Source organism: Spermophilus citellus (assembly GCF_964194105.1).
Source record: "Spermophilus citellus genome assembly, chromosome: 16".
Classification (NCBI taxonomy): domain Eukaryota; kingdom Metazoa; phylum Chordata; class Mammalia; order Rodentia; family Sciuridae; genus Spermophilus; species Spermophilus citellus.
In genome coordinates this window covers 691,321-763,409 of record NC_138196.1, presented here as the reverse complement: position 1 = coordinate 763,409, position 72,089 = coordinate 691,321, and the positions used below count along the sequence as shown (strand labels likewise).

Here is a 72,089-nt window from a genome sequence, read left to right as displayed (position 1 = left end):
ATTAAATACAGACACAGTATGAAGAAACAATAATACAGAGCCATATGTAAAGATTATAATTTAGCTGTTTCCAATCTGTTTCTGCATCTAGTAAGATACCAGGTAAGCATTTGGCAGTTTTATACATAAAAGGACTTAAATGACATTTACTAACCATTACACAAAAAGTGATACAAAAAAGCAATTTTTCTGCAGTACAAAATAAATGGGTTTGCGCTTCCCTTAACACTAGTTTCTTTTTGTCTGATCAATGAGACAAAGCCAATTTGTTTTTAAATTAAAATCATTTGGGAATACTTTTTTTCAAATATTTTGAAAATATAGAACTATTAGTTCTTTTAAAAATGATGTAAAAAATATGAATGTTTGCCAATTTAACCCCTATCGTGAAATCAATAAACTGGGATGAGCCAGTTTCAAATTACAATTTAGCTCCAAAAACATTCACATTTTATACTCTAGGAGAGTGTAACATAGATGCTATATACAAACTTGCTATGACTGCTACATCAAGCCATTTAAAAAGTCTTTAGTAGTTTCATATAAACACCCATTATGAAAACCAATGGAAAATCCAGGACTGTTATCCGAGACATCTACAGTTGCTAAGGCAGTTACTAGGGCGCAGCACTTCACTGCAAAAAAGCCAACATAAAATCTGAATGGTCCATATTTCCTTCGGGGAAGGAGGAAAAACAATGTCCATAAAGGATTAAAAAAATAATAAAGAAGCATGACTATTTCTTCCAGAGTGGGTGACCCACAAGCTCAAATGGTCCTAAGTGCTTAGCAATTTGTATTTTCTAATAAAATGGAGAACTGCCTTGGCTGTACAAAGCAATCCATGGTGAAAAGTTTTCCCTGAATTCCTCAGTGGAAAGAAGAGGTGTTCAGATTTTCAGGTAAGGTACAGTGCTTTGTCCCTCTGCATGCCCCTGTGTGGAGAGAAAACAGACAATTTCTTGTTACAAGACAATCTGCTCCAGGGGACAGCCGGGGTCAATGGCTTTGAGTTATTTGCTCTAGCTCGAGGGATGGAGTTATGTACTGGGAAAGGGCATGGGTAGTTAACCTACATTTAAAGCGAAGAGTGATCTAAAGGTATTCATTCTTGGAAGATCTAGAAGATGGCTTAAATTGTTTCTGGAGAGATGTCTTTGTCTTTCCTGAATGAACAACCATCCCAGATAGCAGTTTTGAAAGCTGCAGTAAAACAAGGATCCACTAGGACGCATGCTATGAATGCTGTTTACCACCAGGTGGCGACTGCTGGCTGCTTACCCACTACTGCAGTAGTCGTTATTCCAGTCCACAGGCTGTGGGGGAGGATTTCTGCACCCCGAACGCACATACTCCATTGCTTGGGTGACAACTTGTGCAGCTGTGGATGTAGGATTGATAATAGTCTGATAGTCAGGTTGAAGAGTAAATCCCTGAAGGGGAAAAAATGCAAGTCCACAGATAAGGATCAAAGTGCCTTTTAAAGAAGAAATGCAACTAAATATTTATTAATTCTTTGCAAACACCCTAGACCTTGCTCCTGTCACTGTCAGGGCAAGCCTTTGGGAAGGGCCCAGAGAACTTAAAACAAATGCAGAAAAGAAATGCCCCAAACTTGGGTCTACTTACCTTTCCTTCATCTAGCCATGTGTCAGAAAACCTTTAATTATACTCTTGAGCAGATAAATTGACTTGAGAAACAATTTAAAACATAGAGAAGCTAACTCAATCAAAACAAAGGGAGAAAAAAGCTTAAACCCCTCAAAGTTTGTTTTCTATCAAACCTAAGGATACATTAATAGTTAATCCCCAGAATATGAAACAGAATCTTTTTTGAAGGATTCAGGCAGCAGGTGGCTGAGTGTCTTATTAGACTACACCTATTCACATATTTTTCTCAAACCCCTTTTTCTTCATTCAATCACAAAGAGACCATCTGCTTCTTCTTTTATTTGTATTTCTTTCTCAGCTAAAAAAATTCAACCAAAGCTTTTTAACAGTTGTTGGACTAATATAGGGAAAGAGATGCAAAACAACTTGCCATTCGAAAACAGAGAGGGAAAAGTGTAAGACAGAGAAAATATTTTTTAATTGAAAAGTCTATTAACCAGCAAACAATCATCGGACTTCAGGAAGATTCCTTGAATTTACTAGTATGGTGAAGTGTTGACTTTTCATCCTAGCAAAGCTATTAAAAATTCAAGGACAGAATCTCTGAAGTATATAGCTATGTCTGGCACACAAAAAGCATTAGATGCAAAGATTTATTTTTAGCTTATGTGGTGAATTCAAGAGCAGCATAAGCAAGCTTTGCTGCAAGTGACTGAAAAAAGCAACTTAATTAATCTTGTGGTTGTCTTGCAGCAGATTCCATCCATGAGTTTTAACCACTGAGAAATCAAGAGATTTCAGAATCATTCCCTATTTACTTGGAGGAAGTTTTTGATAATCTAATATTGTTGAATTTTTACTTTTCTTAAACTCAGCAGGATACTCAGAGGATTGATTTTTTTTAACTAAGGATATTTCCTTAGACTTTAGTTTATGTTTGGATGTTCCCAGTGTAATGACTCCAAGACAATACCTACTAGCAACTGTCTTCAACTCTCAATAGAGGATTTAAAATATTGATTTAGTTTCCATTCAAATGATAGACTTGGAACCAATGTCTACCCTCACTCCCACCTAAGCTATAGAGAAAGACAAAATTCTAGATATTGGGAAACAGTCATTGAAGAGTGGAGAATTCATCCAGACTGGGTGTTTGACCTTATATAGACTAAAAATTTCCTAAGTTAACAACTGATTTGTGGGAAATAAGTTTGTCTGTGTACACACCACCTCTAGCTCAAACTGTAAATGTCTTCTAAATGAGAAAGTGAAAAGAGGTCTAACTGGTAATTTGGGAGTCCTGTCCTTTCCAGGCAGAAATCCTCTTTCTCTAGACTTGCCCAGATTTCCAACATGGCGGGAGTCTTACTTAATGAAATATCTTCATTTCCTTAGAGTCCTGTTATCCTGTCCAGCATTCTTGACTTCCTTCCCTAGTGTCTAGTGTGCTCCTGGGCAAAGGGCAGGAGAGAGCTTTGAGGGAGCATTGTGTTGACTTCCTTTATTAAGTCCCCCTTGTAAGGCTGCCTTAGGGGACCCTGAGATCTGACGGTATTTACAATGCTTACTCGATATTCTCAGGGCCTAGCCCATAGTAGTGGCTCAATAAATTATATCTTTCAATAAATAAAGTTTAGTACAGCTTACTTGATGCTACTGTTAGAAAGCATCAGGGAGGATAAACGTGTAAATGCCAGGGTTTTCCTATCTTTTTAATGTAAAGTTCTCCATATTGGATTGTTACACAATGGACAAAATAGAACCTACAAGCAAACAAGTATCAAAACAAAGAGTAATTGAAAATATCTTGAGTTGAAGGTATGGAAACATGAAAAAGCAACACACACACACACGCACGCATGCACACCCTAAACCATCTTTTTTCCCCCATTCTGTGAAAAGAGATCCTTAAGTTTGGTGAGAGAATATCAGGCAAATATTAATTTTTAGATTATTAGTTAAAATTAAATGGATGACTTCAGTTTATAAACCTAAATTGTATTCTAGCTAGAAAGTTCAAAGATTAAAAATTTAGCTAAAATTTAGTATAAATTTAAGAAAATCACTAATATCAAAACATGCAAGAACCAAGAAATATACAGGCAAAGGCTGAAGTAACATTATTTAACACTATTTTACTTTCAAGTTGGAAAATGAAACATGATTCTGAACATTATTATAAAGAGATGCTGAGGTCAAACTTAGAGCTAAGTACATTTTTATAACTGATGTAAATTGGAAAAAAAACAATGATATACACTTTTTGGAAAATGTTTGCTTAGCAGTCTAATTAACCAAGACTGAATATTTTGCATTTTAATGCTCAGGAGAAAAATCACCAACTGTTTTGTAGCATGCCTGGAATTTTAAATTTCATTTTCTGGTGCCAGATTGAAATAAAAATAGGAAACATGATAAAGATTAATTTGATGTCAGAAGGGACATTTGCTCTTTAATTAGATTTCTGTAGCCCTTGCAGTTTTGTTGTGCCACCATAGCAAGTCCGAAAAAGCCTACAGCACCACCAAACAGTGATCCTCATATCCACACTTTACTGGAAACTAATTTCATTTTTTGCCTGTCTGGAGAGGTATTTTCAACAGGGCTTCAATGTTTTTTGTCTTCACGACTGATTTATTCATCAATCTCAATGTGATTTTTTTAAACCTTTAAATTACACCCAAATCCTAAAGCAGCTGTTTATTACACAAGGAAATTGAAAATCTGTCCATGTGATATCATACAAAGATTATTTTTCTTAAGGTTATAAAGGAAGTTGACAGATATTAATGATTTCTTCTCTTGACCTCATTCGACAATACAGTGAGCAGAAAAATAGGCATAAAACTGGATCCCCCCAAAAAAGAGGTTTATGGGTTCCTTGTATAAAATATTATTCTAGAAAAAAAGTGAAACTATTACTCCTGGTGGACTATACAACCATTTTGTAGGATACATTCATTTTCAAAAGGGTAATAAAATAGCTAAAGTAATGCTGAAATATGAGACATTCTTTTAAAAATACAGTAGTCATTTACTTTCTTTTTTATCTCTCCTTTGGGGTGTGTGTGCGTGCACGCACATGTGTGCACGCACACACATGGAAACACAATCCACATACTAGTAAGCAAACATCTTTGGACAAAGGTGTTTTGGATGATGAATCAGACAGGTCAAATTTTATCCAAGACTTGGGTTGCACACACACCAAAACCATCACTTTTTCCCCCCATTTTATGAAAATAGGTCCTTAAGTTGGGTGAGAGAATATCATGCAAACATTTTTTATTTATTAGCTAAGATTAAATGGGTGACTTCAGTTTATAAACACCAAATTATGTGCTACCTAGAAAGTTCAAAGATTGAAAATTTAGTTAACTTCAGCATCTAAATTTAAGCAAATCATAAATACCAGAAGAATCATAGACCAAGAAATATATAGGCAAAGCCTGAAGTAACATTATTTTACTTTTAAGCTATAAAAATGAAACATAGTTCATTTTCCTGGTAGGCTGGGACAACATGTACAGGCTGAAGTCTCACTGATGACCTGAATGTTGTTCCCAACAGCTCTTGTGTTTGTAGCAGATTAAGACATTCAGGGTTGATGTACTTTTTGATCTCAATTTTAGTATGATTGACCTACGGGGTCTGTCAGTCTCCTCAATCTGCAGGCTCCTGCTCCAGTGACCTGCTGATGACTCTTACCCTGTCCCCACCTCTTTCTCCTCATTCACTTGCTACCCATTGGTCTTTCCATCTCTCAGGCAAGACAACTTTATAGTAACCTTGGCTAAGGGAGACATCCATAAGGAAATGGATCCCTTTGTTTGCCATAAAAATTTTTTTTTTTTTTTTAAATTTTAGTATTTATTTTTTAGTTCTCGGCGGACACAACATCTTTGTTGGTATGTGGTGCTGAGGATCGAACCCGGGCCGCACGCATGCCAGGCGAGCACGCTACCGCTTGAGCCACATCCCCAGCCCTGCCATAAAAATTTTGATTTCAGAACTAACTGGGATTTACAGACCCTCCAAATTCTTGGAAGAAACAAGTTTTCTAATACAAAGGTTGCTGTTCTACAAGAGTAACTGATAGCAAGGGGCAACATGCCTAGCATTAAGAATTCAGGTTCTGCGTACATTTTGGGATCAAATTTTTGACACACACACGTCAGTTAGTGCACTAATCGCCAGGATATATGAAGAACTCAAAAAACTTCACACCAAAAAACAAACAACCCAATCAATAAAGGGGCTAAGGAGCTGAATAGATACTTCTCAGAAGAAGATATACACTCAATCAACAAATATAAAAAAAATTTTCAATATCTCTAGTAATTAGAGAAATGCAAATCAAAACTACTCTAAGATTTCATCTCATGCCAGTCAGAATGGCAGTCATCAAGAATACAAGCAACAATAAGAGTTGGCGAGGATGTGGGGAAAAGGCACACTCATACATTGCTGGTGGGACTGCGAACTGGTGCAGCCAATATGGAAAGCAGTATGGAAATCCTTGGAAAACTTGGAATGGAACCACCATTTGACCCAGCTATCCCTCTCCTTGGTCTATACCCAAAGGACTTCAAAACAGCATACTATAGTAATGCAGCCACTTCAGTGTTTATAACAGCACAATTCACAATTGCTAAACTGTGGAACCAACCTAGATGTCCTTCAACAGATGAATGGATAAAGAAACTGTGATACATGTACACAATGGGATATTACTCAGCATTAAAAGAGAAAAAGATTATGGCATTTGCAGGTAAATGGATGGAGTTGGAGAACATCATGCTAAGCAAAATAAGCCACCCCCCCCACCCCCGGGGCCCAAACCAGGTGCTGAATGTTTTCTCTGATAAGTGGATGCTAATCCATAATGTGGGGAGGTGCATAGGATGAGTGGAGAAATTTTGGATGGGGCAAAGGGGAGTGGGGGGAGGGGAAAAGGAGTAGAAAAGATAGTGGAATGAGAAGGACATCGTTACCCTAGGTACATGTATGATTGCACAAATGGTGTGACTCTACTTCGTGTACAACCAGAGAAGTGAAAAATTCTGCTCCATTTGTGCACAATGAATCAAAGCGCTTTGTACTGTCATGTATAACTGATTAGAACTGATGAAAAATAATAAAAACATACCTAATTATTTTGGTTTTGGTGTCTAAATGCCTAAAATAAAACCTAATTTTAAATTTATATATATAAGAATTCAAGCTCTGATTTCTGAACAGATTCAGGTTTGAATACCAGCTCTGACTTTGTGAGTACATTATTTAACTCTGCCAAGCCTCAATGTCCTCATCTGTAAAATGAAGATGATGCTGGAATCTGAACTGTAAATGTTCTGAGAAGATGAGCTAAAAGTATTAAGGTCTACTAATACCTGTTAATAATAATAATGATGATGACGATGATGATTATGAATTTGGGACTACATATATTTGATTTTTCTTTCTGCCTCTTCTCTCACCAAATTTAAGCCTGAAATTTCATAGACGGCTAGATACTAATTCTATAGGAGAACTGTGTATACATATTTACATAAAGATCTGAGGACAAAGAGTAATTTGACTATAAAAGTGATAGCTGAATTTGCTACAATTTTTAGGTTTTTCCCTTCTTTAAAGACAAGTTTTTAGTATTTTTGAATACTGTATGGTCAACTGAGTTTACGTGGTTTGCTCCTAATTTCCAAATTTTGAAATAACATCAAAATCCAAGTTAAGCTAAGATTTCCCACAAATGACTTCAATAATCGAGAAATGAGTAAGGAGGTTCTCAGACCACCAGATTTTCCAGTTTATGCAGAGGTGAGCTCCCCTTATTTCTTTCTTTATATATTTTTTTATGATGCTAGAGATCAAACTCAGGGCTCGGTGTATGCCAGGTTGGTGCTCTACCTCTGAGCCCCAGATATCCATTTTTAAATAAAACTCTGGTTAGAATGTTTAGTTCTTAAAATTTTCAGGGTTCCACCAAATTTGCTATTGAACCTGATTTTATTTTAGAGCATTTATTGGATTTAACTGGCAGACCAGTCAAGATGTTCTCATCTACAAGCAATATTTAAAAACATATATAGAATTTTCTATTATAAAAAGATCAATGGCAGTATGTGACATCTCAAAATAATAAATATACTCTACTCAAGAAACAGAACAAAAAGGGAATTAGAAAGATAAAGCAAAATGAATATCTTGGGGAAGAAACCAGTGATTATGAAAAGCAACTATCAACTGCTAGGATGATATCATGTTCCACAAACCCATCCCTTGTCAATTACATTATTTTTTTCATCAACAGATATTTGTAGAATATTTTTGATTCTTTTTCTCCATTTAAATAGAAGAAGAGAAAACACATGTCCCCCAGCCTCCACTGGATGAACAGATCCCTCTCCCAACCCTTTAGAAGTGGGGTGCTGATCTAAGTCTGGAGCTATGGTGCTTACTTGCTGCATGGTGGGTGAATGTAAGGCAGACTGGACCTGCATGGGGAGCTGGTTCCCAAGGGGCTGCTGCATGGTGAGTGGCTGGTGCTGCTGCATGCTGAGATGCTGGTGGAGAGGTGGGCTGATCTGGAGGGGAGGAGGGGGAGACACAGCCATGTTTGTTATAGAGACAGTCACTGGCATTTGGTTATTCGGCTTGGGTGTGATGTCCCTAGGGAGACTAGAATGCATGGCAGTTAGGTGAGGATTCATTCCAGGTTGTTGGTGATAGTGCGAACTTAGGTACAGAGCTGAGTGGGCCTGGCTGGCCCATGGAACACTGACGGCTTGGAACTGATCAGCTGAGGAGCTTGAGACGTCTTAACATCGACAGGTTCACTGTAGCTCTGTGGAAGAAACAAATGAGAGAAGAATTAGAAGTAGGATCCATGGAACACGGATTTGATGAAAAAGATGCTCTGTGAGCTTATGCACGAACTTTCGTGAGAATCAACACCCATGGCTATTCTTGACTCTCTTATCGAAGAATTCCTCCATCGTTATTTTTAACATAACTTATACAAGGCTGAGTTTAATTCTATCTCTTTTATGAAATCTAAAACAATCTGCAGTGACATTTTATTCCTTTGCTTAAATGCTAAGCTCTATCTTGTGGACTCTTCTCCTCATCCAAAGATAAAAAGATGGGGGGGGGTAGGAAGGATGCCATCATCAGTCTAATGGAAAACACAATATAGCTCACTTTCAAAGTAATTCAGTTCTGCAGTTCTCATATTGATTAGGTGTTTAGCCCCCCTCCCCTTATAGTCTCACGGAGCCTTGGCCTAGATATTTGCACAAAGAAAATAAAACTGGTTGCTGGAAATGGCGATGGAAGAGAAAGTTCTAAAATACCTTTCTGAAGTCATATAAAATTACATTAATATGGCTTCAAAGTAACCACGAAACTCATCTTGATTTTTTTTAAGTTGATGATGAATTATCCTCCTTAATGAAGTGGATAAAAATAATCTCTCTTAGAAATTTTAGAATCCATCATAAATTAATATAATTTTGCCCTATTTTTTTTCTACACCTTCATAGGGTCATTTCCTAATAATCTTTTAATTGACTTCAAAACTCAACATTTCACTGGAAGCTGAAAAGAATCAAGAATTACCTCTTGGACACTTTTTCTCCTACTTTTGCTGAGAGAAAGAGACTGACCTAACAAATGGGGAAAGGTAAAATCAATGAGAAGAAAAAATGCTAAGATGTTGTTCTGGAGAAAGTCACATTATCAAAAGAAGGTCTGGTGCATGCAAGTATGCCCTTACTATGCAACTTTAATGTCACTCTTAACACTTTCAGACGTCACTTAATGTCTTGTTGCTTTTAGCACTGTCAGGACTGCTGGCACTGTGAGGGTCTTCCCTGTCCCTCCGGCTCAGGGTCCCACTACCCAGGCATTTGAAGAAACTCAAGCCAGTTAGCTGAATTATAACAGGTCAGCCTGCAGAACTGGTAGCCACCTGGTTAATCTGTCCTCAATAATGCGAACAAATTAAATTAAAACAATGATGCTGCATCACTCTGGAGGTGGTGCTGGTCTGCCAGTAGTGGGTGAACTGTTAACCCCATAACCTGTCTTCATAGCAAGGAGACATCAGATGCTTGTTAAAACACACCAAGCCATGGAAATATGGATTTCCATGATGATCCCCCGCAGAAATATGATAAGGTATACTCAAAGAATCCACGCTCCCCCAAATGTCTCATTAGGACATTTTTCTGTGTGTCAATGTTGATGCAGCCTTCTGAAATAGGAATAAATGTTTAGCCTTCCCATCTCCTGCATTAACATTAAAAATGTAAAAAAACCATTTACCAAAAATTTTAAAGACCGACTTTAGACTAAAGAACCTTATTAAAGGTAGTGCCTAAAAGGTACTTTTAATTTAAAAAAGTTTTTAGTTTAAAAATTATTTTAAAACTTTCATTTAAAAATTTTTATCATTGATGTGTAAAATAGTTAACAATTCACTTGAAAAGTCAAATGTGTTAATTGAGGTTGGGTAAACAGCGACTCCTTCTAAATCAGAAAAACATGTACTGCAATTGATAATGTCTCAAAAATTATTCCATATGTGTCAAGATCATATGTTTATTGTGTGTCTCCGTGTGGAAGTCATCTGGTAAAGTGTTTTTGTTGTGTTTGGATTGTGTCTCTTCTAGCTTATTACAAAAGGGCAAACTTCACATCTATTCATGGACTACATCAGCGTCATACTGGAAAGAAATGGTATATAATTCAAATTAATACATGTTGGTACATTTTAATTTTTTGCTTTATCATTGTTTTTAATTTACAAAGAATAAAAATAATTGACATTTCCTATACAACCCAAACTAGGAAATGCATTTCATCATAAAATGTTTTCCTTTTTAGTTTCTATGTATACCCTCTTACTAGGTAATAAGGTGATTATTGACTACAGAAATAAAAATGTTGAATTTAAAAGAAATGGTGAATCCAATTTTTCTGAATTTTCCTTTTTAAATAATAGCATGCAGTCTACCCTATAGCATCTTGATAATAAGTAGATAGATGAGAGCTAGATAAATAGAAAAATACACATCTGTATTCATAGAAATAAATAGCATTCTAAGTTGAGATACTTTATTGTCAACCTTGTAAAGGCTCCTTTGCTTATGGATGATTAAACACAATTTCTGTATTCAGACATTTGTCATTTACCTTCTTTATACCAAAGCATATAAAGATCAGTTCCCCCAAACCTATATTGAAATGATGGTAACTTTGAATCATCATTAGGACTATTATAACCTCAAATAGATTCCAAAAATAATGATTCAGATAACACTTGGAATATAATTTTTAACAAGAGGGAGGAAAAGTTATATTTTTTCTCCTTTACTTTCTAAATCATTGAATGTGACATGCTAAACATCATGTTGAGCCACATCCCTATCCACGGTAGGCACTCCAATATGAGTTCTTGCTCTCTGTGTTGTTTTTTTTGAAATGTGAAGAAATGATTTTTCTTCTTACAGAATGAGGTAAACATAGAAACAGAGATGTTATGAATCCAGGAAGCAATTTTTTTTAAAAATGGTGGGGACTTGAATCTGTAGTACATGCATACAGCATAGTGTAAAGTACATAGAGGACACACACATGTTTGTTGAATGAGCGAAGGACAATTTGGGGGCAGTACTGTATGTAGATACTGTTGTCTTTGCTGAGACTTCTCACTTAGTCATGACTCGGAAAACGTACAGAATATTGGATTGATGTGCCCATTCTCTACTCTTCTTTTAGCATGAACCACACACTTCCTGAAGTGTTGAGAAAATAAAGCCCTCAGTGTTGTCCTCTGACTAGGTACTCTGCACTTTGGGCCTCACTGGCTCCAGGCAGGACAACATCAGTGGAGGAGCTTACTGTGTTCCACCCACACTTTGAGAATTTGTGTCTTTATATAAAAGTCACTCATTTAGTTGGGGAAAAAGCTTGCTTCTACCTTCACTTCTGAATAATTATTAATCAGACTAATACAATAGGCCATCTATTAATTACATAGCTATTTCCATGTTTTATTTTTTTTTAAAGAGAGAGTGAGAGAGGAGAGAGAGTGAGAGAGAGAGAGAGAGAATTTTTAATATTTATTTTTTTAGTTCTCGGCGGACACAACATCTTTGTGGTATGTGGTGCTGAGGATCGAACCCGGGCCGCACGCATGCGAGGCGAGTGCGCTACCGCTTGAGCCACATCCCCAGCCCCTATTTCCATGTTTTAGAAGACAGAACAAGTTCATTTTCAATAGCAAACAGCTATGAATCCATAATCTGATTAAATGGAAATATGAAGAAATCATAAACTTAATATACTCTCACTGCCAGTTCCTTCCAATTAAATTCTGAAAGCAAGGCTATAGCTTTGCAAATCAATTATACTGCATTTGAAGATCTCCAGACCTACCATTCAGAAATTAGAACTATTTTCTTATACATAGTAAACAATTTAAATTTGTTTCTACTTTTAAATAGATTAATCACTTTTACTTCACAATGAGTGTCTTGTGTTGGTCACCCGACAAATGTGATTTTTACCAGCACAAATTGAAAATTAACCTGTGAATCTGACATTTTTTTTTAGGGAAAAGTGTGTTTTTGCTCTTCATTTCTAAGTATTTCCTTTTTTCTATTTGCCTTTGGGCCACAGATTCTGGAAGACATCAGCTATAAGCAAAAATGCAAGATAGGAGCAACAGAGACCATTGGGGTCTTATCTGCAGAGATTTCTTTTGTTGTGAGTGAAATGCATAAAAGATACACCTCCATAAGCCCTAAGATATTTTTATTAACCAAGTTGATGTTATCCAAGATAATTTCAATCCCATTTACTTCCTATAATGAAGATAACACTGCACAGTGTATAAATGTCCCCACTCTGGGACAACCTGTGTTATAAAAATGAAAGATTGACAAAGTAATTGTTATTTAAAATATCAAAGTATAAACACAAGACATAAAACTCAGTGGAAGCAACAATATAGGAGTTGCTGAACCAAATCAAATTAATAGCCCATCTAATTTGATTCTTGTTTTCAGCACTGACCAATACTTGACACATTGGAAATTAAACAAAATTTATGCACCTACTCAATTGTGCATTGTGTTACTTCTGGAAGGAAAATTCGTCCTGGTCCTTGCAGGTGATTAACTTATACCCTGAAGCATGAGATTTTATTGTCTTTAAATCACTATCTAGGCTTACAGAGCTGCAAATTTTATGTTAACAGTTATAAAATGATCCATTCCATTTGCAAATTCAGACTCTGTGTTTGTCTCAACAGCTCCCCCTGGCATGAATTCTATGTTTACCTCATTCTGTAAGAAGAAAAATCATTTCTTCACGTTTCCAATTCACTCTCCTTTAATGCAATCTGAGGGATTAAGTTTCTTTACTATCAATCATAGAAATAGAGAACTTCTTAATTTAATTAATATTGTTTTGTATTTTATATACATATAAAATATGTATATTTTTATATGTATATAATATACATATATGTACATAATATATTATATACATGTATGTATATATAATATATAATATACATATAAAATGTATATTGTATATACATATATATAGTATGCATATATATGGTCTTTTTTTTTAAAGATTTTGTTATTTTGTTAGTTAATGAACTACTCCTTAAGGCAGAAACAAAAATCTCAATTTGATGTGTGACCTTAAAGTAAATGAATCCTATTGCTTTTACTTAACATACCAGAATACAACCATCCAAATTCTGTCTCCTCCTGGGTTGGCACTCATGAGAAGCTGTACTCTTATTTTAATAATGCTGCCTTTTTTGGGGATATTTGGGAACTTCCCTACTGGAACTCTCTTCAGAGCCTGTGGGACACTGTTTTACATATCCTCAGACAACTCTTTGTCTTTTGATGGCAAATTTGATTTTTGGAAACAGCTAATAGTCAGTGGAAGCCAAGGCTGTGGGTTCCATGTAGGTGATGTTTGGGGAAAAGAATGAGATGTGAAAACTATGTAACAAGATTGATTTTCTTGTGTGGCTCATAAACTTTTTTTTTTTTTTTGAACTCTGGGAGCAATAATAAAATGGGTTTGTAACCTCCCCTGGTGACTACTTTGAATGCAATACTCATTTGGGGAATTATAAATTCTGGTCTATGTGGTAAAATGAAAGTAGTTCCATGGCTTTAAAGTTATACATTATTTTCAGCATAATAATTCAGACTCATGTCTAAGAATTTCTTTGTCTATGGAAAAACTATATTTCCTTAAGCTTTACTTAACAGCTCAACTGAATGTGACCTGCAATAATGTGTAAAAATTGCCTAAGTCAGGAAGCCCCACCCTTGTAATCACATATAGGGTTCAAACGACCATTTCAATTAAGAAACCCTTAGAGATGAATATATTTCTGTTTACATTTAGATAATTTCTTATTTTTATAAAGAGATAAAAGGATGATGTAAAAATTATTTTTAATGTTAGCTTTTAAATTTCTTTATATCAAAGTAGTTTTAGTTTAGTTTCTTTTTTTTTTTTTTTTTTGAGGTGGGGTACTGGGGATTGAACTCAGGGGCACGCAACAAATGAGCCACATCCCAGCCCTATTTTGTATTTTATTTAGAGACAGGGTCTCATTGAGTTGCTTAGCACCTCACTTTTGCTGAGGCTGGCTTTGAACTCTCAAATCAAATCCTCCTGCCTCAGCCTCCAGATCCACTGGGAATACAGTTGTGTTCCACTGTATTCATGAGGTATCTGCCCCTTGGCCTAATCACCTCCAGAGGCCCCATTTTCTAACACCTTGGAGGTGAGGATTTCAACATATGAATTTGAGGATGTCACAGTCAAATCACAGACAGCAACTATGTGAGAACCGAGCAGTTCCCCAAGCAGCCCTAGGAGAAGAACCCTGTTCTGATGCTGGGTGTCCTTCCATCCTGCTGTGTGGTTCTTTTCCATTGAGGATAAGGTTAGGAGCCCTGTATGGATGTCTCATCTCCTCTTTGTGTGTTAGTGTTTGTATCCATGATCACAATTGTGCTGTTTTCCCAGATAGTTCTATTTGTGTTTTTCCCCATAAACATTTGGCCATGGGAAGGGCCATTCTGAGAGGACAGAAGGACTTTGGTAGAAGGAAAGCAGGCCCTTTGGTCTGGGTGGGTCCCTCCTTCCTTGGGCTGCCCCTTCCCCACAGGGTCTCTGTAGGAAAAGCAGGGACACCCATGCCTACTTAAGATTCTTTTGGGCTGGGGGTGTGGCACTGTGGTCATGCTTGGTATGCACCAGACCCTGGGTTCCAACCCTAGCACTGTATCCTTTCAGAAGCCACTGAGGGTGTGTTCCTCCAACTTCAGCTAGGAAACCATGCACCCCTTTCAGTTGATCACAGCTCTTCAGGTTTTCATATAATCGCTATAAACATCAATACATTTCTCTTACTTGTTTTCCCATGAAAGGCACATGTAGCAGCTTCCAGAATGAGCACAGAATACATTCCCCCCATAAGTGTGTGACAGAGAAGGAATTGACTTTCTTTGGAGAAAGATACTTAGGTGAATTTTCCAATGGAAAGTTCTCAAAATAGTCAAATAGCAAATAAAGCAGATCACCACAGGAAACTAAAATGAAGTATAGTTAAGACACAAGTTCAATGTTTCAGCATCTCCCAGCCACTGTCACACACAGAAATGACTGTTTTCTTCAACATGGTGATTCCAGAAAAGGGCAAAGAAGTAAGGATTTCCCTATCAGCTATGATGCTGCAGATGCCAGTTAGCACGTTCATGGACCTGGGTTCCAATCCATTTCCATTGCTGTAGCAATCAGCATTTTGTGAAAATGAACTCCCCACCCTTTACTCAAACCATTCCTGTCTGAATTTCATGAGCATCCAAAAGTTCAAGTAGCTTTTTCTTAGCAGAGCCAGATCTCAATTCTTATTTTGCTTAACAGCAGAAACTCTTCAGGTACAACATGTTCTGTGCTCAAGAACAAAGCAGCAGATAACATTTACTGGATTCTTAGAAGTGGATCAGTTTCCTTCTGAGGACTTTACAAACATAATATATAGTAATCCTAGCACAAGAAAGCAGTCATTCACATTTTACAGATGAGGAAACCCAGGTGCTGGATAATAAAGTAATTTTCTCACTGCTCCTCCCAGCAGGGTTGTATACTTTAGCAGAGAATTGCTGCATAAAGGCATCACTATCAGCTATGGCTGAGTTTCCGGTAGACAGAAACTAATAAATATGGGCCATGGTATCTGCTTTCCACTGCACCTTGCATGTAAAGAGCTGTTGCTAATTTTATACCTGCATATACAGACTCCAGGAAGATTTGCCTTCCATCTTAGGCTCAGCTGGTTATCACATCCTCTACAGACCCCTGGAATTGTGTTTTGCCTGCAAAGCACAGGGAGGGCATGGAGAAAATGTTTCTCCCATCTGTGTGCCCACAGCCAATGCTCAAGTCCCTTCCCAGACACATCTGGGTCCCTTCCCTGCCCCACAATCTCCTGCAGGCTTGGTGGCTGGTAAGAGCACTGGGGACAGGGGAAGAAGAGATAGGGTTGGATGAGACTGTGCAGAGCTGGGTTGGGACCAGGGAGATTAGAACATGGTATGACTTTGGTTTCACAGGAAAGACAGAATCTAGCCAAGCCCCAGTTTCTGCTCTGCTCCTCTCTGGGCCTTGAATCAGGTGCCTGGTGTTCCAGGAGATGGAACCTTCTTGGCTTCCTCACCAAGTATCAACAGATGTGGGGTGTTTTCTAGAACACTCCCTCTCCTTCCCATCCTACACTGCTCTTTCTGTTGTGGCTTTGGGGTCAAGGAGACACATTGTGACCCATCAATGGGGCTTGCCATCTGTGGAAATGCAGGTGGGGGAGAGAATATTCCTCTCAAGCTCTTAGCATAATGTTTACAGAGACTGAAAGGTTGAAGGACCGGTTCAATAAGGACTGTGCACATGTTGCCTGGATTCAACATTGAATGTCTACGAAATTTCCTCTCTCTCCCCATCCCCTCTTGCTGAACTGCTTAGAAGTTAGTTATGGACATCATGATATTTTATCTATAAACTCCTTTTCAAACATCTACTGGAAAAAAAAGATGGGACCATTGTATTAATCAGCGAACTAATAGCATGTGTCACAGTAGTCCCTCTTTATCCATAAAGGACACATTACAGGACCCCCAGTGGGATCTCAAAAATTCAACTGGTATCAAACCCTATATACACTATGCTTCTTTCCTATATAGCAGATCCTAAAATTTACTTGATAAATTAGGCACAGCCAAAATGATTGGTAATAAACTGTAATAAAAAAGAACCATTATAACCATGTACTGTGATGAAAGTTATGTGAATATGGTCTCTTCCTCTTTCTGAAATTCTAATAATGTGGTCCTCCTCTTTTTTGTGATGATGTGAGATGATGTAACCACTCTGTGAAATGAGGTGAGGTGGATGACATGGACATCTTGACACAGTGTCAGGTTACTATGCGATGGTTACATGAACACAAGTATTACATCACCAGGACAGTTGATCTATAATGGATACAGGAACCAAGTAAGTAAGGATTGGGTAGCCTATACAGATGAGTACACTGGACAAAGGGACAATCCATGTCCCAGGGTGGGTGGAGGGGGATGGAATAAGATTTTATCATGCAATTTTAAATTTATGAGTGGTTTATTTCTAGAATTTTCTGTTTAATATTTTTGAACCAAGGCTGGCTGAAACAACAGCAGGAAACTGAAACCTCAAATAATATGAGAGAGAGAGAGAGAGAGAGAGAGAGAGAGAGAGAGAGAGAGAGAGAGAGAGATATCTTAAGAGACTGGCAAGTCCCAAACTTGAAGGGCCATCGGCAGTCTGCAAATGTAGGTAAGAGTTTATTTTGTAGAATTGAATATAAAATCCCTAAGGCAGCTGGCAGACTGGAACACTCAGGTGGGATTCCTGTGTAACAGTTTAGAAGCAAAGTTTCTTTTTCTTCAGGGTTTCTCTGTCTTTATTTTCTTAAGGCCTTCAACTGATTAGGGAAGGCCTGCACACATTCTGGAAGATTCATCTGCTTTATTCAAAGTCAACTGGTTCAAATGCTGATCAATCACATCTACAAATATTGGTATTTGACCAAACAACTGGGCATCTTTTCTTAGCTAAGGTGATACATATAATTTAAAGATATGTTAAATTAAGAATGAGATTACTATAATAATAACCTGAAATTTATGATCCAATACTTCCTTAGAAGCCAGCTCTACTGTTGCATAGAAAAGGAAAAGTTTGTGTAGAGAAGGAAAAGTCTCAATGCTATTGCATCAGCTTATGCAACTCACAGAGGATTTATACAAAGCCAATTAAAATGGAAACAAGGGCTAGAGGAGGGAACATGGGATGGACCAGAAAAGGAAGCAGTTCCCTGATGGCCTGTTTTGACTTATAATCCACACAAATGTGTCACCTAGCAAAATAAAATAAATAAAATAAAAATAAAAAGTAAAATATCAAAAGGAGGCAAATTGTAAGCAAAACAACATAAGCCATGGCTCCACCCTGGTTCTAGTCTCTTCATTGGAGGTTTTGCCCACCGAGTGATCTGGATACATTCTAAGGAAATCAGAACAAAATATAAATGAGTAGCATATAAAATCATGCAGGCTGAGATTATCACTGATTCTTAGTAAAGCAAGGGCCATGTCTGAGGAGTGTCAGAGACACTTACCATTTGGATTCTGGCAGGTACTGGATCCAGACTTGGAACCAACAAACAGCAGCTGCTGGAGGATCTGTCCCTATGTACCTGGTCCAGTCTCTCCCTCTGAAACCCCTTCTGGCAGCCTTAGAGAGAGCATCTGGACAAGCCCCAGGTTATTACTGCACTTTGACCCCTCTGCTCAGCAGGCTGGGAGGCCCCATTCCTCACTAGATGCTCTGGAGGGTAGGCAGGGCATGTAGAATAGCTGTATGTAGAATGAGGATGTATTAAGGAAGACAAATTGAGCATCCCTTATCTCAAAATCTTAAACTTTTGAAATATAATGTGGGCACTCAAAAAGTTTTGAAATTTGGGACTATTTCAGATTTTGTGTTTTTAGATTAAGGAAGCTCAATCAGTAAAATCTGTAAATATTCCCAAATCCAAAATAAATTCTGAAATGTTAAATACTTCTGCTCCCAAGGGTTCCGCTGAGGGGTACTCACCTTGTGTGTACAATTGCCTGGTTCCCACACCCCTGCCACCTTGCTGTGCTCACAGAGCCTGTGAAGCCCCTGAGCCTAGGCTTGGCTGTGGTTCTGTACCTTCCCTAAGACCAGCACCAAAGGCGTGAGCTCAGAGGGCAAATTTGTTTTATTCTCAAGGCACTGAGTTTCTGTGCTTATCCAAGGGGCCTTTTAGATATGACTACTCGGTGACTTTTTCTGTCCACCAAACATCTACATGTAGGATGGTTTTTCCACCCACCTGTGCTAGCTAGGAAACTTTCAGAAGACTAAGAACGCAAGCCATACTTTCCAAAATGCACTTCTCATGCCACTTGGAGACTGTACACTGCAGGAAAGCAAGACCACAGCACAAGGCACCCCCAACTTCATGATGTAAAGAGCTCATGCTTGCACATTCTATGGGCAAGGGGACAGTGGAAGGCATGACCTCTTCTGCATGGCGCCTGGGCCTTGTCTGGGTAGACTCTAATGGCTAGGGCTGGAATCACCTAGAAACTCCTCTCTAGCATAAGGCTGCATTCATCTTGGACTCTCTACCAGGGAGAAAGCAGATGGCCTTATGATGACTCTTCCTTCTCGTGCATGCACCATCAGGGAGCCTCCAAGGATAAGTTTTCCAGGATCTTTAGACAGAAACAACATCCCTCCTTTGACTTGGCTCTGAGAGCCATGTGTCACCATTTCCATAGCATCCTGTTGATTACCAGCCAGCCTTGACCATGAGACCAGATCTAAGGGGAGGGAGTTGGTCTCCCCAACACTCAAGGGGGAGGGCCAGGTTTATTGTTTGGGGGTGACAGACATTGTCAGCTGAGCTGCCTGTCCCAAAATCAGTCCTGTACCCTCCTTCTGCTAAAGCTGAGGCTCTGAGTTGGAGATGGGACTTGAATCCCCAACCCTCCAGGCCAGGGCTGCTGCCGCCAGGCCACACATACTCCCCATGGATCATATATATTTTCCTGCTTCTAGGGCTTTCTAAATGAAATAAAGCAAACACATTCTTTCCAGGGATGTCCTACATGCAAGCAATTCTGCCCATGGTTATTTAAGATAAAAATGAAGTACGATTGGTTTTTGCTTTTAAATGAGAATCCATCTGCCACAGGGGCTGGCCCAGACCCCCATTTTCTTCTGTAGTCCCGGGAGTTTCTTCCTTAAAGGCTTTCCTTAGGGACTCCATCTGGTCCTGATCGACTGGGATGTATAAAGAGAGGCCTCACTCTCAAGATCAGGCACGTGGAGGATGCTCTGTCAGTGTTTTGCCCACGGTGGGGGCATGGGAAAAGTCCTCTTAGATTCATGATCTACTTTAGGTTTACCATCACCTCTGGACTAAGGTGAAGTCTGAATGATTATAATTAAGACCCCCAAAATACAGTAGCTAAAATAAGTTTGGTTCCTTCTCCTATGAGATGACAATGACCTGGGCCAGTGCTGCAGCTCTATTGTTTTCAATGCCTGGCTTTATTTCTGGGTTCCAGTTACTTAGGTTGGAGAGCCAGGGCAGAGGGGTGTAGTGTACACTCTGTTTCTTTTCTGAGGCATACATCACTTCCTGTCTCATTTTATTGGCCTGAACTTGGTCATATGGTCATATCTAGCCACAAAGAAGACCAGAAAATGTGATCTGTAGATCAAAGTTAACTCATCCAGTTAAAACTGAGGGTTTCTATTCCTAAATGGAAGAAATAATAAATGGAAATTGGGGACAGTGATTTGCCTCTGCACTGTGCTCACACATTTCTCTTCTTGATTTCCCATGAGAGAACAGTATTTATGGAAATGCCATGACATTAGACTTCAGGAAGCATTTGTTACTGACCACCAGTGCAGGTTACATACAGGTGCTTGCTTGCCTCTGATCGAGCAAGATTTTAAGAAAGAAATCCTGTGGTCTGAATGACCACTATTTCCCGGTCATTGGTTGTTTCTGGTATTCTGTTGGTCTTTAGAATTCAAATTCAAGTCCAAGCTCTCTCAGAAGCTAGAAGTCAACCTCAATTACTTTATCTAAAAATTAAATATTTTGTCAGGCAGCTTTCAATTATATAACAACACACCTAAGATAACTACTTAGAAAGAGTAAAGGTTTATTTGGGCTCATAGTTTCTGAGATTTTGGTCCATGTAGCCTGACTCCATTGCTCTTAGGACTGTGGAGAATTAAACTGAACTTCATGGACGGGAACATGAGGAAGAGCAAAGCTGCTCACTTCAGAATCAAATGAAAAATACTGAGAGAGGAAGGGGATGGAGTTACCCTCAGTGACCCCCCACTTTCACCCACCAGGCTCCATCTCCACCACTTCTCAATAATGACAGAGACTGTTGGCCAAGCCATTTAAAATACTTGGGAGTTTGGGAGACATTTGTCTATACAGTAGCAGATACTATGTTATTTACTGTCTAGGATGAGTGTGAGGATTGAATGGAAAAATATATATAAAGCACCGGGTCATAAACATAATAGAAAAGAGTCAGGCAGGACATAAGCCACAGCGCCCGGTTTGCTAGATTAATAAATAGATCTGTGTCAGGCATGTCAAAGCAGACCCTCAGGTCCTTCCCCAAACTGTCCCCTGCTGACTCTACTGCTTCTTGGGTCTCACTCCAGGGACAGCCTCACTATACTGGTGTTGGGTAGACTAGGAAACTGATTGAGTTCATTCTTCAATGTTGTGTGGTAGAAGCAACCCTGAGGATGGCGCTATAATTTGGATCTGGAATGTCTCCACAAAGCCCATTTGTCAAAGGCGCATCCTTCAGTTTGGGCTGCTTTTGAGAGGTAGTAGAACCATTAGGAGGTGGAGACTAATAGGATGCTTTAGGTGACTTGGGGGTATGTCCTCGGAGGGGATTGTAGGACCCCAGTCTCTTCCTTTCTCCCTCCCTCCCCCAACCCTCTCTTGCTTCCTAGTGATGAAATACACATTCCACCTCACATTTCCTGTCATGATATATTGTCTCATCACAGGCCCAAAAGCAATGAGATTAACCAACCCTGGATTGAAACCTCTGAACTGAGCCAGTAAACTTTCTCTTTTTATAAGTTGATTATCTTAGGCATTTGTTACAGTAACAGAGAGCTGACTAATACAGATGGTATAGACTGCCTATCAATCCCTACCTGGTTTGACTGATGACTTTCTGACTTAGGCTGAGCATCTTGGGCATCTAGTCAGTAGTCAGCTCCTGGTTTCTGGGTGCACTTAGACATGTGGGGGTTAATCAGGAGAATTGGGGATTACCCTCTCCCTGTGAGTCATGTGGAGGCATGCCCAACTCTCACAGTGCTTCTTAGATAGTCCAATTGTGTAAAAGTCTGGGATTTAGGTCTTCTGTAGGTTTCAACAGAATTATCACTTTAGTATAGACTCTGAGCACCCCCCTACCCATTGGGCTTCCTGTCTTCATGAAATAGCTCAGCCAGCTTAAGCCATCTGCTCTGATGGTCTCTATGAAAACCCTGGACAGATAGGAGTGAAGAGTTAGCAGGCACTGTCAGCAGGCAGGCTCATATAACTGACTGGATGATGTGTACAAGAGCTGATCACACCTGGCACCTAAATAAAAGGGTGACCTCACCAGATGTGAGTCTTTTTAGTTGTGAGGCTTTTTAGTTGGTACAAACATTTCTATTCTTGGCCCAAGGAGTGTCTTGCTTGTAATTAAGTACAAATCCTAATGTATATCTAATGCCCATATTATCTCCTAGAGATATTGTGTCATTCTTATGTTATAAATGAGTAAGAGATGGAACTTAACCTGAACTTAAGGATTCTTGGTTTTTTGGGCTGCTGAAGCTGAAATAGGTGTTCATTTTTCACTGATTAACATAATGTCCAAATTTCCAAAGAAGGAGGAGGCGGCAGAGGAGAAGGAGGAGGAGGTGAAGGAGAAGGAAGAGGGAAGAAGAGGAAGAGGAAGAAGAATAAAGAGAAGGAAATGAAGAAGGAGAAGGAGGAAGAGGAGGAGGGGTAGGAGGAGGAGGAGGAATAAGAATGAGAAGGAAAAGAAGGAGGAGAAGAATAAAGAGGAGGAGAAAAACAAGAGGAAGATGAAGAAGAAGAAATGGAGGGAAGATGAAAGGAATGAGAAGATGGTTGAATTGACATGAGGTTGTCTTGCTTCATGTTGTTTCACACATGTCAAATATAATGACTCCTGCCCTTACCTATCCAAACCACATTTGCAGAAGCAAAGAAAATAACTTATATTCTCAGAATGTGAGAAAGAAAAAAAAAGGAAACTCTGAAGGACAGCTGACAACTCTGATTGCCATTTCCCCAGGGTCCCCATAATCCTAATTTCCATTTATGTAACAACTCAAGCATGTCCCACATGTGAAAAACAAAATGCCAGGACATAGCAGCACCACAGATACCCCTACCCCCTTAAAATGATAGGTTTTCATTTGCCTCCAATGTTATGCAAAACTGTGGAATCCAACTTTTCAAGCCCTGGTTCTTTTGAACAACAAAATATGGATCAAGCATCAATAAATAAAAACTATGTGTCCATGTTGAGTGTTCCTTATCTGAAATGCCAGATGTCAGAGTGTTTTTTGACTGTGAAATCTTTGCATAGACTTTACCAGGTGAACATTGCTAATCTGAAAATCCATAATCCAAAATACTGACACTTTTTGAGCATTGTAACAGAAAGCTTCAGATTTCAAAGCATTTTGGATTTTGGATCTTCTGAATAGGGAGGTTCAATCTGAATATGGTTCAAGGAAGATAATGAAGAAAAAGGATTGGCTCAAGGAAAACTAAAATATTTTCATTTGGTTTATTCGGAAAGCAAAAAAAAAAAAGCTGAAAATGGTATTTGCTCATTTACAGACATAAAAAAAAAATGTCAATCTCAGGAAAAACAATCTTTAGCTACATTTGCAAGCTGAATCACAAATTCTTAAATGGCAGAGGGTGCTAGAATTTTGGAGATGACATGCAGCTCTTCATTGTGCTGTTACACACATGGCTAAAGTGCCTGGTGAGATTCTAGGAAGGCAAATTCTGGAAACGGGAACTTTGAAACAGAGTTTGCATTGAGGAACAGCATTTATGTTCTCCAAGGGTGGGTGGGGTCTCACTTCTGGTTCATTATGGATTACACTCATGTCCTTCCACACCGGATTCACTGTGCTGGCCTCCTGAAGTCTACAGGCAGTGACATGTGATGGTCTGGGCACCAAGAGGAGAAACACCTGTGGCTGGCAGGCTGGGCTTGATGCAGCCTGCTCTGGCCCTGCCTGCCTCCCTCCCAGACTCATTGTTCTGTACACATAAAGGGCCTAGCAAGTCTCAACCAGGTTTAAAATGCCATCTCTTTTCCTAGGAACAAAGAAGTCACTTCTTTCTACTAAACTTGGTGCTGCATTGTAGGAGGTAATTCAAAAAATGGTTAACATTAAAAAATTGGATTACACTTAGCACTTCTTCTTTTGGAATTCTGTCATTCATTTTATTGTTCCAATATATTTTGCAGAGAGATGGTCCCATAGTCACTCAGAGGTAAGCAAAGAAACAATGGTGACCATTCTTTGTGTACTTGCTATGTGACATATGGCTTAACTGTGTTTTCTACAATCCTTGGTTACTTAAATCAGTAAAGAACAGAGTAGAATGATCCAGTCTGTGTTTTGCAGATGAGGAGACTGAGACCCAAAGCAGCTAAGTAATTCCCAATATATCACAGCTAATGAATAAAATCCAAATACTAACCTTTCTGGTCTTAAGGTCTTAAGACATCCTCCCACATACCCCAGTGGCTGAATGTCCATTCAGGCACCAGCCAAGAGCCACCCATAGATCCTTCCAACTCCCTAGCAGACAGGCCTTGCCAAGTTCTCACCTCCTCTGTGAAGAGGATTGCACCTCCCAGCATTTCTCCATAATGCTCTACTTTGTGGTTCAAATCAAGAGCAAAAGTGGAAACCAGGGTCAGTGGCAATCATAATCCTGTAATCCCAGTTATTCAAGAGTCTGAGGAAGGAGGATCAAGGCTTGAGGCCAGCCTGGGAAACTTGGAAAGACCCTGTCTCAAAATAAACTAAAAGGGCTAGGGATATACTTCAATGATACTATACACAAGGCCCTGGGTTGAGTCCCCAATGATAAAGAAAAGAAACACAAATCAGAGGTAAAACATTATTGCTCCTAGAATGGTCAAAATATTCCTCTGCAGGGCTGGGGATGTGGCTCAAGCGGTAGTGTGCTTGCCTGGCATGCGTGTGGCCCCGGTTCGATCCTCAGCACCACATACAAACAAAGATGTTGTATCAGCCAAAAAGTAAAAAAATAAATAAATAAATAAAAATATTCCTCTGTAGGCACACAGAAAAAGAAAAAAAATCCCCAAGGGTTCTTTGAGGAAATAATGACATCCATTTTTGAAAGTACCTACTGGAAAAAAAATAAAATTATGCTAATTTAAATTACTTAAAGGATCAATCTAAATGAAGATAAGCATTGAGGGAAACTACTTTAATAAATTGAAAAGAGTGACCAGTGCTTAATTCTTTACATCAGAATGTGTCCAGACTGTATTTTTTTTCCTTAAATGGTTTCACACTCCTGTTACATCTTATTATCCATGGTTACTCACCTACATTAATACTCACATTCCTATAAGCCTAGTTTCATGAGCCTAGAATCTCCTGAGTAGATAAATGCCTCCAGAAATTAGTCATAAGAAAACTCAGTCTCTCTGTGACCATGGCCTTTGTCAGTTTCTGGACAATGGGTAGAAAGAGAAACATAGAAAGTGGCACACTTGAGGAACAAGACCTCAGAAGGTTTGATGTTCTAAAGACTTTCTGGAAACCAGTGTTTTCTGTTTGAAGAAGCGAGTGAGTTCCCCCTGGCCAGGGGCATTATGAGAATTCGAGGACACTTGTCAGGACTTGCAGGTCTCAGGGGCCTCTGGGACCTGGGTATTGTGGTCCTTATTCAACCCACAGCAAGAGTCAGCACACAGGACAGAGCCCCTCTGTTCCGCTCTGCCTTCAGCCCCTCCCAGCTGCTTAGCCCAGGGGTTCACTGACCAAACCCCTTTCCTTCCTGAGGGAGTTTCTCTGCCTCACTGCAGACAGGTGGGGAAGCAGAGGCACAGGTGAAGGGACTCTGCAGGGACTGCAAAGTAGGCAGCAGGCAGAGCTCAGGCCAGCTCCATCCCGGATGTTTCCTCAAGGAGGACGGAGTGTGACAAGGGCCAAGTAAGATGCAGGAATTCCACAATCCTGCTTTTGGAAATGACTTAACTCTTAAAATAGATCTGTAAGAATTGGAGTTCAGGTGGTGATGCTCATTTCAACAACACAATGGCATAAACAAAAGTCATGGCCTGGTGACTTAGTGGTGTCCTCAGTCTCTCATCTACAATAGCCTGACACCATGAAGTCAAAGGGAGCCAACCTCAGCTTTGAGACCTGGGCAGCTAGGACCACAGCACAGTTGGTGGAGGAACCGGTAATTAATTACCTTTGAGTCACAACTAACACCCCTCCTTCCTTTTTCTCGTAACCTTTCTTCTTTCTCTCTCTCTTCCTGCCTTCCTTCTGTAGTCTCATCCTCCCTCTCTCTCTCTCCTTCCCTCCCTCCCTCCCTCCCTCCTCTCTTTCTTTCTCTTCCTTCCTCCTCATTTAGGAGTCTGACCAACTCTACCACAAAATGCATGGCATTTACGATGTGTTAAAGCACACTGTACCCCAGAAGAATGTACAACTATCATATGTCAATCAAAAGTAAAAATATCAAAAGAAAAAAGGCAACTAGATTTGGCAGAGCCCTGGAGACACGCACAGGAGTGTGTGTGATGTTTTTAGTTTTAAAATGAGCACATAATATTTGTACCTATTATGAGGTATAATTAATGATTGTTGAATGAAAAAAAAAGGACTCACAACTGGCAATGGGGCCCTTTCTCTAATCCTTTCTTTTTACTCAACAGACACAAAGGAAAAGAAAGAAAATCATCCAGGGCCTGAGGGAGGTCTACCTTAGAGGCCAGAGAGAGTCCAGCCAGAAGGCCCTACCTGTGGGCCGGGCCACCAGCTCAGTGGCAATTCTCAGTTTCTTCATCTGGAGAGTGAACAGTTGGCCAAGAAGATAGGCCAAAAAAGCAATTTCACACTGACTGAGCTGTGGTTTGAAGCTACATGCATGCACTCTAGTTTAACCTACTAAATCCAGTTAAAAGTAGTTTAACCTACTAATTCCAGGTTTCTATGTCATTCATTCTAGTTCACTGGTGATTAACTTTTGTTTTTCAAAGTGATTTAATGTTTGTGATTCTGTTCCATAACAGGATTTGTACAGAAAGTCTAAGGATTTGAAACTTTTAGTAAACACCGTGTGGAAGTCTGATGCTGTAATGGGAGGGGCATGGAGTGGGGGAGAGAACTCCCCCACCTCAGAGATGTCATGAAAAAAATACAGTGGTTCCTCAGCATGGTGCCCCATGGTCACTGAGGGGCTGTGAGCATCCTATACACAGGTTCACTCAGCCAGCAGAGTAGAGATGGATAACACTGGCATTGGTGAGTTTAATTCCTATTAAAAAAAAAACAAGTACTGCCAATCCTGGAACACAGCCCACAGCAGTCAGCAAGAGAGCCTCTCATCCTGAACATAAGCGTGGCTGTCTTGAGCAAGACTGTCACTAAACAGAAATTCCTTCCAAAAGGAATGATAAAGTTCTTTGATAGTTTTTTTTTTTTTAAGACAGAAGTGGCATCACCAAGAATTATTGTTTTCCTCCTGTGACAACTGTGAAACCGTCTCACCAGAAAAAAATGACAGATAGCCAGGAAGCTTTAGATCTTGTCTGTTTCCATGATCAGTAGAAATCCTGTGACCAACAGAAAGAGAAAACAGGAGCCAGCAGCAGAAAGTGAACTAGAAAGAGCTCAGCACCCTGGGAATGGCTCTGTCCCCCAACCTGTGGAACTCTTCTCTGGGGCACTGAGGTCCTCCCTTTACCACACACTTACCTGCCACTTGCCTGAGCACAGGGTAACTAGAACACAGAGAGTCCCATAAGCACAAGAGTTAGAGGGGCAGGGAATGAGAAAAGAAGAATGATGATTCATATTATTAATAGGGAGTGCCAAGAAATGCCAACAATGGGGCACACTCTTGTCAAGTGGAGGATGAGAAGCCCCACCAATGTGAAGTGGGTTGGGGTTCACACTGGGAACTATCCCTGGAGAGAAAGGCCAGCATCCTTGGAATAAGACAAGCCATGAACCCTTGCCCAACCAGGAGAGTGGAGCCCAGCAGGGGAGGTTGGAAGACAGCCAGGTTTTGTCCAGAGAATGCACAACCCATGGGAACCCAGTTGTATTATATGAGGTGAAGCCAACACTTGGGACAGGCCAGGGAACGCACTGCCCGACTTAAGATGTCAGACTCCTGTCCCTGGTGCCACCTGTGCTCTCCAGTCTCTGAATGGTGCCATGGTCCACAATGCCACCTCTGTCTCCAGATGGCAAGACCCAGCTAATGCAAGTAGTGAATCTCATTTTGGTTGAGCCATAACCAGATGTCTAGGTGCAGCCTAAGAACCACGGGCCTTCCCCAGCCACTGAGGAGGTCATGTGCACAGCCTGAACCCTGCACATGGCCACGTATTCCTGGGAGTGTTGTGTATAGTGAGACAGGGTGCCAGCCACTCAGTGATTCTGACAACTGTGTCCCCTCTCTCTAGAGCAGCCTCACCCCAGGCAAAAGAGCTCCTGCCATTACACAAATCATCCAAAAACTTCGAGCAAATTCTGCTTTCACTGTCCGGTGGCCATGTCCGAATGCCCCACCACCCGCTTTATCTCAGGGACTCTCTTGACCGAAGTGGGCTTTAGCTGCTCTTTCCAAACCTCTTATTGAATCCACACCTTTTTCTCCAAAACATGCCTGAACCTTGGTCTTCTCCTCTGTCCCCCCATCTACTCTGTCCCCAGCCTTTTTCTGGGAACCCCTGCTGTGGTCTGCACACCTAAGCACTACTAATCTGCCTTGAGTGAGGGAATCCAGGTTTTCATTGGGTCACAGCAGGAATTTATGCTCAGAAAACTGATTTTAGGTGCTGTGTAGGAGATGGTGTTCACCTGCCTGACAGTGGTAACCTCTGCATTAGGAATAGCAAAGCATTGTACTGCACCCATTAAGTGTCCACAATAAATAAAATAAAAATAAACTCTGGATTCTACTTTTGATCTTGTTATTTGCTCAGTACACTGTTAGACCAGGACGCAAGAAAAGACCACTGACTCCAATTAAAATCAAATTAAAGCAAGCTTATTATTTCGACCGGCCGGGCTGCCTTGCCCCTCAAAATTGTGGGAGCCAAGGACCGAGGCAAGGCTTCTTAGCGGCCCAGTTTTATAGCCCAAAAAGTTCACAAAGGGGGGTTACAGATAACAACACTCTGAGGAGCATAACACAAGTTTACATTTTTGCTGGCCCTGGCATCAGAATTTATGGAGATCTTAGAGACTCAGAGAGGGTCGTTATCCAGCCAGGGAAGGCCAGAATTTATGAGGCGTCATCACTAAGGTTTAGGAAAGGGTTGTTATCTGGTCAGGGAAAACGGGACATGGGTGAGTTAAGGGCATGGGCAGGCATTCCAAGCAGGTTCAGAATTTGCAGTAATTTATAGTAAAGCCGAAATTATCTTTTCATAGTTTTGTGGCAAGATGCCCAATTTTAAGAAAAGATCAGGTTGGGTCTATCAACACAAGGACTTTTTTTCTTTCTTTCCAAACATCCCTTATGTAGCCAGTCAGACCTGTTGAATTTATATCAAAAGGTAAAATTCTATGTTCTAGATATATCTTGTTGATTTCTGAAATTATAAAGCACAGTGATTCAAGATGATGCAAATTCTAGGAAGACTGTGCTGGGCAGACAATGGTCAATAAAGTCACATTGACTTCTTTTAAATGATTGCACTATATTCTAATTAGCTATTTGTTACTTTTTAGGAACAAGATTACCAATACTATTTTGTAAATTCTGTTATCAAATATCTGTAATTGCATAAAAATATAATGGAAAATGAGGAACCATACACTTTTTTTTTCATTATGGACATGTGCACAGCAGTGCTGCTCTGAGCTGCATTATATTAGCAGCCTGTTAAGTGCAGTTATATGTTAAAATAACCCCACTTAAACATGGATATTGACAGTGTAAATGAAAAAGTCATTTGGGAAAATAATGGCTAAAAATGCAAAACAATTTTCTAAGCATGCCCTGACATTTAATGGCTTTGTACTAGTGAAGAGACTGCTAACACACAAGTGTGTCTGCCTAGGAAACCAGGCCAGCCCCTCCCAAAAAATCTGCAATCACTGGTGAAGGCTCTGTGTCCCCTAGAAAGGATAATCTTAAATTCAAGACCACACTCAGCAATTTGGCAAGGTCATAAGCAAATGAGTGAGACACTGTCTCAAAAAAGGGGAACAGGTTGGACTATAGCACAGTGACAAAGTGCCCATGGGTTAAACTCGAGTACCTAAATGAATTAAAATAATAATAAATCTGGGTTAAAAAAATGCCATACAATCTAGTAATAATATTTCTGGGTATGTATCTAAATGAATTGGGAAACTTTTCACAAAGAAATAACTACAGTTATATTTTCATTGTAGCTTTATTCACACTATTTAATAATTAAAAAAAAACCAGTCAGACAGGCATGGTGAGAATGCTTTTAATACCAGGGGCTTGGGAGTCTGAGGCAGGAGGATGGAGAGTTCAAAGCATCCTCAGCAATAGTGAGTCACTAACAAACTGTTTCTAAATAAAATGTAAAATAGGGTTGTTGATGTGGCTAAATGGTTGAATGCCTCTGAGTTGAATTCATGGTATGATCCCCCCCCCAAATAGCTTCCTTTTAGATGAAAGGAACATCAGAAGATTTCTTCCAGCTACTGTTCCCCTTAGAGGCTACACACTTATAGTTCAAACTGATCTCTAGAAGGCAAGACAAAGAAACTGATATTTTATAAATAAGCCAATAGACTTTGGTATCTGTTATAAAACTAAGGACTGAACAAATATGGGAGGTTGGAATGAGAACACAATGCACAGGAAATTCTTCAATGGAGAATCTTAACTCAGTCACTTTGAGACCTGAAACCACAGTTGGAGATGATATACCTAGCCTAGTTGTCTCATTAGATCAGAAGCCAGCTTGTCAGAAGTTATGAAGGATTCATTTCTGTTTTCTGTAAAACTATCAGGATTTCTGTATGGCCTGACCATTAGTTGATGTTGTAAAGCTGATTGGAATGCCTGCCCATGCCCTGAACTCACCCATGTCTGGTTTTCCCTGACCAGATAACAACCCTTTCCTAAACCTTAGTGACACCTCATAAATTCTGGCCTTCCTTGGCTGGATAACGACCCTCTCTGAGTCTCTAAGTTCTCCATAAATTTTGATGCCAGGGCCAGCAAAAATGTAAACTTGTGTTATGCTCCTCAGAGTGTTGTTATCTGTAACCCCCCTTTGTGTAACTTTTTGGGCTATTAAACTGGGCCACAAAGAAGCCTCATGGCTCTCCTTGGCTCCCACGATTTTGAGGGGCAAGGCAGCCCAGCCGGTCGAAATAATAAGCTTGCTTTAATTTGATTTTAATTGGAGTCAGTGGTCTTTTCTTGTGTCGTGGTCTAACAGAGATAAAACTATATTCTGTGCTTCACTGATTCCTGGGTTATTGATTCAATCCAAACAGATATTGAAAAAGTATTAAAGCTACTGATTAATATTAATGTAAAACAGTGAAGCCAGATTAGACGATAGGTAGTTAGTGTGAAAGGGTAAAGATTCTAAGCTGCAAAGCCTGAGTTAAAATGCAAAGGACCAGGCATTGTAAACCTGCTTCTAAACTGCAAAGCATGGGTTAAATTCCTGAGGCAGTTAAGACAAGGCCCTACTGGGAATTTAGTTGATTTATGGCCTGGGATCCTGTGTAACTCCTCATGTAAGCATTCAAGACCCTGTGCTGCTTGTCATGTAGACATTCAGGGCCCAAACCAATCAGTTTAAATGTAACCCCTCCTTAGGAAAGACCTATCACTCCAGCCAGCCCTGTTCCTGCCAATGAATGTACTAATCAAGTCTAAGAATTGTTTGATTTTCCCGCGGTGTAAGGTGATTTGTTAAAGGAGACTGTGATGTATGCAAAGCCCCGGCCCTCCCCAAAAAGTGTACTTAAGCATTGTTCAACCCCTGCTCTGGGCTCTGGGCTGCTCCCCTTTCCTGAGTGGGCATGGAGCCCCAGCATGCTGGAATCTCAATAAATACCCTTCTGCCAATTGCATGAGTGGTCACTTGGTGGTCTCTTCCTCCGACGTTTCGCCGGTCCCTTACAGTGTAGTTATATAAATTGGGTCTAATATTGAGCAAGATAAAGAAAATGGAGACCATTATTGAGAATGGAGTTCAGGAAACCAGAAACACATCTGATAATATTAAAATGCTAATGTCCCCAAGGCCTGGAACTCACACTAAAGAACAGTTAAAGAAGTAGCTCCCAGCAAACCACCCCAGGCCCTTTCTTCTCAAATTCCACCCGCAGTCCACCTATCTTTTTCACCTTTTGGCCTTACCACCTGCATTCTATCACTGCAGGATAGAGGAAAACGAAGGAATGTGGGAGGACTAAAAGAAAACCTTAGGAAAATAGGAAAGGCTGCCCCCTTCCACAGATTCCACATTTTGGGTCTTTTCTGCTATCCTTTAATAAAGCCTTCCACTTTCCACTCTTCACTTGCCTAGGTGTGCTTCTCTGGTGTTATATTTCAGCATTCAGGGAAGCAAGGAATCATCATTGGTAAACATCAGTAACAACAGGTTATTAAAAATGTACCAGGTTCTTTACATGAATTTTGGCCTTCAAATTCACTGTGTACTCTAGCCCTGTGATTAAACTTTCCTGTAGTTTACAACAAATCTAGACCCATTATTATTTTCCTACACTCCACCACAAAGATGTTTACTGGAATGTTCAGAATGATTCTACAGGTCATTTTAATAAAGTGGTCTTACATGTATCTTTAATTGGGACACATTAACTATACTATTTTATTTATAAGTGAGTCATTATTTTTAATGTCACCTAATTTCCTAAGTTTTCTGTTCTTTTGTCTTATGTGAAAGACTCAGGGGTAAAGAAAAATCTTTTAAAACTCCAGTTCTTGGAGATAAAAATTACAAATAAGGTATCCCTTTAAAATTAAACATGTGAAAAATAATCGATCATGTTGAAACTGGAGTTTTGAGATGAAGCTTAATTTCCCCTATAACCAGGTTTTTCTGGGATCCTGTCTCACAAATTTTGAAGAATAAAATCTATGGACACTCAGGGAAGGTAAGAGTAAAAGGAATAAGATTTATTTAAGCAAGAGAAAATAGAACTCCACAATGTGGGAGAGGGCATAATAGCAGAAAAACCCATTTTGCCATGCCAGCTTTGGAGTATATGTATGGTTTTAGGAAGAGCATGGGGCAAAATCTACTTAAAATAGATATTGAAAAAAACATCCTGGCTACCACCTGGGTTCACATCTGTATCCCACCCTTCTTCCTGTAACTTCCATCTGGGTTCACCCTTGGGACAAATAATTTGGTTGTCAGTATTTCCACAAGTGAGCCTCAAGGTATTTTACATTTGAATTAGGCCTTAATGGTGCTCATTAACATATCTATCCACTAGCCTCCAGGTGTGGTTGAATGCTCTCCTTGCTCTCCTTTATACAGCAGCCTGATCATTTTACTATCTATTCTATTTATCCTCAATCAAGGTGAGCAGGAACTCTGGCTTTGAGAATGTGAAGTGAGAGCTGGAAATTTAGAGGTTTATTCTCAGAACTATGGATAACTAAATTGGAGTTCTGGATAACAGATAGCTGTTATACTGCTTACCCTAGATTTAGAGAGCTCAGGAGGCATGAGATTGGCAAGTTCAAAGCCAGTCTTACATCTTACTGGGGCCCTAAGCAACCCAATGTGACTTTGTTTCTAAATTAAAATATAAAAAAGGGCTGGGGTTGTGAATTAGTAGATAAATATTTCTGGGATTACTTTTTATTCACAAACAAGCATATATTAAAAAGCAAGAACAACAACCACTACTACAAAAAAAAATCTCAGGAGGAGCAAAAGCAGGGGTTCTTAAAAACTATAGCTTTTCTCATGAAGGAACACAGTCAATGGAGTTTGGCTCCTCTTGTGATGATTATCTCAGTCTTCACAACCCAATCTGGGGTCATGCCAGGCTAGTGGCACACAGATTCCCACATAGGAATTCAGGAAGGCCCTGAAAACACCATACTATAATGGAAAAGAATGCCAGGGGTCTCAAATCCTGACCTAAGCTCCACTAGATTAGTCAGAGCAAACTGAAAACTGAGTTGCCATAGAGAGAACTTCTGGACACCAGACACTGGAGAAAACTCTGAGGAGCCCTGACCACCTATGACAGTTCCTACCATTGCCAATCCCACTGGCTTCAAATAGCTTCCCTACCCAGTCTCAAAATAGGAAAACACCCTTACCATTTCCTGGCTTCCAGTATGCTTATTTTTTTCTTTGATAGTTTTTTTTTTCAGCTCCTGTGTAGTGCAGAACCCTGGAACTCCTGACCTAGGTTTGGAAGCATAGAAATAAATCAAAGATTGGCAGGCTTCAGAAACAAAAAAAAAAAAAAAACAAAAGATGGTGGAAACCCACCCCCTCATCACTGGCTGTGTGAGGTGAGGACTGGACAGTGTTCACCTAAAAGACAGATTGGAAAGGGCTTCAGGCACTTCCTCCAAACAGAGCCTAGTAGGCCAACTCTTTGAGTGACACTAAATTGCATCCAACCTAGAAACAAATAATGTCAGAAAAACAGGTTGTTGGCTGCTTTTTTTTAGTTGATAAAAGACTGGGGATCAACCATGTGCTGTGGTGCATGCCCATAATCTCAGCAACTGGAGAGGCTGAGGAATGAGGATTGTGAGTTCAAAGCCAGCTTCAGCAATGGTTAGGCACTAAGAAATTCAGTGAAACACTCTCTCAAAATAAAATACAAATATGGATGGGGTGGGGCTCAGTGGCCATGTGACACTGAGTTAAATCCCCAGCAGCAAAAAAAAAAAGAAAAAAGAGTTTGATTTTCAACTAACCGATATTACAATAATGCTCCACAGCCCTGGATTATTTTTTCAATTACTGTGAATTGAATTATATGTCTCAGGATGAAATCATTTCATGGCAGTGTTTTTTCACAATACATAAAAACAGCCCAGACAGAAGTGCATTTAATTTATCAATGTATATAAAGTTAAATCAATGTGTGAATACATATGTATACATTATTATAAAAAAGAAATATCACAATTTAAAATTTTTATTTAATACGTCTGTTCTCTGATTTTATGAGAAAATAGCTTGAGATTTCTACTCATAAGTAATTCCCTGAGGCAGCAATGTTCCTACTTCCCTAAAAAAAATGAGGCACAAATAAAATTTAAAGTTTCTAGTATTAACATTAAAAATGAAAAAGAGATGGAGGGTGCAGGTCTCTAGATCTGTCAGTATCCCAGACTCTGGAGTATAAGCAATTAAAGACACACTTATTTTCAACTTTGCCTTGAGCCTAATGGTAGGATTATGATGTCTTCCTCCCTCCCATTGATATGTGGTACTATGAGAATATGAGCACAAATCACAGGTATGTATGTATGTGTATGTGTGTGTGTGTGTATATATATATATCTATATCTATATATATATAGATATAGATATATATCTATATATATATAGATATATATATAGAGATATATATATAGATATAGATATATAGATATATATAGATATCTCTCTCTCTCTCTCTCTCTCTCTCTCTCTATATATATATATATATATATATATATATATATATCCCATCAACAGAGTCAACATTAAGTTTAAAGGAAAAACAATTAAATCTCTATTGCCAGGGTCAAGCCCTAGCTAGCAGAAATCCAGGGATCCTGAAGGATGAGTGGCTTAGGCAAAAGAAGAGGAGACAAGACTGCAGTGGGAAGTTACAAACAGCCTTCAGAAGTATCTGCTACCCCTAGAGGGGCATTTATTTTTATACCTTTTTTACAGGTTTTTTTTCATCTAGTTAATGGATAGCTTCAAAGCTGAAAACTTGTTTGATTTACATAATTTTCAAGAGTTACAATATTTTCACATACATATTAATTACCTAAGATATTGAGTCCATTGTTTAAAATATTTTTTGTAACCTTTGCCAATCATAATTAGGCTTTTACATTTACACCTCAATCACTAAGTGAGACTATGCAACTCAACTACATGTATCTTGACCTATTATTAACTTTTAACTTTAAAGCATACCTATGATTATACCATTAACCTTTAACTTTAAAGCATAACTAGATTATTGGTAAATTTTCTTACTTCTAAACTAAAGTCCCAATAAAACACACTTAAAGAAGTGAAAGCCTATTACTTAAAAGCCTACTATTCTGAAGTGCCTATAAAATAATGTATATTAATTTTATATTATTCTATTTTTAATTTCCAAGGTAATTTCCTTTTTCATATGACCTATTTAAGTGCTTTCTTAAAGAATTTCTTTGATACTTGTTCAAAATAAAACAATTCTTCGGTCTTTGTAATCCTTAACAAAAGAGCAGGCTCTTCCCCTCAACCGATTTGCCATTAATATTAACAATATGTTTCCTATTTTCATCATGAATTCCTGTGTAAGGCAATGGAGGGCCTGTTACTGGGGGGTGAATGTATGTTGTACAGGGTGGAGCTTTAAAAAGTTGGACTTAGTGTAAATTGTTAAGTTTTTCTCAAGAACCTTGATTTGTAATCTTTTCTTCATAAATTTCTTGAGGAATAACACTATTGTTTGTATCCTGAGAGATATCAAAACACATCTCCAAGCATCTTTATTCTCATTCTGGGAATTTTCCTGCCATTTCATCAACATGTACTTTTTTAATTGATTGATGTATACCCTATTACCCATATCATGAGTACCATAAACAAAACACTTAACTTTCCCCATGGATTCAGTTTCCAGATGGTGTAGCCCTGTCAAAGTATCCCCCATTCTGTGATCCTGTCAGACAGAGGGTGCAGGAATGCATTAACCACACTATCTATAAGACGCCAGCTATTTTTTCATATGACTTTTGTGGAACTTGTGATTGAATATTGAGCTCCATCCTATAGTGGGTCAATTCATTGTCACTGGAAAAGAAGTCATTCTAGAAATCATTGGCTCACAGGATCCCTGAGACAAATCCCAAGCAGTATTTTGTATTTTATTTAAAGAAACAGTTTCACTGATTTGCTTAGCACTTCTCCCTTGCTGAAGCTGACATTGAACTCATGATCCTTCTGCATCATCCTTCCAAGACCCTGGGATTACAGAAGTGCACCACTGCACTCAGTTCTGTTCACATTTTTAATGCCAGCATTTCCTCTTTGCCTTATCAACTATTTTTTATGCTATATTTCAAATGGATGTACTATTTCTAATTTTTCTCCAAGAACTGGATGTCAGTTTATAGATTTTGCTTTCTCTTTGTGAGCATTTCACATGAGAAAAAGCAGACACAATGAGTTTCTTAGAAGTGATATAAGGGAGGAAAAAGGTGACAGTTTGAAGAGAGAAAATGTGTCCACTCTGTAAAGAGAAAAGTATGGCTCTTTTGCTCTCCAGTTTAGTAGATATCTAAAAAAAGATTCTACAGAGTCCTCTGCAGGTACACTTCTTGACTTCGGACTCACAGCAGGATAATATCAAACTCTCAAGTATCCACTGCCATGACAACTTTGGGTTAATTAGCCTCATGTTCACAATTTCTAACTGAATTCTTAATCATAAACTCTTGCAGATTTTATGCTTAGTAGGAATTATCTTTATTTTCCTGACTTCCAGAATCTGGTCTTTAACAGGGTCACAAAAGTCCCCCCTTCAGTGCAACTTGTGTTTCTCTTACAAACATTATTTTGAAACTGCATTTCTCCTGCATATAATAGTTTGTTAAAGAATGTGACACATTCTGTCCAGTTAATCCAGAAAGGGTGCAAGTAAATTGCGTCTTGGAAAGTAAAACATAGGGTCAATGTGTTGGGCTTATTTATTTATTTATTTATTGTACTGTGCGTTGAAATCAGAGCTAGTTAACCACTGAGATACATCACCAGCTCCTTTTTTATATTTTATTTAGAGACAATATCTCATTGATTTGCTTAGTGCCTCACTGATAACTTTGTGAGACTGGCTCTAAATTCATGATTCCCCTGCTTCACCCTTCCAAGCTGCTGGGAATACAGGTAGGTTGCACCATGCCCAACCTATCATTTACCTTAAAGATACTTCAGTTCTTTTACCATATTCTGTGAAAAATACTACAATGAAAATATAATTGTACTGTTTTCTATGATGTAGTTACTCCAATTTTTTTAGATACATACCCAGAATTACTACTACTGAATCATGTGGCATTTTTTTTTAAAGAGAGAGTGAGAGAGGGGAGGGAGGGAGAGAGAGAGAGAATTTTTAATATTTATTTTTTAGTTTTCGGCGGACACAACATCTTTGTTGGTATGTGGTGCTGAGGATTGAACCCGGGTCGAACGCATGCCAGGCGAGCGCGCTACCGCTTGAGCCACATCCCCAGCCCCTCATGTGGCATTTTTATTTCAACTTACTGAAGAACCTTAATATCATTTTCAAAAGTAGCTTTATACAATTTATATTCCCACTAGCATTTTCACAACTGAGTCTTTATATCCATGCATATATGTTCTGGGGTACCTACTATCTTTCTGATTTTTATTTTTTATTTATTTTATTTATTTTTTTTTGCAAAAAAAGTCTTTATTGCAATAAGTTAATCCTGTAAATATGCCTGAAAAAGTACATATCAGTTGGTCAGAGCAATAAGAGCCTCCACCACGTTTCCCATGTGTTCCCGCAAGCTTCTCCCTGCTGCTGCTCAAGAAATCTCCATCTCTGTCATTATCAACTCGAGATCTTCTTTCTTGATAGTGACCTTTGCCAGTTCCTTCTCCCGTTCTTGTTTGGCTTTCTGCTCCGGAGACCTTCTATCTCCGATCATGGACATAGCCGTCTCCAGATTGGAACTCTGGATCTCCTTCTCCTCCGCATAGTCGGTGACCCGCTCCAGGTCCGCCGCACCACTGTCATGCTTCTGTGCCTTCTCGGGGGCCGTTTGGGGCCGCTGGTCTCGGTTTCCAACTCCAGTTCCACGTCCTCCTCAGTCGCCATATTTTTATGTTTTAATATAAACATTTTATTTATTTATTCACCAGTCATAGATAAACAAATAACTTTTATTTTCTTTATTTTTATGTGGTTTTGATGCTTAAACCCAGTGCCTCCCATGTTCTAGGCAAGTACTCTATAACTGAGTCAGAACCCCAGCCCCTATCTTTCAGATTTTTATCATAGGCATTCTGACAAGACGAAACAGAGTGCAGAAACTTTTTCATTTGACTGATGCACTAAGCTTCTGGTGCAACTGTGTTATATTCCAGGCCAGAGGAAGAGTGTGCTGTAAATATTTTCTGTGATGAAACAGGAATCTTTGATTTCTAACACAGTTTTAACAGTAATGCTGAAAATTTAAGTTTTTGGAAGTAGTTACAAAAAATCCAAATCCACCTGTTTGTAATATGTGAATATATTTGCACATGTTCAGTCTCTATTGCTTATAGAAATTTTTAGGCTATACTCCCTGGAACAGAAGGCACTAATTTTAGATGCTCAGTACATGGAGAAACTACTTCTAAAAACAATTGTTAGGCCTGGAATTATTTTTGGGGTGAACAAAGGTAGGTCAGGTCTCAGAAAGTGCTCAAATGTTATTTATTCTATCAGTAGTTGGCTTGATTTTCCCCTTTGGTACCTATAATTGAGTTGAGAGAGAAGCAATTCTTCCAGCAACAGAAGTTATCAAAACCACTGGAAAAATCTCTTTTTGGGAAAAAAAACTGACATCTTTGATACTTAAATTTTCTGACCTGACTTCAGGTTGTGATGCAAATGAAAAGGCACCAAGAAGAAGACTACCACTTTGTCATTTTCATACTTATATATCACTTCTTCTCTAACCAATGAATAAATTAAGATGAAAATCACAGAAAATTTTAAAGTCAGCTTATATATGATCTCAATCTATTTTTATTTAAGGTTACCCCTGATTTTTTTTCACATATGTGGCACTTCACTCAACAACTCAAATGCCCTGGTGTATCCCAGCTATTTCTACTCATTTCACTGTAGGTATTTTTTCAATTGTCCAATGTATCTAAATCTCAATTGTCCAATGTATCTGAATTCATTTGTGGCTTTGTCAGAGAAAGACCCATAAAATGAGTAGATGTGTATTTAATTTATCAGTAGAGAAAGAAAGGATTACAAGCCTATATCTGCTATATTTCTGTTATGATCCAGTTGTTGGTGTCCCCTCAAAAGATCACATGTGAGACAATGCAGAAAGGTTAGGAGAAGAAATTACTTGGTCATAGAGTTAACCTCATCAGTGAATTAATCCCTGAATGAATTAACTGTGGTAACTGAAGTGATAGTGTGTCACTGGAGGAAGTGGAAATTGGGGATTTGGCTTTGGAGTGTAAATTTGTATATTCCCCCCAAAAGAGAGTCTCTGCTTCATGATGACCATGTAAGTTTCTTCCCTCTTCCACACCCTTCTGCCATGATATTCTGTCTCAATTTAAACCCTGAGAAATTGTGCATTCTTCCAAAGAATAAGACCTCTGAAACCCTAAGCCTGCAAATGAACCTTTATTCCTTTACAATTTCTCTAGTCAATTTCTTTAGTCACAGTGGTGAAAAGGCAGATTAAAACAACTTCTAACTTCATCTCACCTGAACATATGCTTTTTGTGATGAGTTTGAACCCAGTATCTTAGATATTCTGCACGCAAACTCACAGGGAACTGTGATCCCAGCCCAAATATCTAATTTTAGATTGCATTGTATTATCCCTTACTTCTAGTGTTATTTTGGATATGGATAAGCTTAGAATATTCTAATGCTCTTACCAATAAAAAAATACATGTATATAAATTAATCTTTGGTTTTGGTTTATACTATGACTCCTTGCTCTTTATTATTGTATTATAGTTTTATTATATACATCACTGACACTTTATGATACTACTAGATAATTTGCTTCCCTGAAGCAGAGATTTTGGGGGTAATTCATACATAATTTTCCTCCAAAGTATTTTTTCTCCTTAATCTCTTTCCTTTATCAGAGAAAAATGCTGAAATTTTTTGGTTAATGTTTTTTCTTTGTTGTAGTTATACATAATACCTTTATTTTATTTATTTATTTTTATGTGGTTCTGATAATTGTACTCAGTGTCTTACATGTGCTAGGTGAAGACTCTACTGCTGAGCAACAACCCCAACTCCACATGCTAAAATTTTGATGAAAAATATTCAATATTACATTAAGGAAAAATTGTTGTATTTGTAATGATGAGTAGTATCTAAACACATTTGTGTAATTGAACCTTTTATGTCCTTGTCCAAATTTTTATTTTCCCATAAATTTTACATATTATCTTTTAAAACATATATGCACTGTGTGAAGTAGTATACAAATATGACATTTATATAATACTGATTTGATGTTTTGTACTATGGGTTAGGCTGAATGTAGTGTGGCCAAAATGTGTCTCAACATTAGAAACCATTTTATTCACACTTTATTATTTGTATCTTGTTACAATGTGCACATTCTCTTTTCCTCCACCATACAGATTTTAACTGTGGTAAAATATGATAAAATCTGAATGAATTAACTGTGTTAATTCATTCTACTATACTTTTATATGTTATTATGGTTTACAAGGGCAATCATTTCTATATTTTAATGCTACTGGTGGGGAAGAATCATGTTTTTCAATAGGCACACAATTTTAAAAAAAACCCAGCAACTTATACTTCATCTGTAGTTTATAAGAACTTCTTACTCCACCTCTTCATTAATACTGTTTAATTGTATACATTTGTTATTATTATATTTAGTTTTTTTCTAATTTATCAAGATGCTGATATTTCTATGAGTAGTGAGCACTTAGATATCACCTGTATAAAGAGGCTATTCAAGTCACTTGGCTGTTCTTCTCTTGGTGTTTTTGTCTTTTCTTATTAAATGTATTTTGTCATGTTTCATGTAATTTATCTTACCTGTCAATTTCTTGTTAAGTGTATTTAGTCATGTATCAGGTAATTTATCATACACTTTAATGGTATGACTTCATTTAGTGATTATTTTAATGCCCAACTTATTAATTTGGTAACATTTTATTTTGTGCAACTTTGAAAATAAATATGTTCCACGTTGCTGTGTAGTTCTTACAGTTGAAACAAAGGGTGCTCTTCTATTTAAAAGTAGACACCAGTCTTAAAGTTATATGGGGCAGAGTCTCAGTAAGTTGTTCATCCTCATCTTGAAATTTCTTTTATTATTATTATTATTATTATTATTATTATTATTATTATTTATTTATATGTGAAAGTGGAATTCATTATAATGTTTATTACATATAAAGAGCACAATTTTTTTATATCTCTGATAGTATACAAAGTATATTCACATCAATTTGTGTCTTCATACATATACTTTGAATAATGATGTTCAACATATTCAACCATAATTTCTATCCTCATGCCCCCTCACTTCCCCTCCCAACCCTCTGCCTTATCTAGAGTTTATTTATTTCTCCCATGCTCCCCTTTCCTACCCCAATATTAATCAGCCTCTTTATATCAAAGAAGACATTCAGCATTTGTTCTGAGGGTATTAGTTTTGTCATAACCTCTCAAGCAGTTAATATTATCCAGTGACTTGGGAGGCTGAGGTTGGGATTGTTGCTTAATAGTAAAATGCTTGCCTAGCATACAGGAGGACCTGGCATTCATTCTCAGGAGGATCACCACTTCAAAGCCAGCCTCAGCAATCTACTGAGGCCCTAAGCAACTTAGAGAGATCCTGCCTCAAAATAAAATGTAAGAAAGGCTTTGGATGTGGTTTAGTCACTAAGTGACTCGGGGTTCAATGCCTGGTACTACTACAAAAACAGAAACAACAAAAACTAATTAAGAATACTATGAAAAAATTTTACAAATATTAGGAAGTAACATGAAAAATTCTATGGAACCCTTGGGTGAAATAGGAAAATCACAAGGACCTTCAGAAAACTCTTTGAACTGAATCATAGTAAAAATCAGAACATATCAAACTGTGTAAGATGGCTAAATATTCATGGCATATTTTCATTTATTATAAATGAAGAGCTTATTAAAGCTGATAATCTATATAGTAATCAGCAAACAATAATAGCTCACAGTCACACATTATGTAATTTCTATGGCTGTTTTTGCACACAATGGCAGAGTTAAGTCATTCCCATAGAGATTGTGTTGTCCATAAAGTCTAAAATATTTATTACTGGGTCTTTTCTAGAAACATGATTTTTAAGTCCTTGATCTAAGCCATCACCTAAAGAGTATGTAGAAGAAGGGCAAATTAATACTGAAGCAGGTGAAAATAAGGCATCAATAGTGAGTGTGAATACATGAAATAGGAAACAATAAAGGGAGATTTCTGTGGCCAAAATTTGATTCTGAAAAAATACTCATAAAATCAACAAATTCCTAATAAGACCAAGAAATAAAATGCACATTACCAATATCATCACAAGAAAAAATTACTACAGTTCTAGAAGCATTCATAAGAAAATGTTGTCAATAACTTTTTCAAGGAAATCTGCCATTCAGATAATATGGTTAGATTCCTTGAAAGGTTTAGCTTATCAAAATGGGGAGAAGAAGGAATGAAGGTCTTCAAGGACCAAATCAGTTAAATAAATCAAAACATTCCCAACAAAGAAACTTAAGGGCTTTGTGGCTTCACTCATAAATTCTCTCAAACACATAAGGAAAAAATAATTAATGTTTTTAGGGTTGGGAGTGTTGCTTAATTGTAAAATACTTGCCTAGCACACAGGAGGACATGGTGTTTATTCCCAGCACTTAAAAAAATGAAAAAAAAAATTATCCTTAAAGACATGTTCTCAAAATGTAGAGGAGGAGAAAACAGTTTGCTACAGTTAGAAAGCCAGTCTTAATGCTAATATCCAAACCATACCATATAATATAAGCAATGAGATAAAAGGCTAATGTATAATGAAGCAATTTCTATACTCTAGAAATTAAAATTTGGAAAAGAAATTTAATGAATACAGTTTACTATATCATTTAAAAACAAAAAAAAATACTAAAGAATAAATATAAGAAAGTAAATATTTGCCAGTCATTAGAACAGGTCTTGAAACAGATTCATTGTTTTATAATTGTTTGACTTGGGAATACAGGAGTTTTTATGAAATTATGGTATAAAAAGTTGATATTCAGGTAGAGAAAAATAAAATTTCACCCTTAAATGACACTATACAAAAAATCACATAACAATGAATCACAGACTTAAATGGAAAAATGAGATTTGCAACCTTTTGAAGACAACATAGGAGAATGCATACTTTTTAATTATGGGACTAGAAAACAATTCTTAAGAAAAATTCAAGTAAAATAAAAAATATATATATAGGGCTGGGGATTTGGCTCAGGCGGTAGCACGCTCGCCTGGCATGCCTGCAGCCCGGGTTCGATCCTCAGCACCACATACCAACAAAGATGTTGTGTCTGCCTAAAACTAAAAAATAAATATTAAAAAAATTCTCTCTCTCTCTCTCTCTCTCTCTCTCTCTCTCTCTCTTAAAAATATATAAATTAGACTTAACAAAAATTAAAAATCTATATATAATTTCAAACATCTTTATGAAAGTACATGGGCAATCTATAGAAGGGGAGAAAATATTCTTAATTCAAGATTTTTATCTAGAATGAAAAAAAAAAACACTATTGCATTTCAATAAAAAGACAAGTAGCACATTGAAAAGTGACAGAAAATTTTAATAAAAAGTTCTCAAAGAGTGATGTCTAAAGCAAGTAAAAGTGTCTCTCTCCCTTTTTCATTGGGGAATGGAAATGAAAGCCCTGGTGAAGTCATGCTGCACACCCTCTATTGTGCTTATCACCAACACTGGAACAGGCATGGAGAGATGACACATAGGCACTGTTGGAGGACTGAACAGTACTGTTGCCATCTGGACAAGGGTTTGTCACTTCTTTGTTTCCTAGAACCACACCCTTTGGCATTCAGCCAGAGGAATAAAACCATGATGAAGAAGTGAACACCAGTGTTCCTAGAAGCTTTACTCATAGTGGACAAAAGGGAAGAAGCCACCCAGTTGTCATTAGGAGTATGAACAGGACCAGTCCTCAAGTGGCAGGTACTCCTCAGAAGGAAGAAGAGACTCCTGGCCCATGCAGCTTGGCGAAATGCAGGAGGGTGAACATGGAAGAGTATATCTGGATATTTTCATGGCTTGACAGGCAGCATTGGGCAAACCAGTCTCCAAGAATCTAAAGTGAGCATGCTTACCTCCACCAGAGCCTGTGCTGACCAGGAAAGGTATCCTTTATCTTGTCCCAGAACTCATTGTGTTGTTGAAAGCTTTTTAAAAGTCCTCAGAGCTATGCCCTTAAGATCTGTCTGTCCACTATAAATTGCACTCAGCACAAGGAAAATGATTATCTTCAAAACCAGATATGCTTGGAAGGCCCTTCTCATTTCTCTCCCGCACTTGGGGCTGGATTCCTGTACTTGGAGGAAGGCGCCTCTTGCCTGCCTCCAAGGACACTAAGCAGTCAACAGAAAGACTCTTAGTGGAGGTTCCTGTGGCGTGTGACAGCAGGTCAGCTGGCAGGCTGCTGCAAGAAGAGTCTACGTAGAGAAGCAGAGGAGCCACAGACAGTGACAAGACCATGTGCCTCCTCTGCAGAGGCACGACCTTGCTGCCCTGGGGCCCAGGTGCAGAATATGAGGGACGGGCTTAGCTTCCATACCCTTGGTTTTGTTTAGCACTCTTTGGGGTCTTAATTGCCAGTTGCTGCTGGTTATCTCTGACCTTAAGCATCCTTAACCACTTGTACCTGATGACCTTCAAATAGAAGAGGTTGGACAACAGGCAACATACCTTGTTGAACCTGGCTCCCTTTCTTGGCATACTGAAAATGCTCCCTGGTTGCCAGGTTCTTGCTCAGGTTTTAAGCAGAACAATCCACAGGGTCCCATGTCCCCAGCATGGGACTGGAAAGCAGAAGTCGATCCACAGGGCCCCTCAGTGCTGGCTATCATCCTATCACATCCAACTCTGGAGAGTTGGGAAGGTGCTCTTTATAGTATCTGAAGCTCATGATCAAGCCTGTATTGTTCTGCAGAGGGTGGCAGGGCCTGAAGTAATGATTGCTACAGTAAAAACTCATTTATGGAGGCAAAAAATGGGAGACCAGTGATTTGTGCATGAGTTTAAAAGATTTCATGAAATTCAAGACCAGCATCACCTGCTTATTGAGCTTATGAAGACCCAAGTCTCCCTCCACCAAGATTACCATTCCTAGCAAGCCAAAGTCTCTGAGTTTGATGGAAAATAATGCAAATATGAAACAATCCATCTCTTCAAGATTAAAGCAGAGCTTCTCTGAGAATAAGAATGTCCCCCTTTCATTTTAACTGTTGATGTCTCATTCCAGAATGGCTGTCATTCCAAGAAACAAAATCCTCTGATCCCAATAAGTCCAAGTCCAAAGGGACCTCAGAGCCCTAGAGGGTGTTAGGGGACACTGGACTGATTTCACATGAGCCAGGCAAGAGAAGAGGGGAGAATCTGGGTGAATAGAAGATGGGTCTACCCAGCCTCTGCTAGGGACCCAGGTGAGGACAACACTTGCCTGTCCTACTTGGGGAAGGTACCCAGGGAGTGGTGACAGGTAATTGGACACCTAATGTGATTTAAGAAATGGAGACCACCTGGACCACATGGAAAATCTTCCTTTGTAGGAGGGAAATTTACAGCCAGGCTAAATGTAAACAGAGCATTAAGAAATAAAAAAGTTTGATGTAGAAAATCAGATGAAGAAAGCACTGAGTGTTCCAAACTCTCCTAGCTGGGCTTGTCTCTCTGTAGTCATAAAATTCAGGGTAAAGATGAAAATTTAAACCAGCTGTGAAAAATGAGCAGGACGTTCAGGGACAGAATCTTGTGAAGCTCCTCCAGAGAATACATGGGCAGGTTCACCACTTGGGAATAGAGACGGACTTTGCAAGTACATGAAAACATCAGTCTCCACCTCCAGAAGGTGAAGAGGCCATAGAAAGGGAGCAGCCTTTCTTCCAAAAGCCAGATCCTGTAAGAGGAAAGAGGTGGCTGAGGGTGGGCCAGTGGCTCCATGTCCTGACAGGAGCTGCATGACATGGGTGAGCAAACTAACACATTGGAGTTGAGTGAGTGACTTAAACCTGAGCTTTCATCAAAGCTACTTATACCCCTGCTGTTCCCTGTGCAGGGCTCAGCAGACACAAGGCAAGGGACCAGGGCATCCCTTGGATATTCACACAAAGGAGGAGGAGGGACAGACAATGAGAAACACTCAGCATTGGGACTGCTGGGTTTGTTTTCTTCCTCCACTGCCCACAATCAGTAGAACAATGTCATGTTTCATGAAAATAATTTGTAGACATATCATTTTCTTTCTTTTGTAAAACTTCAAGGTTGGGGTTGGCAGTAGGGAAAACTAATACTTTAAGAACATAGCATTCATCTGTATTGAAGAATACTGCAGTCCTCTATAAACCAGGTTTCCAGAAACTTGCAGGAGTGTGGACATGGCTACTGTCCAAAGAGTTCAGATTATGTCCAGATTCCCGGGAGCATAGGATTAATACTTCCTGATGGTTGCTTAGTGTCTGGGTTTGGAGCTTCAAGAAACCAAAGCCAGTGAGTGTCTGGTGATAAAGAGTTCTTTTTATTGTCTTTAATTTTCATTGACTTATGGCTGTCTCACAAAGCATTTCAAATGATGTCTCTTTCTTCAGATTTGGGGGCCAAAGTCAACTTCCTTATGGCCAGGGAAAGGATGAACATCACACTAATTTGGCAGGGGCCTCTGCCCTCCAGAGGCCAATGAGAAATGAGGACAACAACTTGAAAGTCAAAGTGATCTCTCCCCAAACCGTGACACATTCAGAGGATCCAGGCAGCATCTTTGAGGAGCACCTTCATTTTGTACAGTGAGTCTAATTGTATGTTTGTTAGTCCATAGACATCTGATGTCCCATTATTCCTTCTCCTGACCACCCGCGCCCTTGATTCACTACTGGGCTTCTCCTCCAAGCCAGCTACCTGTGGGCAATAATTCATCCCCATAAGAAAATGTGAGACACCAAAAAGACCAGAGCAATAAACTAGTTAAAAACCTACAAATAATAAGTAAAATAGATGACCCTTGTTCACTTTAACAAACTGATGGATTTCATTCACCATAAAATAATGAAAGTCCAGATGGATTACTCAGCAAGTTTTGAAATAGAGACAATAGTCATTATTTCAGAATATCAGGTTAAAAACATTCTTAGGAAATATGCAATCTTGTAAATTATGTTATGTTTTTCTTCAAACTGGAGTGAATAACAGAGTGAAGTTTACTGTCTGACACTAAATTTTTTACTGCTCTGCTCTTCACAATCTCACGTTTGTATTTTACCCATAATGTGCATTTATCTGCCTCAGGCTGATTGGTTTCTGTGTGAGAAAGATACTTGCCTCAGTGGGCACAGCAGGTCACTCTCAGGCTTTATCATGGTGTGCTCAGAAGGCCCTCATGTGCTCTCACACGACCCTCACACCCATCTTTCCTGAATGTACAAACCACATCATCACTAGATTCATAGCCATGAGAATTTCTTGTGCCAACTTTGCTTATGAGCTTGATGGAAGGGGCTGACCCTATGTATTGTTGTCTTTCCTCAGAGGTTCTGGTGATGCAAATGATGGCAATGGTGATGATGGCAAATGATGGTGATGATAATGATGGTGGTGGTGGTGATGATGCCAATGAGGCCAATGATAATGATGGTGGTGATGGTGGTGGTGACTGTGGTGGTGATAGTGATGATAATGATGGCAGTGGCAATGATGATGACAGTGATGGTGATAATAATGATGACAGTGACCATGATGCTGATGACAACAATAGTAGTGACATAATGGTGTTGGGGAGGATGGCATGATGATGATGATAATTACCATGTGATGATGATGATGTCAGCAGCTGAGATGGATTAGATTATTTGCTCAAATCCCAGCCTTGATTCTGTTGCCCTCAGACTTAGTCATGTAACCTGTTTCACCAGTGGGAGGAGAGTGGACAAAGGATTCTTTGGGAGGCATGATTGGATTTCCACTTAAGCACCATGGTTTCTGTTGGAAACATGGCCTCACATCCCAGCTCTCCATCAACAGGTTTGTGTGGAGGAAGGGTCTGTTTCATTTGATGGTGTGTGCTGAGTTCCTGTGGTAGATGATGATTCAGGATCTGTCTTAACAAACATTTATTGAATATCTCTCTTCTAGGCATTGGGGATAGAATGTAAATGGAGCTTATAATTTTGAAGGGGGAGATAGACAAAAGTAAATATAGGGTAGGTCAGGAGGGGTAAAGAGCAATGGGCAAAATTGGGGGTTACAGAGAGTGCCTTGTGAAGACAGGGTTGAGAGGGAGAAACCTCCAGAGTGTTGTGAAGCTAATTTCCAAGCAGGCTCCAGAAGGAGTGACTGGGTAACCCATGGGGTAATTGTGAAAAGGAAGGTTATAGAGAGGGGAAAGGGAAGGTTCTAGAGAGAGAGAAGAGGACTAGGAAAGTCCCTCAGGGGACATAGAAATCTGACCAGGGGTGGCGTGCAGTGATGACTGAGAAGACCAGAAACTCCAGGCAGAGGCTTCCGGTCAGCCATAGCAGCCATAGTGGCTTGGACCATGCTGCAAGGTCTGCAGGTAATACTGGCCATTCTGAGTATGCCTGCCCACCATGGGTGTCCCTTCCTTATAGCACCTGCCACTTCTACTCAGGGCCAATCATCTAATTTATCAAGCTTAGAGGCTCTAGAGTGACAATCCTGTGGTATTTATGGTGAGAGTGTAAACTGGATGTTTAGCAGGTAGAACTGACAGCTACTGGAGAAATTATTTTATGGAATTGTGTGTGAGTACTTATTGACAAAAGTGTACATAAAGACTCTCTGGAGAACAATACCCTAGCGAATTAATATAGACATTGAATTCTTAGCACTTTGCAGCTGGATAGAGACCTCCAGACACCCTCCCCCCCAAAGATGGGGGACTTTGAGGAGTTCTGAAGTGACTTTCAGTCTGTTGGCTGGCTTGGCAGCAGAAAGGGCAAGCATCACTGAACCTCTCTGAGGCAGAGCATGCCTCCCAGGTGAGGGATGTGGCACTCCTCCTGCCTGGCTGCCCTTCCATTCTTTCTCCTGCATTGGGAGGCTTCAATGCAGAAAACAAGTCATCACTTTCCCAGTAGCTATATTCCAGCTTATGTCATAAGTCAAACCAACAGCCATTTATGTCATGAAGTGATGGATTACTTACACATGCAAATATATGCTGAGCAATATATTGGAGTTACAATTATAAGATGCTAGAAGATAATGAAATTAATATTTTAAATATCATGCCCTGTTTAAATGACAGTTCAGCTGGTGGCTGGAAAGAGAATTAGCACATTGTTTTGTTCTGCTGGGTAAATACTTGTCAGCCTGTGATGACATGCTGTAATTAATGAGGACTTGAGGAAAATGAGATTTTCTTCACTACCTGTACCTTTAGCTCATGAGATGCTTGAGGCTGATTGTGGCAAATCTTTGACTACAGGTATCCTTTTACCACCAGATAGATTGTTGGAGCAACTGGGAACAGCTCTTACTAGGTCAGAGGTAGAGTCTAATTCTAGACCTGGATAATTAGGTCAACAACCAGATCTAACTGTAACCAAATAGCATAATTAAGTCCAGGGTGATTACCAGTGCAAAGACATTATTTGGTTCAATTACAAGTGCACATTTTTCATCATGAGAATCAATGGCACACCAGAATAGTGCATGGGTGCTTGTACATGTCTCTACCAGGTGTTCTGTAGGCTACCTGCAAGTGCAAGGATTTATTTAATCCTTGCTTCAAACTTATTCCCTCAGATTTCTCATTATCTCCATTTTAGCGGTCAAGAGAACTGAAATTTAAGAGGTAGCTTCTAATTTCCAAAGCCATGCAGTCAAGCATAGAGCTGAGATTCCATTTTGGGGATGCTTGACTCTCAGACATCCTGAGAAATGACTTTGCAAAGATCACTGGACTATTTGCAACACTCCTCACAACCTTCCCAAAGCAAATCAGTTGTCATCAGTATTCAGCTCCGCCACCTCTATTTAGAGGGCCCCCTGCCAGCCACTCTTGGTGAGTCTACAGGGTAACCCACTCTCTAGTGCCAGAAAGAGGAAACACATTACAGTGCCCCTAGGCTTTTGCAGATGCAGAGTGCACTTGGGGACATAGCACCATTCTGAGGCCACATCTCCACACCTGAATAGCTGCCTTCTCCAGTTTGTGCCTTTCTGGCCCCCTTTCCATTATTTTCCTGGTCCTCCCCTTCCATCTATTTCAAGTGACCTAATTCAGGGAACCTTTTGTCAAAAATGCAGAAATCTACACAGAATTCATTTCAACATTTCAAATTTCAGAAAATCACAACCTTTTTGCAGATCCCCTAAAAGAGCCTTGGTCATACTGGACCTTCTTTGATTTAAAGAAAGGACATTTTTAATTTAGGAAAAAAAATTCTGCAAACAAACAAAGCCAATGTGGAGTTTATAAATGAGTTCTGCATCTTAAGTGTTCACACTTAAATCAGCAAAAGCTTTTAAATTGTGAAAGGTGTAATACAGGGGCTGGGTAGGGCCTCAGTGCACATGCCTAGCATGTGTAAAGCACTGGGTTCGATTCTCAGCACTACATATACATAAAGAAAATAAAGGTCCATTGCAACTAGACAATATTTTTTTTAAAAAAAGTATAGTACATACTTCATAAGGAACTCACAGGTTTTAGGAGTACCATCCCCATATCAGTAGAGGACACATGGGTGGAAGTCCTCAGGTATGTGATGAAGGCCCATTTTCCCATCCTATCAGTGTGGCTCTAGCTTTGGGTGATTAGTCTCCTTTTGGCCCATGGCCCAGGTTTACTGCTCCAGGAAGATGGGCTTGAGCACAAACTTTGCTTTCCCTTGAGAATGGCAGCCCTTGTTCTCTGCCTCTCCTTTTGCTGGGTGGGATGGGATCATGATGTTCCCATACACAGGGAATGTCCTAACATCCAAAACAGCCACGACTGCCCTAGGCGCATCTGCGATGGCCTGGATGTGCTTGTCACAATCCCTGGAGAAGACATGATAATTAACACCCTTTCTTGGAGGGATGAGTGCAGAGATATAGCTACAAGCATTGGCATGAGGCCTTGAAGCCAGGAGTGTCTGAGTTGGGAGCAACACAGGGCTATCTGATGTCACTCAAGGAACAAGAAAAAATGGGTAACAGAACAAGGAGTAGGCCTGCTAAGCAGGGGTGTTGAAGGCCTGCTGGAATGCTGGCAGTTTTCAAGATTCCAGGGTCATTGGATGGTGGGACATGACACACCATAGTGACATCCAGGAAGATGGAAAGAACGCTGTGACCTAGAGCCCCAAGGGAGAGAAGGTGCCCAGCAGGGCCATATGGGGCTGCACCCATGGGCTGGGTCATAGCAATTGGGGTGCTAGGAGCAGCCTGTGTATGCACGGTGAAGTGGGATTGGCTGTATTTGAAGGGCTCCCTGTGGATTGGTAGTTTGAACATCTTCATGGGCTGTTGAGCATGTATAAGGGCTGTCCAGGATGGCAGTGTTTGTGGCCCTGGAAGACCCTAGAGAGACCATAACAGAAGTGCCCAGGGGTGTGGATCTAACTGGAGTCTGAAGAAGAGAAACTGCCACTCCTCCTTTAGTCAAAAGCTTCCAAAATGGATCAGAAAAGCCCCCAAAAAACAAACAAATCCACTTCACAGTTTCTATCTTAGGGGACTGTCAATATGAGAAATACCTTTTCCACCCCAGGCCAGTGTCCTTGAGGCCTTATGTCTGGCAACATCCTGTGTGAGTTTAAGACCTTCCTCTCTTGCAGAAGAGGAAGCCAAGGCTTAGCTGCTGGAGGGATGGAGGACTTGCCCATGGTGAACAGGTCTCTGTAATTGCAGCCTCTCGTTGGGTCACTCTTCTTCTTTCTTTTCTTCCCTCCATCAGTCTCTCTCTCTGTCCAAATGCAAGCACCAAAACAAGCAACAGACCCTGGATGGAGAAGTCTGCTCTAGGCAGAAGCCTCTGCCCAGCCACTGTTCCCAGCAGTGTTCCTTGGAAGCCACTGGTCTCATTAGCACTGGTGATCCAGAACTTGTGGCCCAGGCCTTTCCTGGTTGTTCTTGTTCTAAGAAACCACTCTGGGATGCAGTGGCTGTTCAAGACTGCTTTATGTGTGTAGCCAGGCCTGATCAGTTTCTAATAATTTCATTCATAAACCACAGGTTAGTGTGGAGGCTGACCTGGAGAGCAGTGTGCAGGAGTGCCCTTTCCCTTAGAGGGAAGTTTCTGGAACCCAGTCTGTGCCTGTATACTACTTTCTCTGGTTGACACACCTTCCCTTTATGCTCACATTCCCACTATGAGTTGGCAGAGAAGAGAGGAGGTGCTTCTGAGGTGTGTCTAAATCTAAATTAAACAAATATACTATTTTGGCCATTGCTTATTTTTTATGCATGTCTCCCTAGCACAATGCAACTTATAGAAAATGACTATTTTATTACTGTATTTTAAGTACCTGTGGCAAAGTTTGATGTATGATAATCAAAGTAATAAAAATTATAAGAGAAAGTAGTTGGCTTCTGGTAATTATTATTAGAAAGTAATCAGAAAATTTGAGCCTGCAAATAAAGATCAAATAAAAAATCTCCAATAGTACTTCCAGTAGGAGGACAGGAAAAAGTGTGGGAAGTCCTGACAAAGAAGAAAATAAGAATAATGGGTAGAAAAAAGAAAAGAAGGTAGAACTGAGAAAAAAAAGCCAGATATCCCCCATCCTCTACTGCCATTGGTTTTTAGATCATCATTTGCCCTCTCTGCATGTTTGCAGATTAATCCTCATCATGCTCAAATTGAATATTTTTTACATTAGAGTTTATCAAAGGTGATATTAGTAAAGAGGTAAATGGAGAAGTTTATATTTGACTTCTCCAGAACTCATTGTTACCACTGATTTCTACATAATCCTTTGTAGCCAAAATTTTTTGTAACAATTTGAAATATTGGCAATCATAAAGCAAGGTATTTTTTTTATATACTACAAAAAGGAAATGTATGCTCTGTATAACAATTCTATTAAAGACAATGTCTTCAGCTAATTCCAAAAAATAAAGCCTACAGACTATTTACATTGAGATGAACATTTATTTCTCTATTGTAAATCTGCTGAGAGAAGAAATCTACTATGAAAATCAAGGCATTCTGCATTATAAATTATTGAAATACAGAGATAAAGAGGTAGCAGTTAGAAGCAATAAGAACATATTCAAAAACTTCTCTCATTCCGTTCAATTTACTATTTCTCTTTGAATAGTATTCCTTTGTATGATTAGCATTAAGCTCATGATATTAAAAGATTTGTGAATCCGTGACTTTGAATAGTCATGAAAGTCTTAATATGTGATGTGAGCACCAAATTTAAAATGTAGAGAGAGCTTGGGATTCAAGGTCCTAAATTCTGAATTCTAGTCTAAGCTCTGGCATTTACTATGTGGGTTAACTTTGTAAACCATATAAGCTTCCTGAGACTCAATATCATCATTTATAATACATTTTTAAGACAAAATTATTAAGCCTTAATGGAGACAAAAATGTGAAGGCAATTTGTTAAATATTGTTTTTAATATAAAGTTATTTTTTAAATTGTTGATAATTTTTCCCAATTGCCCTCCTTTTTAAAAAGAATTCTCCATTGTCCCATCACATGTCTTGTTGTTCTAGTGGGACTGTAGATGGTGTATTCAGCTTCCAGACCTCAGGAGTAAGGATGTTCCCTGTTTTACCTCCTCATAGGTGAAATTCCTTCCCTCGGGATTTTTAAATTGGAGCCCAAGACAGTAAAGCAAGACCTTCTAACTGATGGGCAGGAGGTGAAGATGTGGGATCCATAGAAAGACCAGAGTACAGAATCCCCAATAACAATCTTGTCCCTAAGATCCAATTTCACTCATTTTCTTTACATGACTTTATTACGTGAGCTAGAGGATTGTTCTTTTGGCCTAAATTAAATCAGACAGATTTTTTTTTTGGTCACCTAATAAAAATGTGATAGAATTATAAGCAAGACTCAACATTCTTTATCTGACTGCTGGTGCCTTAGTCTACAAATATCAAGGTCACTGTAAACATAATTGGAAGAACATATGCTTGCTCATACTGCCAGTCTCTTAAGCAGAAGATAAAGATGATATAACATAGCTTTAATCCTGAAGATATTCTTCTGAAAAGAAATTTTGTTCGGCTAAAATCTTATTCCTTTCCACAGTGCTGAGGCCTTTGGATCTGCCTGAGAGAAGTACTGAATTTTCATTGTTTTTTTTTTTTTCACTATAAAAAATGGAGTGATCTTTTGGAAGATAAGAGGCTATCTCATATTATGTATATCTCCAAAATCTAGTACATAAAAAATATTTTATAACTATTTGCCTGTTTTTAAATTCTTATGTATTGACATCTTTCAATTAATTTTTGTCTTATTTTTTTTTCTTGGTGATGTTGGGGATTGAACCCAGAAGATTGTACATGCAAGGCAAGCCCTCTACCAATCTCATTGTTTTTGATGCTATTCAAAGTTTAAATATTTGGCTTGCACAAAAATTATTATTATTTTGGAATTTTGTTCCTTTTTAAAAATTCTTTTGAAGTACTTCATTTTGATTAAAAGTGAAAACATCATTATGATATATAACTCATTATTTAAGAGGGTAAATCAATGGTGTGCCAATTTTATTAAACTTTAAATGCATTAAAAATTTTTTAATAAAAGTCTTGAATTATAAAGAGAAATTTTAAAATAAAATGGAATGTCATTCAGTTTCATTTTAATAGATAAAACCACAGCATGGATTTTAAAATCCATTATAAGAAATATAATCATAGCCCCTCTGGGAACTATCAGACTATAAACTTTTGCTCTTAAAAAGCTATTAAGCACCAGGCACAGAAGCACACACCTGTAATTCCAGCAGGTCAGGAGGCTGAGGCAGGAGGATCATGGGTTCAAGGCCAGCCTCAGCAACAGCAAGGCAGTAAGTAACTTACCTGTTTTGGTGTATGTGTGACTGTGGATGTATGTATTCATCTTGACTGTATGATATGTTATTCTACTAAGAGGAAACTTAACTTTATCAATGGCAATAAGTTTTTAATAATTTTCCAATGACTATCTAGATTTATAATCATATATTTAACTAACAATATTTTTCTGTCAATCTTACAACTTTTAAATATCTCAATTTTTTTGAATTTTCAAATCACAGAAGCCTCTTATTCCAGAATTTGTAAATGAATACTCATCACCAGAAATCCTGATTAGGACATGAATGTGATATTACACTGACACTAGTTTTTTACTTATTTTTTTATTCTAATTTGTTATATATGACAACCGAATGCATTAAAATTCATGTTACAATAGAGCACATTTTAATATCCCTTGTTGTATACAAAGTATATTCATACAATTTGTGTCTTCATACATGTACTTATGGTAATGATGTCCACCATTTGTTCTACTCCCATGCTCCCTCCTTTTCCCTCCAATCCCTTTGCCCTATCTACAGTTCATCTAACCCTCTCATGCTCCCCCTCCCAACCCCATTATGAATCAGACTCCTTATATCCAGAAAACATTTGGCATTTGGGTTTTGGGGATTGGCTAACTTCACTTAGCATTATATTCTCCAACTTCATCCATTTACCTGAAAATGCCATGATTTTATTATCTTTTATTACTGAGCAATATTCCAGTGTGTGTGTGTGTGTGTGTGTGTGTGTGTGTGTGTGTGTGTGTAACATTTTATTTATCCATTCATCTACTGAAGGGCATCTAGTTTGGTTCCTCAGTTTAGCTATTGTGAATTATGCTGCTGTAAACATTGATGTAGCTATGTACCTGTAGTATGCTATTTTTAAGTCCTTTGGATATAAACTGAAGAGTGGGATAGCTGGGTCAAATGGTGGTAATATTCCCAGTTTTTCAAGGAATCTCATACTGCTTTCCATATTGGCTGCACAAATTTGCAGTCCCACCAGCAATGTATGAGCATGCTTTTTTTCCCCTAGAGACTAACCCACATAAATCATAGTTATCTTGTATTAGACAAAAGTGCCAAAAACATACACTGGAGAAAAGATAGCCTCTTCAACAAATGGTGCTGGGAAAACTGGAAATCCATATGCAACAAATTGAATTAAACCCCTATTTCTTACCACAAAACTCAAAGTAGATCAAAGACCTAGTAATTAAACCAGAGACACTGTGTCTAATAGAAGAAAAAGTAGGCTCAAATCTCCATTATGTAGGATTAGGCCCCAACTCCCTTAATAAGACTCCTCTTGTGCAATAATTAAAATCAAGAATCAATAAATGGGATGGATTCAAACTAAATAGCTTCTTCTCAGTAAAAGAAGCAATCAGCAAGGTGAATAGAGTGTCCACATCCTGGGAGCAAATTTTTACCACTCACACATCAGATAAAGCACTAATCTCTAGGGTATATAAAGAACTCAAAAAGCTAAGCAGCAAAAAACAAATAACCCAATCAATAAATGGGCCAAGGACCTGAACAGACACTTCTCTAAAGAAGATATACAATCAATCAACAAATACATGAAAAAAAATGTTCAACATTTCTAGCAATTACAGAAATGCAAATCAAAATTACTCTCAGATTTCATCTCACTCCAGTCAGAATGGCAGCTATCAAGAATACAAACTGACACTCTTTTTTAAACAAGTTTCCAGAAGCTATATTGGGTCCACCAGCAGTATAGTAATAAGGTGAGGCAGTGTGGTTAAAAGTAGGGACTTTAAAGTCACTTGAAGAATTTACTTAATGCCATTCATTCATTAAGCATAAATTTTAAGTATAACATACTTCACTGATGTTCCATATGGAGAACTGATTTTTGAAGCTGGCTTTTAGTGAGTTTGCAGACAGGCAATGCTTTCTTCAAATTGATGCATTCAATAAATGAAAAAAAAGATATTATACTGCCAGTTTCATTGGAATTAACTTGCCTTGGTTGGCAAATCATACTATCTTTTAGTGGTGAATTTTTGTTTAAAACAAGAACTGTTTTTCTGGCTAATGTTTAATTTTTACAGGGATTTATATACAAATCAATGGTCAGAAATGTAAAGATAAATATAAATACAATTGCATTTCAGTGTAATAAGCTAGACCTGGAATAAAAACAAGCACACAAACTTGGAGAAATCATCTTTCATAGACCTAGGCAGCAAGATCAAACCATCCAGGTAAAGGAAAAAAAAATATGTTTCTAACTGAACTCAGAGAATCCATCCACGCTGAGAGAAGTTCCCCACCATAGGAGCCGTCCCACAGAGTGTTCAACCACAGGAGAGGTTAGCAGAAGCAAATCACTGAGAACTTTGTACTTAGGCTCAAGGAGTTTAGATTTTATCCTAAGGGCACTAGAGGTCCATTGAAAGGTTTTACCCAGGGAGTAAATAAGAGCTGCTACAGCTATTGAACTGAAGTCAAGTGCTTTTCTTCTGGTATTTCCACTTACAATAAATATTAGACAGTACTCACTACTAATGCAGAAAATTAGACCTTGCTAAATGTCAGAGTGCCAACCCACACCATTTTTTTAGCACATATAATATTTAACATTTATATATTGTTAGCTATATGCCAGAACTTTTACATAGTACTTGAATGATGTGAAGTCACTTAATCTTTATAATCCTAAACTATATTTTAATAATATTCCCATTTTACAGATGAGAAAAACAGAGACTAAGAGGTTTTCTAGATAACATAAGGTTCACCTCCACAAGTGTGGCAGTGATTCTACAGTAATAAGATGTTGGTTTTTATATAATGTCTGACTATTTATTTATTTATTTTTTTGATGGTGGTGCTGGAGATTAAACCCAGGACCTTGCACATGCAAGGCAAGCACTATAATGACTGGATACATCTCCAGCCCCTGACATTTTAATAACTCAAACTTTCTTGTTTCAGTTCCTTCATTTAGAATAATGAATTGTTCTAATCTATCCTACAGACATTTTTATCAGATTCAAATGCAATGCTGTAATTTCATAATATAAACTATGTAAAAGTAATTATAAAATGTTTATCATAACTCTGTATATAATGAAAAAAACACGCAGGGTTTTGCTTTAAGGAAGAAGTTGAATACGTTTTCTGTAGTGCCCTCTCTGGTTATTAAAATTATACTTTCAGAACCCCCTTTCCCAGTGATCAACAATAGATAGCATTGTTTGGAAGAGAGAGTTTCTTAAATGGGATTTTGTATACCAAAATCTAGACCTAGAATCTAGTCTGGGTTAGAAATTGGGAATTGAATTGTTTATATACTAAAATAACAGAGGACAAGTGAAGTAGTAAAGAATACATGCCTTGACATAGGTGTTGGAGGGGAAGGGAGGAGGCTTGGGGTTAGAAATGATGGTGGAATGTGATGGACATCACTATCCAAATTACATGTATGAAGACACAAATTGGGGTGAATATACTTTTTATACAACCAGAAAAAAAGAAATAATAATAATTAAATAAACAAGCAAACAGAAAAAAAATACATGCCTTGAAATGGAAAGAAGGAAATGTATGAGAAAAGATATGGTCTGTGCTAATGGAGGTCTAGACAACTAAGAGTGGATGGGCCAAATCAGTGTCCAAGAGTAAGATAACCAGCAGTTGATCCAACTATTTAACGGAGTTATGAGTGAGCATAAGAGGAAATGCCTCCTGAACACCACATGAATTTTTGAACATACTTTTACTATACTTCTCACTGTCTGAGGAATAAACCTTTATTTCAGAGGACAAAGGTCAGAGTAGCTATGGAAGTCTGGAGGACAACAATCTGCCCTTGAAGAAGAGTTGGTAAAAGCATTACTGTAATCAGACCTCCTGGGTTTAAATGAAGGCACCATCTTTCAACTGGACAAATTATTAAACTATTCCCTGCCTTTCTTTCCTCATGTATAAAACACAAGGGTGATGATGAGGATAATAATAGTAATAATGCTTATTTCCTAGACTCCTTTATAGGAAGATAATACGTATATAAAACAGAGCAATTTTTGGCACACAGTAAGTCAGTAATGAATATTAGCTATGACTATTATATAGAGTATGCACCTTCATGAACACACAAACCTAAACATTTTACAAGCAAATTTAAACACATTTCAAACTTCCTTATACCTGGTTATGTCCACCCATATAAAAAAGATAAGTCCCCAGAGAATTAAGTTAAAACATTTCTGAAAATATAAAAACCCAATTATGTTGCTAAGTAATATTTTAAATTCAGCATATCACTAAACAGGTTAGTAAATTGTATGTTTCAAATCAAAAACAGAGGTGTCAAGTTATAGTATCAGATATTTGTTTCAAGAAACTTCTAAGAATACAATGCTCCCAACTTTCCAATTTTTTGCATTATCTTTCAGGTCATTTTAATGACTTTCTCTCTATATATGGATCATATTATAAATGCATGTGTATATGTATAATAAATTATAAACATATGATATATACACATATATAACACATACATATATATTATACACATATGACACACACATATGTATGTTATATATGTCATACACATATATTATATACACATACACATATACAATACATATATTTTTGAAGGTAAAAGTAATAACATACTATGCTAAGACTAAATACTTGATTATATTTCTTGATATGTTCTATGACTAATCAAAAATATGTACCACCATCTTCCTGGGGAAAAATGAGGTTAAATGTCACATTTATAATCCATGATCTTTATACTTATGATTTCTCCTTTGTTTCCCAGTCAAATCCCAATATTCAACATTAAATAATGAGGAAAATCAACAGAAAATTAGGACAACGCCATGGGCTTGGTTTTTATCTTGTCCTGTTCTGTGCAATTCCCTTTGTGAGATTGTTTTCCCACCCCATATTCCTATTAAATATCCAGTGCAAGGAAGATGATGACCTGTGACTGTAAAATCATGACTCAAATACCCCATACATAGTAGTGAAGAAAAAACAGAGGCTCACATTTTTGTGGGTATCCATGTAGTTCTAGGAATTTTACAGGGTGACGTATGTAAAATTAGTATTTAATTTTTCATAGCAACTTCATAAGTGTACCTTAACATCTCACTTGAACTATGTGCAATCTGAGGTGGATAGGTCAAGACCATACACCTAAGACACTGCAGATCTGATTTCCTCATCTGTACATCTCTTAATTCTGAGGTACTTCCGCAAGAGGCAGCAAACACTGAGGTTAATTAAAATGAAGCTACAAGGTTCTCAATGACATGGGCCATTTCCATGCTACTAAGTGTTCATGTACCAGGATTTCTGTTGTATTTGTAAAAGTAAGATATTATTTTATTTTTTAAGAAAAATACCTCAAATAATATAAGCTTTTACCTTTAACTTTATGCAGAAAACAAAGAATTAAGATACATGAGCTATTCAGAACACTTAATCAGTTTTATTTTTAGACTTCCACTTTCTTTGTACAAATTATATCCATGTAGAGCCCTCCCAATTCAAAAATTGTTTTATTCCATTTGTTCTCCACAATAGTCATAAGTAGTGTTATTCTAAGTATATTACAGATAAATGAACTGGATTAAAAAATAAATGCAGAATTTAAAGTTTTAAGTGATAGAGACTAGCATTAAAAAAAAAGTGTTTGTTTTGGAATTATAAAGCCAAAGTTTTATTTGTTCTTTTGATTTTTCTATGATTCCATAGCACCTAATTTTTTTCCTACTGTGTTTCAGAGTCTTAACTCAAAACCAGTGCTTCCAAATCTGCATATTCAAAGTGGTTCTTTAGTTTTATTGCTGCTGTTGTGTCCCTCCCTCCCTTAAATGCTGAGGGCCATTACCAAGTAGGAAATTTCCTTGCCAGCGTACCCCATGTTAATTTCGCTGTTGACATTGCATGTTAGGTGACCCTGCCCAAGGACGAGGGTGGATCCAGGATTAGGGTGTATCCTGCAGTTTGAGGAAGTATCCCAGTCCTTGGGTTTAGGGCGTTCCCGGTTTAAGACAAGTTTAAGGCGTTCCCAGTTTAAGACCTTGGATTTTAGGGAAGTTCGATGTTGAGGATTATTGCTGCTGGAATTAGGGCGTTCCTGCTGCCTGAGCTCTCATTGAGTTCTCGTGAGATTCAGAGAGCATTTTGGGAAAAAAGCCTCGTGGAGTAGGTGAATTGGGTGGCAGCAAAACTGGGATTGCCCCAGAACGTGTGTGGAGGCTGGTGTGAGTTCGGGAATAAAGAATTGCTGTTTGAATCTACAAAGCTGTGTGGTGGCTCGTGATTCTGTGCCCAGCCAAGACTGCGGCACTTAAAGAGAAATCAAATATGGTGGTTAGAGACTCATGGTTAAGATGCTTTGGACACAGCAGTTTTCAAGTATTCCCTACCCCAAAAGGCTGGCTGTAGACTTTTCTAGGAGGCTCATTATGCATCACTACACTGCTTAGAGTGAAACCCTTGAGTGAAATGAGAGCTCACAGTCATCTTCCTCAGGACCAGGCAATTTGTCTCACCTTTCCAGCTAATACTGGAGGGGAGGGCTTTGAGTGAAAGCTAAACTTGGCTCACAGAGCAGCTCCTGCTGGGGACTGCTGGGCTTTTCTGGTGCCAGTCAGATCTACCTGCTGAGTATGTCTTTCCATAGAAAAGACATTAACAGGCATCCTGGAACAGGAAGGTTCAGCCAGTCCAAAGTAAATTAGTGAATCTTGTAAGAGAGGCAAAGCTGACAGAGACATCTTAAACTCCTGTATTTCTGATTAAGCACAAAAAGTATGACTGAGTTGGATACTGTCTATTCTTTGCCTTTAGAGAAAAGTCCCCAATTTACTTAAAAAAAAGAATATTATCTTTTTAATGCCTGTTTGAAATCATGGTTTCCTGGGGGTGTTGGAACATATCAAGTATGTGCTCTCTACCCTCTTACACTGCTGCCTTTGTGGGGGAAAAAAGGAAGGAGAGAAAGAGATGTGACAGATGAAAATAAGAGTGTGAAATTATAAGAGAAAAAAGACATTATCCATCTTTGAGTAAAAGAACAGACTGTATTTTCCCTAAACCTTCCAATAGTTAGCCTGAAACATGTTTCTAAGTAAGAACATTTCCTCACAAAGCATATGCAAAATATTTCAACCCTCGGGTTTTGGCTCTTCTTTTATTGTTGTTGTTGTGGTGGTTGTTTGTTTGTTTTGGGTTTGGGGTTTTTTTTAATCACAATTATTTACTCAGAGCTGTGGGTCCAGATTATTTAGAATTGAAGACAAACTTGATGGATAGAGAAGATGACCTGGGCAATAGTCCAGGAACTAAAACATAATTAGAATTATTATAAACACTTTAATCCCAATTATTTAATTCATGGGGTGTCTAATGCCACAAGTATTTGGCATGTCTCAATAAAACAGATTAAAAAAATAGAAGAAATGTCTATTTGGGTCTTCAACCAATTTTAACCATTTATTGAAAGCTAGAGAAAAGTAAGAAGGAAAAAAAGAAGGGAGGCAGATCTCAGAAGACAGATCAATAGAGGAAGGAGATTAAGGATGGGGGGACAAGGGATGGGAAAAGGGAGGAAATAGGAAATAAATTTGACAAAATTATGTCATGTACTTCTGTGAATATACCACAATGAATTCTATCTTTACATATAACTATAAAGCAACAATTTTAAAAAATAAATAGACAAAAAACACCAAATATCTGAATCAATTTGTACTAAAGAAGCTTTTTTATTTGTTTGTTGTTCTGTTTTGTTTTTAATTAGGTTGTGGTTTGTATCTTCAGAGTCATGGTGAAACTAAAACAAAATTAGAATGTGTGTGTATGTGTATGTGTGTGTAGTATTCTCTTTATATATATAAAAAAATAAAAGCCAAACATTGATTTATATTTAATTTGGGATAATACTACATTGACATCCCTCCCAATCCTTTCTCCAGTCTTATGATAACCCTTCCACACACCCCAAACACATCCATGGGCACATACCCATAGCCTAGACAAGTTATCAAACTATGCTTAAGAAGTGCCTAATAGTAAAAGGCATGGACACTGAGTCACTTGGAGATACAGAGGAAAGGAGGCATGACCTGTATTTTCATTCAAAAAATTTCTATATGCTTTCTCATTGTTTAAGGAATAATTTAAATAATATTAATAAAGTAACTCATAGAATGATAAGAGACTAAAAGCTGTGGATCCTATAGGAAAAAAAGAGCTAAAAAAAAGTTCAATCATAAACATAACTTAGCAGGTTTTCTTTAAATGTAATAGAACAAATTGTACTCCAAAGGCCAAATTCACACAATTTTTAGAGGATTTGCATACAATTTTTAAACAGCAGACATTATTCTTTATGGTTTCTTTAAGTTGCTAAAGATAAAAAATCATTTCAAAAAAGTCAAACTAACATTAAATAACAGTTAGTAAATGCCATCATACTAAAGCACAGTTTTTTAAATCTGCAAATCTCCAACCTATTAAATTACTGGTTCATCTATGATGTTTTACACCTAGGATTCTCATTAGGGATGCTAGATGAAATTTTTGAGATTTTATGGGGGGAAAAAGCAAAACTGTAATTTACTAAACATTTTACCAGTAATTATGAAAACTCTATGTTTCTTATAGCACATTATTAATTTAAAATTTTACACTAAAAGATTATATCTGGTAAGGATTTTTTAAGACAACAGGGAAAGAAGTTAAATGTGAATTTAAAATCTTTATTTCTCACAAAATTTACCAGTCAGAACTATGCTTTAAGTCATTCATTTGAATGTTTTCTGTTATTAAAGTATGAATGTTACATTTAAGCTATATATTTTGTTTAATGTGATAAGAATAACTGAGATGAATAAATTCTTTATATGTGAAATCTCTGGTGTCAAAAGAAGGATGCAAATTCCAATCAAATGTTAATATTCAATAATACATGTACCATTTGTAGCTTAATTTACACCATAGCTATTTTACAGTATTACTTATAGAATCAGTAAATACTACTATATTTTTTGAGAAAAAAACCTTCATTAAAATGAACTTTGTTTATGTTAATAAATGAATTATTTAAAGTGAGCTCTTATTCAAAATTTATACTTAAAATGCTTACACTGCAATCTCTCTCTCTCTCTCTCTCTCTCTCTCTCTCTCTCTCTCTCTCTCCGTCTTTCTTTCTCTCTCTCTCTGGCAGAGGTCTGTACTGGGGATACTGGGGATTGAACCCATACATATTAACACACATATACACTTATATATACACATAATAGGCAAATACTCTGTCACTTAGCTATACCCCTATCCCTGCAATTCATTTTTTCCTTGTTTAACAATTCTAAATGTACTTTATTAACTCAGTAAATTAATGTCTGGGAAATCAAAATCTATAAAGAGAAAAGTAAATGCAAAATAAAAGGAGATTCTCCTAAGTATTGATATTTTGTGATGTTTTGGAAATTTAAAATTTAAAAAAAAACTTAAAAATAGATAAATTAGGAAAATTTGTGTTTTGAAATAAACATTTTCAATGAAAACAATAATTCATAAAAGATGCTCACAGCAAATAAATGTCAAACTTTCCAGTTTTCTAAAAGCAATAAAGATATATAGTACTTTAAAGAATGTTCTTGTAGCACTAAAGCTATATAGTACTTTAAAATTATTATGAATACATTAGAAACTCTCCCATTATTTATTTTCTATGTTTAATTCACCTCAGTGAATAAACACATTTTTTGGTTATATTATTAATCTATTTTGAAAAATATATGAACCACTTCAATCTGTTTACAAAGCCTTTAGAATTCATCTTCCTTTTCATAATCTACCCATAATTTGTATAAATATGTACTATATTTAATTACATTAGACTGGGATAAAACATATGATAAATTCTTTAAATTAAATTAACTATAATTAAGTGTGTATATGTATAAAACAGACTAGAATAACTCCTGAGAAATTCTACCTATCCTATTGATTATATAAATTTTGAAAGAAATAGCTAAATATGTATAGACCTAGTAGACATATTGGTAGGAGCCATTTCACCCCTACTGAGATAGATATACTCACTAGACATACTTAGATCAGTAAAAATCATTCTGAGTTTAAAGGTAACAATTTACAGCTTTAACTTTCATGCTAGTTTTATAACCATAATTTAGTCTTTCTGAAAAGAAAAAGTAAAGGTAAATACTGTAATCAAATGTTAACAATAAGTAAAGTCTGATATTCATACTCTGATGTGCAGTTTGATATTCAGTTAATTCTGATGTTTTATGAAAATCATTGTAAAACTATTTTAGGATTCTCAAAAATACTGTAACAATTTCCAAATTATTAAGTACCTTCACTAACTTAAATTCAAGCTATCCACTTAAAGTATAATAATACCTGCTAATTTAAGCTGAAAAGATATTGCATAAGAAGTTATAAATACTTTTTAAAGTAGTTATTTCTTCAAAAATAAACAGCATATATTTCTTCTTAATAAGAACATTAAATTTGACTCAGAAAAGGAAAAATAGCTATATTTAACTTATATACTCATGCATATTTTTGTGTATTTTTACAGTCAAAGGTAGAGGGTTTTTTTTCCCAAATGAGAGAAATTATTTAGCTATTCAAGCTTGAAATACATAAAATGCACTCCAAACAAAGGAGATTCAAGTGGTGGTGTCAAACAGCAAAAGTATAGCGGAAAAACAAAAGCACATTCATTTTCTCATCAGTGGGTAATACTAATAAAATATTTCATTAAATAATTTGAGAATGCTTATCTATAACTAGCTAATGGTTTATTTTGATATTTTATGTACAGATAAACACATTGTAAATGGTTACATTTTGTAGAGTGTAGTAATAATATAAAAATGGTAAATAGTACATTTCTAAATATTAGGAAGTAAACTCTTTTCCCAGAACAATTAGATCCTATGTTAATTAGAATAAAGACTTAATAATCTTTACCAGTGATAAAATTACAAGGAAATGTCCAATCAAGAAGAAATCTCCATTGTAAAATCAGGAATTGTGTACCCTCTTCTTTTCCACATGAAGAAATGAAATCCTCTTACCTGTCACCCTGGCCTCCAAGAAAGAGCTTAAAATGTCAAGACCCAGCCTCCTCCTGCCCTCCTTTTCATGGTTTATTAAGTGAAAAGCCCAAACTTTTCATGGTCCCTTCTGGTTCCAACAATCTATGATTCAAATAGGGGTAATAACTCTCTTTTCTTGTTCAGTAGTGTCCTGGTGAGGGAGTGATTTTACTGTCCTTTTTCTGTAGGGTCCTGCTGGTTTATCTAAAAGGAAATGAATTACAACAGAAGGACAAGGCCACAAAATAAAGCCATTTAGTTTTACAAATCTATTATGTCCTCCAATCTGTTTTATGGGCCTGGTCCTATTATAAACCGAGAAACAGTCTAAAACAAACTTTTCCTCCTGTCTCTTTTCAGTGAAAACATTTACAATTTTCTGATTGTCTCTCAAGCAGTTCAGCCTCCCCCTTCCTTATGTGTTTCTTTTCCCAGAACACCTCCATCCCACTTTCTCGAACATACAAAACATTTGGAGACAAGAAACTGGACTTTTCAAATACAAACTGCTGACAACTGTCAGAAGCACTTTACTGGGACATTACTGACTGCAGCTTCAATGAATTAAGCTTGATTCACTTCGGGTGAATCATTTTCAATGCAGAGCTGTTCAGCAGTAATTGGCCAAGAATCCCTGCTGAGAAAAGCACTTGTCAAATAATGTTTGTTTACAAATATATCTCCAGACAGCAAAAAAATGGCAGTTACTGAATAAGTTCAGGGCCACCTCCAAAAATTCATAAGCATGGACTTCCCCCTTTAATTTGTTAAAATTTTCTCGTTGATACACTTGGTAATAGTGTCCTGCTTGATCAATCTGAGGCTAGTCTCTTGGTAATTATGTCTCTGAACTATTCTATGATAAAAATTTTTATATTGTACTACAGATTGAAGGTTTCTTCCACTTGCAGTTTATATCTGTAAAAAGATAACTGACGATATAACTACCTAGTAAATTGCTTAGAATTTGTGCTAAAGAATAGATTTTCCTTCTATTGTCTGCTAATCAACACATTCTAAATAAATAAATTTAACATCAATCCAAGATTTTAGATACAAGTTTGGCTTTTTCTGTTCAAGCCTGCTTATTTAAATCTATTAAAGTTAAATTCTAATAATGGCAGAAATACCAATTTTGAATGTAAAGTCACATTTATTTCTTTACACACACACACACACACACACACACTCATATACAACAGTTCTTTAAATTACTAAACATCTGTATTAGGTTGTAAGAGCAAATTATATGAGAGCAAGTTATTAATGAATTTAGGGTGTACATCAATTCTTTCTGTCTTTGTCCTTTCAAAGTTCATTCTGAAACAAAACCAAACTGAAAAACTCTAATCTGACTCACTAATTAAATAAAACAATCTGCTGCTACAAATATTTTAATACATTTATAATAACACTAACATAGAAAACCAAAAGGGAAGACTGGATTTCATAGAAGCAAAATAAAGGTCTGAGATGATACTAAAGGAATGATGGAAAATTGGCAAAGATGGGATAAATTAGATAAGACTGATGGCAATAAAATTTTATTTCTAAGTATGTATAACATAAAATTATGTATATGTCACAAAATGTGTCCCAAACAACAGGCACACTTTTATTCTTATGTCCTCAGAGGACTGGAGGGTAAAGTACTGCTCAGTTTTTTTGGATCCCCTCTCCAACCCTTATCTCACTGTAGCTCAAGTTCGCTGTGTGTTCTACTAGTTGGGTAAGACCATACAACCTGTGGACATGAAATCTAAAGTGAGTCAGTCTCCATTCGAGAACATTACACCAGATTAGGAAACTGGTGCTACTTTCTTGCTTCCTTTTCATTTATTTCCTCCTCCCTGTTTTTCCTCTTCACATAATCTTAGTCCTTTATCCCACTTGATCCCATCACTCTGAGAATTCACTTCTTTCTGTTCTCTAACAGTGAGTACCTGTACTCTACCTCAATTCCGCTCCCTCAACACACATGAAGAAAAAGACTTGAAATTAAAATGAAAAAAACGAAAGGGTGACTCTTTTAGGTCTAACCAGGATGCTCCTTTTCGTGGAATAAGACAGTTAAAAGGACCCATAACCCTGTTAGAATCTTTAACACTTTTAGCCGAATAAATCTAGCATAAGACGTTAGTAAAAGGTCTACAAGACTTCATAAAACACTCTTTCAACTTCATGAGGAAGGGAAAATACATATTGCTTGGCTTAATCATGGGAGATTACATATATATGTATACATATCTATCAATGGATATATATATATATATATATATATATATATATATATATATATATATACTCCTTTGATCATATTGAAAAAAAAACTAAGCATAGGGTTAAGGAGACAAAGTTCCTGGGGTGGGGGGTGGGGGTCTCGATCTGCCAAGCTCTCCTAGGTTCCTTGGAAGCTGGCAGCAATAGGATACCAGCTCAGCGCGTTCTCCTACAGCCAAGACTGAACCCGTGCAAGTCACGAGGACACACAGGACTCTCAGCTGCTGCTTCATCTTTCCGGTCCAGCTTCTTCTGCCCCAGGAGTGGAAGGAATTTCTTTAAGGTTCTGCACCTCAGGCTTCACATCCACAGCTCCAAACCAAAACCCCAGCATTCCAAATAAGGGACAGAGTTTTCTATTTTATTTTAAAATTTATTTTATTTATATTTTAAATGTGCGTGATGACCAATCCTGGTATCCCTGATCCGGATCAGAGATGCTCACTGCTCTGGACACCCTCACATCCCCCATCACGCAGAATGCTCCCTTGAGCTGAGACCCGAGCATAGTACTGGTGTGAAAGAGGAGCTAGCCCAGCTGGAGGCGACAGGAGGGCGGAGGGCTGAGGGTGAAGAGGCTGGCACTGGGTGGGCTGAGCACTGCTCCAGGGGCATCCAGAGCAACACAAGTGTTGCTTGCGCGCCCGGCCTTACTCTCTCAGAAGAAGGCGGGGACAATCTTCTGGTCCGGAGTGCAAAAATGAGGGTAGGTAAGGAGACCTAGGCACCAGGATCTCATGCCTGCTGAAGCAAGTCTTTTTCCCTCTATGAGATAAGCCGCGGTGGGTTCCAGAAGCAACTTCTAGCAGCTATACTCCTCTCCCCTTTCTGCCGCGGCATCCCACCTTCTCGCCTTCTTCTACCTTCGCTTGAGTGTGACAGTGAGACCACCCCCGAAAGAAGGGTGCCCTAAAGTAGGGGTGCCTTTTGTCCTTTGCCACCCTCCTTCAAGAAATAAAAGCTCTTGCCACCCACCCCAGAATAGCATCTGGTGATGCCCTAAATAACAGCTCCCAGCAGGCACTTTCCCCCAAATCAAAAAGCAAAAGCCACCCCCACAACGTTTCCCATCATCAACATCAAATAACGGTTTCTAAAAAGCTCCACCTGTCCTGAAATTCTTGTCGTTGCTTTTCTCACTAAACGAAATGACACTTCTCCAGGCGCTCGGAGATCTAGCCGCACCCAACCTCCCAGCGCGGGTCTCAGACCCCTCTTTCCTCCTGGCTTTCAACTCCCCCACCCCCCATCAGCCTGGGTCCACAATCAGGTTCCTCCCCGGCACTCCTCAGCTAATGTCAAACAATGCAACCAAAGACAGCGGAGAGGGAATGAAAGGCCAACGAAACCGGACGACAAATAAAAAATCCACATGAGGAGAAGGATTTAGTCCGCGGCAGCCGCTTCTAAAGCTCCGTGACCCGCTCCCCCAGGCCCCGCCTCACCCCTCCACCCCAGGTGGCTGCGGCCCCCACCTCCATTTCCTTACCTTCGTTGCTGGGGCTGGCCAGGAGGGTCCGAAGCGCGGCGCACAGGAGAAGGCACGTCCAGAGTGGGGCCCTGCGAGGTGCGGAGTAGCAGCCGGCCAGAGACGCAGGGGTACGGAGGGTGTCGCCGCTGCAGCCGCCCGGGGGCCTTCGGCGTCCCGCACCCCTGGGCCGGGAGCCCCGCATCTTCTCCTACCCTCTTCTGCCGCTGTTGTCCCGCGCGCCTCAGTCCACACCTCTGTCCACAAGGAATGGGCGAGGGAGACTCGGGGCTTCTCCTCGTCCCCCGTGGGTTCCTATGCCTTCTGGCACGCGGCTCTTCTAAATGCGGGAATTGCTAGAACTGTTCTTGACTGGGCTCAATCAAGGGTGCTGGGAGGGTTTTGCGTCCTGTTCCTTTGCCTCTTTAGACTTTTGAAGAATTGCGATTTTTAAATGCCACCGGAGGGGAGGGAAATGTTCCTTTTCAGTCTTCAGTGCTGAAATGGACGAGGGTAAGGAAGGCAAGTCATCTTAAGATGGAATTTCCAATAAAAAGAAAATCAGGGTGGTAAAGGATAAAGAGAGAGGAGTTGAGAAAATATGGGGTGAGGAAAAAAAAAAGAGGAGAGAGGCGAGCAAAGGCAAAGATCCAAAGAGTTCAAAGAGGCTGGCAGAAGAAATAGCTGCGGGCTGAGTGCTGACGAGGGGCGGTACAGACGGCAGTGAGCGGGCTGGAGCGCGGAGCTGGGCTGCGGCGGCACCGAGCTGCTGCGGTTCCCGCTGCTCAGCGAGGAGGCTGTGTGTGCGCGGCTGCGAAGGCGAGTTTGAAACTGCACCGCCACAGCGCGCTCCTGCTG

The 72,089-nt window shown here is 38.4% G+C and overlaps 1 protein-coding gene and 1 pseudogene across 2 annotated transcripts; both read right to left on the bottom strand.

Annotated features, from left to right (window-relative positions):
* Positions 1 to 805: 805 nt before the first annotated feature.
* On the bottom strand, positions 806 to 8,177 carry LOC308635451 (thymocyte selection-associated high mobility group box protein TOX-like). Its single transcript, XM_081269880.1, has 3 exons — positions 8,073 to 8,177; positions 1,282 to 1,433; positions 806 to 935 (listed from the first exon to the last, which is right to left on the bottom strand). The coding sequence occupies exons 1-3, from the start codon at positions 8,166 to 8,168 to the stop codon at positions 899 to 901; spliced, it is 285 nt and encodes a 94-aa protein (XP_081126006.1). The 5' UTR covers positions 8,169 to 8,177; the 3' UTR covers positions 806 to 898.
* A 30,653-nt stretch (positions 8,178 to 38,830) lies between these two features.
* On the bottom strand, positions 38,831 to 39,195 carry LOC308635189 (huntingtin-interacting protein K-like; annotated as a pseudogene). Its single transcript has one exon. The product of its transcript is annotated as a huntingtin-interacting protein K-like (transcript).
* Positions 39,196 to 72,089: the final 32,894 nt, after the last annotated feature.

What these genes read in the sequence shown, in the direction of transcription:
- LOC308635451 (XM_081269880.1), bottom strand. Translation starts at nt 8,168, where the DNA reads ATGCAGCAGCACCAGCCACTCACCATGCAGCAGCCCCTTGGGAACCAG. An exon ending in ATTCACCCACCATGCAGCAA is followed by an intron (nt 1,434 to 8,072) that starts GTAAGCACCATA and finishes TTTCCCCTTCAG; the next exon opens with GGATTTACTCTTCAACCTGA. An exon ending in AACGACTACTGCAGTAGTGG is followed by an intron (nt 936 to 1,281) that starts GTAAGCAGCCAG and finishes CTCTCCACACAG; the next exon opens with GGGCATGCAGAGGGACAAAG.